Below are 68,210 nucleotides of genomic sequence, written 5' to 3' on the forward strand. Positions count from 1 at the left end.
CCCAAGTCCGGCCGCCTCTGATTTTGCAAGATGCACCCCAGGACTCTAGAAGGTGGGGGTGTGGGGGTGGCTGGCTTCCGCAGTCCCAGGGTGATAGGCTTTCAAAGCAGTTGTGGCTCCGTGATGAACCTGACACCAGCGCTTGAACTTGGCATGGCCGCTGGCCAGCCCCTTCCAGGCAATTCACAACTTGTAGGGGCTGCTGGAAGTTTCGGGGGTGCAGCGAGCTCATTTGCAAAAGGACCCAGTCCTCTCTGGACAGGGGAGTGTGGTGCAGTCACAGCGACATCAACGCCTGCATTCTCCTGGAAGCCAGTGGGAGGGGGCACTTCTCTGCACAACTCTTCCAATCTTCTCCTTCTTGGGTCAGACTCCTTTCGGCTTTACGGAAACCACTATTGTACAGGAGATACACGCCCTCATTGCAAGGGCCACGCGCTTCGGGGCCCAGTCTGATAAAAAACACTACGCAAATTCTCTTCTAAAAAGCCTAGGCGTCTTTAGCGTTTAAGGGGCCCCCGATTTCCGGGCCCGAGGGTCGGGGGCAGCGCGGGCGGGCGGGCGGGCGGAGCCGGGGTCAGCGGTCGCGCGGGCGGGCGGGGCCGGGTACGCCCCGCGGGTCCTCCGGCGCTGCCGGCGCTCTAGCCGGGCGCCTCGCGGGCGGCGCCTCTCTAGCCGGCCGCCGTCTCTGTGGCCAGCGCTTCCGGTGGCGGGACGCGGGGCCGCGCACGCGGGAAGAGCCTGCTCAGCGCCCCTGCCCGGCCCCCGCCCGCGCCGTCCCCCCGCCCCGGCGCGCTTACGGCCTGGGCGCCGGCGGCCGCGAGGCTCCGGCCCGAGGAGGTGGGTGGTCGCCGGCCGCGTGCAGGGCGCGGCCCCGGCTCCCCCGCGGGGTGCGCGCGGTGGGCCGGCCCGCGTTGGAGGCGGCCGGCCGCGGGCTAGTCCATTTTGGGGGGCGGGGGGACCTGCGGGTCTGGGGGCGCTGGGAGGCCTGGGGGGACGCCCTGCGCGCTGAGTCGGCCGGGCCCGGGGGGCTGCGCTGCTCGGTGCCGCGGCGCCCGGTGCAGCGCCCAGGTCGGGTGTCGGGTTGGCGGGGGGGTGGTGTCAGCACTTCTTGGGGCAGGCCTGGCACCCCAGGAATGGGCCCGGCACCCCAGGACTGGGCCCGGGCCCCCGGGCGGAGGAGATAGGACGCATGCCCGGTGCAGCGGGCCCATCCGGGGGCACCGTGAGCGGCTGTCCTTCCTATCCACCTCTCTCCCTCTCGAATCCAGATCCCCAGCGCGCCCTCCGTCTGCGCGCCCACCCAGGAGTTTCGGGGGTACCAACAGGGCTAGGTCAGCATGGCAGAAACCCTGGAGTTCAACGACGTGTATCAGGAGGTGAAGGGCTCCATGGTGAGAAGGGCCCCGCGGAGGGAGGGGAGCGGACCTGCAGGGCCACTGATCATGCCCGTGCTCTGCATGGGCATGCTGGTTTGGAAAAGGAGTCAGAGTACCCGTGTGTGCTTAGGGTTCCTGGCCACTGAGAAGCGGTGCCCAGGGAAAGGACCAGAATCAGGTCCGCTTGAAGGGCCTCACAGCTGCTATACCCAGTCCTGGAGCCTGGAAAGTGAGACCCTGCAAGGGTTGTGGATGCCTGAGCCAGGATTAGAGCCCAAGGGTCCTAGCGAGCTTGTCTCCCTTTACCGGCCCTCAGGGCTCCTCACGGCTGCTGCTGCTCCAGTCTGTGGATGTCAGGCGGGCCCAGACGGGGCGCCAGGTGGGACTGACCCTGGTCTGCTGCGCTGCGGCGTCCCCACACATTTGGGCCTGTTTCCCCCACAGAATGATGGTCGGCTGAGGCTGAGCCGCCAGGGCATCATCTTTAAGAACAGTAAGACGGGCAAGGTGGACAACATTCAGGCCGGGGAGCTGACCGAAGGCATCTGGCGCCGGGTGGCTCTGGGCCACGGGCTTAAACTGCTCACGAAGAACGGCCATGTCTATAAGTATGACGGCTTCCGGGAATCGGTGAGACACCCTGTTGCCATCGCCCCCTCTTGACTGCCATCACCCCCTCTTGACTATGTATCTCCTTTAGTTTTAATCCTCTAGACAGACAGTTATCCCTTCTTCTGGTAACTGTGCGATCGCTGGTTTGGGCTCCTTACAGCAGGACCAGTGAAGCTGTTAAGCAATCAAGGTTCAGTTTTGAGTCAGTCTCAGGAGTTTCTGGAGAAGGCAATGGCAACCCACTCCAGTATTCTTGCCTGGAAAATCCCATGGACGGAGGAGCCTGGTAGGCTGCAGTCCATGGGGTGCTAAGAGTCGGACACGACTGAGCAACTTCACTTTCACTTTCATGCATTGGGGGAGGAAATGGCAGCCCACTCCAGTGTTCTTACCTGGAGAATCCCAGGGATGGCAGGGCCTGGTGGGCTGCCGTCTATGGGTCACACAGAGTCGGACATGACTGAAGCGACTTAGCAGTAGCAGGAGTTTCTTTGTGCCCTGACTCCAGAAGTTTTTCTACTGTTTTGATTTTGGTTTTTTTTTGGTGTCTTCTGCTTGTTGTCTTTATCCAGGTTCTGGGTCTTAACCTGATGCTTTAGTTTGGGTTTTATTTTTCCATTGTGACCTGCGTGCATTCAAGACTTTACTTCATTTTCGTTTCCATTTTCGCTAAAGCCATACCTGTACAAACTCAGAAAAAAACATTGCGAGACCCCTGACTGGGAATGTCAGCCCCTCATTGTATTCCTCCCCCAAGCTGAGAAATAACCCAGAAATAACTTCTTCCCACAGTCTTTTAAACAGTTTTATAGCTGTGACTCTTAAGTCAGCAAGGATTTCTGATACAAGGTATACTGGGACAGCTTCTCAGAAACAGATAATCCCAGAACATTCAAGTTTGTGTTCAGGCCATCAGGAGTTTACTGGCCTGGTTCTCTTTCCTTTCCCTACAGGAGTTTGAGAAACTCTCTGATTTCTTCAAAACTCACTATCGCCTGGAGCTAATGGAGAAGGACTTGTGTGTGAAGGGCTGGAACTGGGGAACCGTGAAGTTTGGTGGTGAGTCCTGCGGGAGATTGAGGTTTCGGGGGAGGAGGAAAGATGAAAGATTTCCCCCTTTAACTTGTCTTGCTCTCTCTCTGCTACTGCCTCTGATCTCTTGTCCGTTTGTAAACGATCGTGTGTTTATCGAGGACCAACGGTGTATTAGGGGGTCTGGGATAAACAGACAGCCTCTCGGCCCTCTCCGTAGGGAGCCTACAGTCTGGTGGGAGCGCAGTTTATGCTGAGCCAGGGGAAGGGCCTGTGGATGGATCGTCCGCCTTTTCCCCACAGGGCAGCTGCTTTCCTTCGACATTGGCGACCAGCCGGTCTTCGAGATCCCTCTCAGCAATGTGTCCCAGTGCACCACCGGCAAGAACGAGGTGACGCTGGAATTCCACCAGAACGATGATGCAGAGGTCTCCCTCATGGAGGTGCGCTTCTACGTGCCGCCCACCCAGGAGGACGGCGTGGACCCCGTCGAGGTGAGGCTTTCTGCGGTGCTGAGCGGGCCCTGGATAGCCCCGCGGCTGGGTCCCAGCGGCTCGATGACCCGCGTGTGCTTCGTCAGGCCTTTGCCCAGAACGTGCTGTCGAAGGCGGACGTGATCCAGGCCACCGGAGACGCCATCTGCATCTTCCGGGAGCTGCAGTGTCTGACGCCCCGAGGCCGCTACGACATCCGCATCTACCCCACCTTCCTGCACCTGCACGGGAAGACCTTCGACTACAAGATCCCCTACACCACGGTGCTGCGGCTCTTCCTGCTGCCCCACAAGGACCAGCGCCAGATGTTCTTCGTGGTAAGCTGCAGCCCCGAGGCTGCCAGGCCTCCGGGAGGAAGGCGTCACCCGTGTCTGTCTAGTTCACCCGCTGGTCCTCCAAGCCCTGGCTGGCGCTGAACCCCTCGGTCCTTCCCCCACAGATCAGCCTGGACCCCCCCATCAAGCAGGGTCAGACTCGCTACCACTTCCTCATCCTGCTCTTCTCCAAGGACGAGGACATCTCCCTGACGCTCAACATGAACGAGTGAGTGAGGCTGTCCCCGGCCTGGGCAGGGGGTGGGTGCGTGGGTGGGCGGGCGGAAGGCTGCAGTGCCCCCGCCCGCTTCTTGCTGTCCTCAGGGAGGAGGTGGAGAAGCGCTTTGAGGGGCGGCTCACCAAGAACATGTCAGGATCCCTCTATGAGATGGTCAGCCGGGTCATGAAAGCGCTGGTGAACCGCAAGATCACGGTCCCGGGCAATTTCCAAGGGTGAGCACGCCGGCCTGGGCTGCTGCCTGCTGTGGGGGGCGGGGGGTGCACTCCCAGGTGACCCCCTGCTGGGAACACCGCCCCCGCGGGGCCCTGGGTGGGCGGTCGCTGGAGGGGGCAGCCCCTTGAGGCTTACACATCGGGGGGCCTGGGGCATGCCGTGCACCTGCTGCCCAGGTGGCACTGACCGTGCCCCCCCCTAGGCACTCGGGGGCCCAGTGCATCACCTGCTCCTACAAGGCCAGCTCAGGGCTGCTGTACCCCCTGGAGCGGGGCTTCATCTACGTCCACAAGCCGCCCGTGCACATCCGCTTCGACGAGATCTCCTTTGTCAACTTCGCCCGCGGGACCACCACCACGCGTTCCTTTGACTTTGAAATTGAGACCAAGCAGGGCACCCAGTATACCTTCAGCAGCATTGAGAGGTGAGTGCCTCTGCCCAGCCCTCCCGGGCACCCTGGCCCTGACCCAGCCTCCTCCACTGGGTGGTCCAGCCTCTCCAGGCCGGTGACTCTTCTCTGACACGTCAAGCCTTGAGCAGAGTTTCTCTTCTGCTGCCTGGAATTTGGTCCTCTCCCTTGGGGTGCTTAGTCTTTGGCAGCCGCTGCATTGCTTGCTTTCTGTACTTAAAAAAATCCGAGTGCCGTACGTGTTTGGTACTAGTCCTCCTCTTCCCACACGACGGAAATGCTGTCTCCTTTGCTTGAATGATCTCTGTGCCTGAGAACACAGCAGCTGTTCATTGAATGCTGGCTGGGGGCTACATGTTTCACAGACACGTTCACAGTCAGCCTTCATAACAGCCTGAGAAGGCTGGGTTGCTGCTGCTGCTAAGTCACTTCAGTCGTGTCCGACTCTGTGCGACCCCATAGACGGCAGCCCACTAGGGTCCCCCGTCCCTGGGGTTCTCCAGGCAAGAACACTGGAGTGGGGTGCCATTTCCTTCCCCAGTGCATGAAAGTGAAGTCGCTCAGTCGTGTCCGACTCCTAACGACCCCATGGACTGCAGCCCACCAGGCTCCTTCGCCCATGGGATTCTCCAGGCAAGAGTACTGGAGTGGGGTGCCATTGCCTTCTCCAGAAGGCTGGGTTACAGACTAGCAAAACGCCCAGCCCGCCTCCCCGCTGCTTGTGCATGTTGGTGGACAGGCACACACTCCTTCCTGCCTTTTATTCCTCTGAAATCTTAAGATCCTGTAAGTTTTCTTCAAGACCAGCACCTGAGTCTTCTCTGCCTGCTGTCCGCCAGGGGTCTCTGAGATCCCGGGTGTGATCAAGCTGTCGTGCGGCCCCTGGGGGGTGTCAGGACAGCCCGCAGCCCACCCCGCGTCGGACCTGCTCATTGGGTAACGGGCCCCTCTCCTCTCAGGGAGGAGTACGGCAAGCTGTTCGACTTTGTCAATGCTAAGAAGCTCAACATCAAAAACCGAGGGCTGAAAGAGGTACCTGGGCGTGCTCGGGAGGAACCTCGCCTGCTCTCTCTGTCGGGGAAGGGGCTGGGGTTGGCGCGGCTTCTTTTTCACTCTTTCTTCTCTTCTCGCCCTTGTAGAAAAAAGAGGTGCGTGAGACCCTCCCCCTCCGGGTACAGGTTTCCTGGCATGACCTTAGAGCAGGCTCCGCAGCCCCCCAGGGGCCCCCCGGGGGCCGGGCGCGGGAGGGGCTTGGACTAACCGGGTCGCCAGGGAGTCGGGCAGACGCTCTGCGCTGAGCTGTGCGTGGACACGCGGTCCTGGGGCTCCAGGCGTGGTTGCTCCCAGCTGCTCACAGGCATGGGGACGGCTTCCGCGGGCGCGGGGCGGGGGGCTGGCCCTGAGCCCCATGCCCGCCCTGCAGGGCATGAACCCCAGCTACGACGAATACGCCGACTCGGACGAAGACCAGCACGACGCCTACCTGGAACGGATGAAGGAGGAGGGCAAGATCCGCGAGGAGAACGCCAACGACAGCAGCGATGACTCGGGAGAGGAGACCGGTGGGCTGGGCAGCCTGGCAGGGAGCGGGGCGGGGTCTTCCGGGGGTGGAGTGGGGCGGGGTCCCCGGGGACGGAGCTCACGGGCCTGTGCTCTTTTTCAGATGAGTCCTTCAACCCGGGTGAAGAGGAGGAGGATGTGGCAGAGGAGTGAGTCGTGGGTCTACCCCGCGGGGTGAGGGTGGCCCTTAAGCTTCAGGAACCGGAATACCTCTGGGCGTTCCCAAGTCCCGGAGTTACCTACTGACCGAGAGTAGAAAAGTGACCGCTACTGAAGTGATACAGGGACACGTTTTAAAGTTGTCAAGATGCTTTGTATGTGCGAAGCACCTCCTGAAACCAGAAAAGGACAATGGAGAGAACGGGGGTAGGGGCAGAGCTTGCCTGCTTCCCAGCTGCGGTCCTCGGGTCAGGCGGTGCATCTCTGTCTTCCCCTATGAGATGGTAGTGTCTATCACGACTTTTAAAAAAAAATAATTTTTGGCTGGGCTGGGTGTTCGTTGCTGGGTGCAGGCTTTCTCTGGTTGCGGGGAGCAGGGGCTGCTCTCCGCTCTCAGGGTGCGGGCTTTTCACTGCAGTGGCCTGTCTTGTTTTGGAGCACAGGCTCTAGGGTGCAAGGGCCTTCAGGAACTGTGACTCATGGGGCTTAGCTGCTCTGCAGCGTGTTGGAATCTTCCCAGAGCAGGGATCAAACCTGTGTCCCACTGGGAAGTTCTCTATGGAGACTTCTTGATTGCCAGTTTCAGAAATATGACTCAAACTGACTTTCGCATAAAAGTGAGTTTTATTAGGTCATGTAACCAGAGAGTCTGGTGATAGGATTGGGCTCAGGCACCTGAATCCAGAGGCTTCCCTGGTGGCTCAGACGGTGAAGAATGCACCTGCAATGCGGGAGATACGGGCTCCATCCCTGGGTGGGGACGATTTCCTGGAGAAGGGGATGGCAACCCACTCCAGTATCCTTGCCTGGAAAAATCCCATGGACAGAGGAGCCACAACTTAGCGACTAAACCACCACCACCACGACTGAATCCAGGTCCTCAAAAGTTGAGCGGAATATTAATTGTTCCTTCTGATTTCCTTATTTTTAGACAGGTGTATGCATTGCTAAATGACCTTGAGCAGCATGGGGCAGGCTCAGTCCTACAGTTTAACACTCAGAAGCGCTGCTTTTTTCAGAGCAGTGGTGAATAGTGTGGTTGCCTCCCCTTTCTGAGTCTGAGTTCTGAGATGTGCTCTGATGGGTCAGAATTAAGCCATGGACCCCCCCGCCGCCCCGCACCCTGCTTAGAGCCTGTGGTTGGGGTGTGCTCCCCCTGAATGGGGCTGGGTGGTTCTCTTGTTCCAAAAGAATTAACAAAGGTTGGGCAGCAAAAAGAAAAGGAAAATCTGCTGGAGTCCACTAGTTCTGCTTGCTACATACTTGGGAAGGTCAGTGAGCAAATGCTTGTGAAAATGCCTTGGAAATGGCTCCTCACCGTGATGCAGGTGTAAGGGGGCTCCACCTTCTGAGGAGCTGAGCACATGTGATGGAGGGGACTGTTTAGGGGTACTGGGTTGGACTGAAGGTGGTCCCCCCACTTTTTACATGGTAGCTGATTATCTCTTCAACAGAGAAAACTGCAGGGTTAAAACAGTTAGCTCAGAGGAAGCGGTGAAGTGGACCTGGGGCATTTTCTGGGCAAGATGAGACCGTGGCTTCGTCTCCAGGGGCGTGGGGTCTGGGTTAGGCCGTGACCCAAGAAAGCCGCAGAGGCCCCCCCACGTCATTTGCGTCTTGCTGATGGATTTGACGAGGAAGCCGCTTCCACGGCTGGGTGGGGACCGGGTGGTCGAAGGCACGTCAGCGAGAGGAGGACGCGCGCCGCAGCCCTGCTCTGTCTCTGCTCCCTGGGCGGGGATCTTCGGGCTCGTCCTCCTGTCCTAAGCTGGTGGGGGGCTCTCCTCTCTCTCTGAGCCCTGCTGTCCTCGACAGGTTTGACAGCAATGCCTCCGCCAGCTCCTCCAGTAACGAGGGCGACAGCGACCGGGAAGAGAAGAAACGGAAGCAGCTTAAAAAGGCCAAGATGGCCAAGGACCGCAAGAGCCGCAAGAAGCCCCTGGAGGTGCAGACTCTGCTGGGTGGTGGGGGTGGCCGTCCTCTTTCAGTCTCTCTGCAGCTCCCCCCACTCCGGTAAGGCCTGCCGACTGGTGCTGCTTGGTCGAGTTTTGTAACCACCGGCGCTGGCCTTGAGGAGGAGCCTGGAGAATTTTCAGTCTGGCCCTTGAGACAGTTAGCTTCTGGGAGATCCAAATTGGGAGCAGGCTTCTGTCCTGGAGCCCAAGGAGAGGGTTCCGCGTGAGCTTAGGCTGGGGTGCAGAGCGGCGGAGGTCATGGTCTCCATCCCTGGGGGGCTCTCCGTCTAGCCTGATGCTGCGCAGTCTTTTCTCCATTGTGTCCCTCTAAGAAGGAGCTCCAGGTCATCTCTTGGGGAGAATGTGGAGCTTTGTGGGCAGTAGGTGGCTGACGGCCTCTGGGTTCCTACACAGGTGAAGAAGGGCAAGGACCCCAATGCCCCCAAGAGGCCCATGTCTGCCTACATGCTGTGGCTGAATGCCAGCCGGGAGAAGATCAAGTCAGACCATCCGGGCATCAGCGTCACGGACCTCTCCAAGAAGGCGGGTGAGATCTGGAAGGGAATGTCCAAGGAGAAGAAGGAGGTGAGGAGCCGCGGACAGGCAGCGTCGGGACCCTGGGATCTGATGGAGGCGGGTGGGCCCAGGGCTGTGGTTCTGTGCTGGTTTTGCCTGCATCGGGGCAGGGGTCTAATATATATATATATTTATTTTCCTGTTTTTTTTATTCCCTGTGTGTGCGTGACTCAGGAGTGGGATCGCAAGGCTGAGGATGCCAGGAGGGAATATGAAAAAGCCATGAAGGAATACGAAGGCGGCCGTGGAGAGTCTTCCAAGAGGTGAGAGTTGGGAACAAAATGACCCAGGAGCTGCTTTTCTGGCAGATATTTTTGCAGTTCCAGGTTGAGAATTGGAGTGTTAACAGACACGCTTCTGACTGCAGTAGGGCAGTGCTGCTCAGATCGGGGTAGGCAGTTGCCCAGGTACGGGGAATGGGCTAGAGGATTTCTGACAGTAACTTGGATAAATATGGCTCATTTTCCTAAGAGCCATATTTTCCTTCAATTTTATTTCAAGGGGTGGGGGAGATTAAAAATAATTACTATTACAGAGCGTAATTCACATGAATTTTAAAGGTAAAGTAACAGATGTTAGGAAGATCCCTTAGAGAAGGAAAGGGCAGCGTACTCCAGTATTCTTGCCTGGAAAGTGCCATGGACAGAGGAGCCTGGCGGGCTAGTCAGCGGTCTCTCAAAAGAGTGGGACACGACTTAGCGACTCACCAACAACAGACGTTGAGCAAGTTTTGCATATGGGGCTGCTTCAGGCTGTAGCCCCTGATCCTTCCTGTGATTCAGTTATGATGAGCTCCCCTGGGGCACTCAGGGCTGACACGCCTGGCTGTGTACGTTTAGCGTGAGCTGGGCAATGTGGCTGGGATTGGGAAAGGCCCTGTGAAAGCCAGGAGAGGTTCGGCCCTGATGATGTGGGGAACCTGAGGGCCCAGCACCCCCTTCCCTCTTGCTCACCTAGGGACAAGTCCAAGAAGAAGAAGAAAGTCAAAGTGAAGATGGAGAAAAAATCCACACCCTCCCGGGGCTCATCATCGAAGTCTTCATCAAGGCAGCTGAGCGAGAGCTTCAAGAGCAAAGAGTTTGTGTCCAGTGACGAGAGCTCTTCCGGAGAAAACAAGGGCAAAAAGAAGAGAAGGCGGAGTGAGGTGTGGCGGGGCTTGGGGGGCCGCGGGGCATGGAAGGGTGGGGGCCGCTGGGCTGGTGACGGGACAGACAGACGCTCCTGGACGGGGTAATGAAGGGGAGCGGGTGGGTGGAATCTGTGCTTCGAAGGCTAACACTGGGGTGCAGGGAGCGGGTAGCCAAGTGGGGGTCCTTCTCTGAAAAGTGGCTGGCGGGGAGGGTGGCCTGGACTCTGTACCTCTCCCCTGTAAGAGACCTTTGGCTTTCAGGACTCCGAAGAAGAGGAACTAGCCAGTACTCCCCCTAGCTCAGAAGACTCGGCATCAGGATCTGATGAATAGAGAAGAAGATTGTGTCTCCTGGGGCTTGCCCCGTCCCAGCCCCAGTCTCCCCACCCGTGTTTTGGTACCTGTTTTCTCCTATGAAATGCAGTCCTTGGGTTCTGTGCCATCTGAACAAGCTTTCCCGCTAGTCTGCACTTCCCTGGGGCCGCAGGGGAGGCGTCTCACCCTGCGGCTTCAGAAGATGGCTGTTTATAATCCGGGGAGACATCTGGTGGGGGCCAGGGCAGGGCTGGATCCCACCGCGCGCCCTGCCTTCCCGCCCTTTGGGGTATAGCTGCTGCTTGTCCTGTACAAGTTGCCGCAGGCAGGGGTCCTGTGAGGGCAGGTCTGTAGCTCCTAACTGGGGCCTATTTCTACTTTTATTTTGTATTTCTGGTCTGTGAAAAATGAACATTTAATAAAGGGAACTGACTTTGGAAATCACGTCCTTAGGCCTCCTCTCTCACCCCGCTGTATGGCTCTCACTCTTCTTGGTGTTTACTGCACTCATCTGACCCTTCAGCTGGGAAGCGAGTCTCCAGGTACAGCCTGTTCTGTTACCGGCTGGACAAGCATTGGTTTTCAGTCTCTTCTGGTGGGATGGGCCACCTGAGAGTCTAGAAATGACAGCTGATCTGATTAGGCAGTCTCTCTCACAGCGGCACTCCATTAGCAAAGCTGAGAGGGCAGCTCCGGCTCCAGCCTTAATCACCTGCGAGTCCAGGGTCTTGGAAGTCTTTCGATAATGGAATCAGGATTGACCAATCTTCCCCGCAAATGCGGGGGGGGAATGGAAACTTGAGCCCGCAGAATTGGGGGGGAAGAGTGCTGTGTGTTGGGGTGGGGGTGGGGGTGTAGCCTGATAGGGGTTCGGGAAAGGGGTGGAGTATGTGTGAAGCCTTTCTTGTGGAGGAAAGGGGTATGCGCATTGTTAGGCGGGGAGGAATTTATGTTGGGCGGGGCAGGCATGCCTGCTAAGCCGCTGCAGTCGAGTCCGACCCTCTGCGGACTGCAGCCCGCCAGGCTCCTCTGTCCATGGGACTCTCCAGGCAGGGATGCTGGAGAGGGCTGCCGTGCCCCGCTCCAGGGGCCCTCCCTGACCAGGGATGTGCCACCTGGGAAGCGCGGGGGCAGGCGCCACAGGAGACGCGCGAGGGTCAGCGGTCATCCCCGCGGGCTGCAGACTGAGCCGGCGCGCGCGGAGAGCCCAGGGGCCGGCCTGTGGCTCTGGCCGGGGGAAACCTCTCCCGCGCGGGCCCCGCAAGGCGGCAGCCCGCCCACCGCCCGGGCCCGGGCCGCCTCCTCTCTAGGCCGCCGTCTCGGTGGCCTTCCGCCCCAGCGCCGAGTTGCGTCAGCTTCGCGGGGGTCCGAACCGGGGCGGACCCTCGTGGGCCGGGGGCGGCTTTATTTGCATGCGCCCCGGCGAACTAGGCGGCGCGCGGACACTGGCGAGGCGCCCCAAAACTCTCGAGGCGCCCGGGGGCGGGGCCCGGCGGGATGTGGGCGGGCAGGGGCGGGGCCCGGCGGCCCCCGGGGCGGGGCGGGGGCGGGGCCAAGCGCCCCTGGGGCGGGGATAGAGGCGGGCTAGGGGCGGGGATAAGGGCAGGGCCCGCCGGGCTGTGGGCGGGCCCAGGGCGGCCCCGCCCGGACTCCTCCAGGCTCGGTCCCGCGGCGGCGGCGGCGGTGGCTGAGACTCACGACGGGGTGCGGAGCGCGGGCCTGGCGGAGCCGGACCTTGGAGGAGAGCGTGAGTGCGCGGGGGCGGCTCCAGGGCGGGGGCGAGGTACGGGGGCGGTGGGCGCTCTTGCGTCGAGACCGCGGCCGAGATTGGGGGCGGGGGCGGTCACGAGGAAAGTTTGCACGGCCCGGGGGCCCGGGGGCTGGGGCGTGCGCGCAGGGGCGCAGGGCGCAGGGCCCTGAAGCGCGTGCCGGCCGAGCCCGGGAGGGGGGCCGAAGCTGCAGGCGGAGCCCGCGGCGGGCGGAGCCGGCGGAGGGACCCTAGCCCCCTTCTCCCCGACTGGGCCCCCGCCCCCGGCACGCCCCCGGCCGCCGTAGCCCGCCCCCGCCCGGCGCGCGTCCCCGGGCCCCCGTCTGTCCGTCCGCCGGCTGCGCCCCATCCCGCGCGCGGGGCCTTCGCCGCCCCCTCCTCCAGCCTGCCGTCCCCTCCCCCCGGCAGCCGCGGCCCCCTGTGCCCGGAGCTCCCCGCCGGGCCCCTCCAGACGGCCCCTCGCCCCGGGCTCTCTCGTCTCGCAGTTGGCCCTCCCTCCTGCGGCAGTGTCCTCTCCGGCCCCGGCCCCGGCTGGCGGGAGATCTCAGGGTCGGCGGAGGCGGCCCTGCCTGCGGCGAGGCTTCTTTGGGCCTCCGCCCCGGGGCAGGAGCCGCCTGGTGTCTCCCCTGTGCCCTCAGGGTCCAGCCGGTCTCTGGACTCTTAACGCATGGGGGATGCTCGGAGCCGCTGAGATTTTCACAGCTCTGCTCTCCGGCCCTGGTCACCCGGGTTCCCGCTGGGCGTCTGAGCTGCTGAGACCCCGTCCTCAGTTGGCGGGGGAGGGCGAGCTCTCCCTCTTGTGTGCTACAGCTCCCCGCCCGGCTGAGCCTCCAGGTGAAAGGGTTTTTCGGTTCTGGACCAGCTGGTCTCCATTTCTAACCACCCACACCACGTATCCCTGGTAATAACGTTCAAGGACAAGGAAACAGTCTTGCGTTTTTTTTTTAAATTTTATGTTTTCTGCCGCGTGCCCCTCCTCCACGCACACTCGGGCCGGCTGTGAATGTTACTCACCCACCCACAGTGCGCCTGCTGCACCGGACTTGGCTGACCGACTTGCACGGGCCTGGATGTCTCTTTCCCTCCTGCCTAGTCCCTCCTATCCTGGGAACAAGCTGGGGCAGGGTCAGAAGTGAGAGGTTTTCCCGGAAGTTGGGCACCTGAGGTCCCTTCTTTGGATCTGGTGCTGTCTTGCCAGACCAGCTGGAGTAGGTGACTCTGGGCAAGGCAGGGCTCCTTGCAGGTTGGAGAGGGTTGGGTTGTCCTCAGGGACCCCATGCATGCCAGGTGATAGGAAACATCGCTTTTCCTTTGGAACAGAGGGCCGCGGGGTCTATCAAGGAGGCAGGGCAGTGGTCATTCCGGGGGGCTCTTGAGGGTGGGATGGCGCTTCAGGATCCAGGATAGGACCTGAGGAGGTGGTGAAGTGTCTGAAGAACAGGTGACAAGACTGGGTTCTTCCGGAGACAAGGCATGGTCTGCGGTAGCCTGTGGTTGGGGGAGAGGACGAGATGGTTTCCAAGGGAAGCCTCCTAATAGGAGCTATCATTTAATGGCCACTTACTGGGTGCTGGGCACTGAGGTCAGCAGCTGCATGGATCATCTCATGTGAGCCTCTTTTTTTTTTCAGTTTTGGCCACACCTCCCAGCGTGTGGGACCTCAGTTCCTTGACCAGGGATCGAACGGGTGCCGCCTGCAGTGTGCGGTGGAAGCGAGGAGGCTTAACTGCTGTGTTGAGTCTCATTGTGTTCTTCCTACAGGGAAACAGGTTTAGACCAGTGAGGAAAGTGCCTAAGGTCACAGAGCTGGAAGGCAGGAGATCCACCCAGCATTTGAATCCTGGTGGAGCAGACCCGGAGCTCCAGTTACAGGTCGAGAGGAGGGGCACCCATTTGCTCTCGGCCATAGGCTTCTGTCACCTGGGTTAAAATCTCTTCCGCAGCCTCCCTCGAAAGCCCTCGGGTCAGGCCCAGGCTGGTGAGTGATGCCCAGGTAGCTGCTTCTGGTGGGCTGTGGACCCTCCCATGGTGATGGGCCCAGGAGGGGAGCCCTAGGGAGTTTTCCCCCCAAGCCACCCCGCCCCCCGGATGTTCTCTAGCCTGGTCTCATTCTCCCAGCCCCGGGCCTGGGCCGGCTCCTCCTTCCTCTTGGCGAGGCTCTGGAAATCCAGTGGGAGGCCATTGCTATGGCAACAGGACTAGGCCCTGACTTTACCTCATCAAATTCCGAGCCGAAGCCAAAGCGATTGAGAAATTAAAGGAAAAAAAAATGTATTCCAGATGTTTACTTTTTATTCCTTATTTTTCCGTGTTTGGATGAGACGGCTCTGGAGGAGGCGGGAGTCGGGGCAGGGACGTGCAGGGAGGAGGAGGACTGGGGGGGGGGGTGGCGGCCGGGAGGGAACCACTCCCAGCGGCAGGCCGGGGAGCGGGAAGGGGAGGCCCGAGGGGCAGGCGGGTGGCGGGGCGGGGCCCAGGTTGGGGAGGAGCGGGTTTTTCCCGTCTCCCGCGAGGTGATTCACCGGGAGACTTCAGGCTTGGCAGCCTTCTTTCCCCGGCCCTCAGTCGATCCCGCGAGCGGGGGCCCCCTGACCCAAGGAGTGTGTGTGTTGGGGGGAGTGCCTTGGGAGTGGTAAGTGGGGTGCCCTGGACAGCTGGCTGGAGGAGGGAGCAGGGGGCGGCTCCTCGGACCTGCAGGACTTCAGGGTTAGGAGACGGACTTGGAGAGCCGACGAGGGGTGGGGGGGCGGCAGAGGGGAGGACGTGGCCGCCGGGGACCTCCCGTGACCTCCCCCAGCCCCCCTCCTGAAGCGCCCGCTTCCTGTCCCGCACCGGCCGCCAGACGTCGGCCGCCAGAAGTCGGAGACTCCCTCTCCAAGCGCGCTGCCAGCGCCCAGCTCTCTGGCCATCTCTCTGCTCTCCCTCTTTTCCTGGGTCTTCCGCCGCCCCCAGCTCACCCCTCTGCCCCCCACTCCCAGGTCTGCCGCATGTGATGCAAGTGTCTGCTCCCAGGGAAGGCGCAGCCATGGCCTCCCCAGCGCCCCGCGGGCCGGACGAGGAGCTGGTATCCACTGGGTCCGAGCGAGGTACCTGTGGGTGCGAGGTGGAGCGGGCTGGCTGGAAAGGGGGCCAGAGGCCCGAACCCCTGTTCGGTGTTGGGGGCCAGTGGGTGAAGGCTGACCCTGTTGGGGAGGGAGGGAGGAGTCTGAGGACAAGCGGGATGAGCCTGAGAGGTCCTGCACTCTGGTGGAGACCCTTCGGAACTGTCTGAGATCACAGCTCTCCAGCAGAGAACATGCTAACCTTGGAGAGGATGTAGATCAACCAACTTGTTTGACAGAGGAGGAAACTGAGGCCTGGGGGTGGGGGATGGGGAAGGGTATGCACCTATGGGCTTGAACCCAGGCCTCCTGGCTCCCTGTCTAGACGCCTTTCTTGCACTGAGTGGAATGAGTGGGTGATAAAATATCCTATTAGCAGGGCTGTGGCCATGAGTAATTCAAGGTCTTTTATTTGGCATTGAAATGCCTTATATAGAAGGTATGTTTCTGGTCTTTTTTTTCCCTTCTGTAGCAGATTTCCTTCTGTTTGGCTTAGGTCAATAGTGAGTTTGCGTTCCTGGTCACACAGCGGATGGTGGTGGGGAGGTGGCCTGGGTGTGCCCCGGAGGAGGGGGGCAGCAGGGTGGCAGGGTAGGGAAGCTGAGCTGGGAGAACGAGTTTGCTGTGGATGTAGTTTAGCAGAGTGGCATGCTCGAGGGAAGGACCAGACTGGGGGAGATGGTGGGCTGACTGCCTGGTGTGGGCAGGCAGGTGTTCGTTTATTAGCTCGTTTGCTCATCTGGTCATTCACTTGGTAAGAATGTGTGTTAGGTGTAAAGTGGGTACAGTGAGAAATAGCTGCCAGCTGGGCCCTTAAATGGCTTTTCACTTGTAAGGGTGACTGGCTAGACATTTTGGGAATTTGGAGATGAGGGAAAATGTTTCTGGGATGTGTTTGGAAAATCCAGGAAGCCTTCATGGAAGTGGTGACATTTGACTTGTACCTGGAAGGGTGTAGGAACATTCTGAGTCCATAGGGTGGGAGGTGAAGTTCTGCCTCCTGTTCTTCTGACATTGGCTCAACCAGCCCTTTCCTTTTGGTAGGTGACCCTCGGGCCAAACCCCCTGTCAAGCCCAAACCCCGAGCCCTGCCTGCCAAGCCAGCCCTGCCTGCCAAGCCCAGCCTGCTGGTGCCCATTGGGCCTCGGCCTCCCCGGGGTCCTCTGGCCGAATTGCCTTCTGCCCGGAAGATGAACATGCTGGCGGGACCCCAGCCCTACGGCGGCAACAAGCGGCCCCTTCCGTTTGCGCCAAGGTCTGCGGCCGAGGCCCTGGCTGGGGGAGAAGCCACCCGGGAGCCTGGGAGAGAGGAGCCTGGGAAAGAAGAGACGCCCCCCTTGACCCCTCCGGCCCGATGTGCCGCCCCCGGGGGCGTGCGCAAGGCACCCCTTCCCTTCCGCCCAGCCTCGGAGCGCTTCGCTGCACCCACCGTGGAGGAGATCCTGGCCAAGATGGACCAGCCCAGGAAGGAGGGCCCGGCTAGCCCCGACCGCCTCTGGGGCTCCCGCCTCACCTTCAACCACGACGGCAGCTCCAGATACGGTCCCAGGAGCTACGGCGTGGCCCCAGGCCCCAGGGACGACGCTGGGACCCTCTCCAAGGAATGGTCCCAGGAGGGGCCCGCGGGGTCTCCTGCCGACTGCCCTGAGGAGCCCAGCAAGACCCCCGAGCAGAGGTGAGGGGTTGGGGGCTGTGTGTCTGGTTGCAGCCAGCCTGGAGGACAGGGTGGGTAGTCTCCTGTGAGATGGTGATCTTCCCTTGGAGGTTAGTTGTGTTGCGTGCGTGCGGGCCAACCCTGGACAGAGTCACGGACCATTCCCCCCCCGCAGACCGAGTTAGTGTGTGCTTTATTCTGTAGTCGTCCTCTGTACAGAGTCCATGTGTTTGTAGGAGAACTCAGATGTATAGCGTGGAAGTTTATTTTCAGTGCTTTTTTCATACTGAGAGCCAAACGCTGCCTCACTTAATCCACAGCCATCCTGTGTAGTGAAGGGAATATTAGGCCCATTTTAGAGATGAGGAAACTGAGGCTCAAAAGTGACTTCCCCTGGTCCCTTAGCAAGTGACAGACAGAGCTGGGGTTAGAATTAGGGCCTCTCTGATTCCAGTGTGTGCTCTTAACTGCTGGCCCATCCTGTGGGGGCAGCGGTGTGCCAGGTGCTGGGGGGTGTGTGGGTGTGTGTGTATGTGTGTGGCACAGCCTGGCCGTGAAGAGAAGTCTGACGGGAGAGGAAAGCAGTGAACGCCCCTTGACGCCAGGCCAGTGGGTGTGAGCGCAAAGGCCGCACAGCTGGGTTGGAGACCGTTGCGTGTGGCATCCCCTTTCCCAGAGCCGGTGCCAGCGTGTCCTGGGGCTCCTGACCTGGACGTGTCCCTGGGCCCCGGGGAGGAGGCTTGAGGGTCCCAGCTGCCTGGAATACCCTCAGGGCAGGGAGTGCCAGCTTGGGCCAGTTGCCCCCCAGGCCCCGTAGCTCTCTGGCCCCGCTGACACCGCTCCTGCTGCGGAGAAGGCCCTGCTGAGGTCTGAGCCGAGCTGGAGGCCCAGAGCCTCGCTCGCGTTGCCTGCCAGCCTCTCCTGGGAGTGTGGGCGTCTGAGGCCTCCTGTCCCCCCTGGGCTCCCAGGGGGCCCGCCCTGTCCAGGCTGGGTTCCGCTCTCCTTCTCTTTTGCTCCCAGCCTGGCTTGAAAGGAGCAACCTCGACCTTGCAAAATCCCTCTGGTTGTCTTCCTCCCCCTGCAGTTCTCCAGAAGCGTTGGCTGGGGAGGGGCCAGCTGCCCTGGCCCAGAGAACCTTAACCCCTCAAGGGCTCTGGGGCTTGGTGGTCTTACTAGGAGCCCCGAGGGCTCTGGGGCCCCGCAAGCTCTTCCCAGAGGGGTTAGGGGGAGCTTACCCCGTGACATGCAGGTGGGACACACCCGCTGCCTCTGGGGTGCTCTCTCTTGGAGCCACCAGGGTCTTTGTCCCCTGGGAGGACGTGCCCTGGCGGGGTGCATGTCGGGTTCTGTTCCGGTCATCGGGTAGACCCCTGATCACCTTCCTTCTCCACCAGCCTCAGGCTTCTCTGATCTGTGCCTCCGTCTCCCTTCTTTCTCCCTTACAGGAAATCCCCCTCGGACCTGACCTTCAACGGGGACCTGGCCCAGCCGGCCGTGTCTGAGCCCACGACCGACGTGAGTTCCCCACCCGACGACGCAGTCTCTGAGCTGGAAGGGTCTCGTTTGTGCCTCTCCCACCGCCCTCAGTTTAGCTGGGGAAACAGAGGCTGTGGAGAAGGTTTACGTGACTTGCCCCAGGACTTATATTTCTCAACTTCCAGGCCACCCTGGCTAAGTGTGGCTGAGGCCCTGAGGCTCCTACAGTGTCCAGGATGACTGCCCTGGACGGCCTATTGTCTGCTGGGCAACCTCGGGGGGGGCGGGGGGATTGACTGACGTAACCCCGGTCATAACTCTGGCCCAGTAGGCCCCTCAGGTCCCACGCAAGAGGTGCGCATGCCAGGGCTTGAGGTGCCAAATAACTTGCCCAGGGGCTAAAGGCAGGATTTGAGTCCAGCACGGTCCCTGGCCAGGTCTGCTCTCTTGCAGAAGAGGGGAAGTAACGTTTCACAGGGGTCTCCTGTTACAGCCCCTCTGCTCACGGTGTGCTCAGGGCGGACAGTCTGCGTTCCTGAGTAAATGACGCGAAGGGTGGTCTGTCTTGCTCCAAGAGCCCTTGCTAGCTGGAGGCTGTCCTGTCCGGCAGGGAGAGAGACATGAGTGTGTGCATTTGTCCAAACGTATTTATCGAGCATCCACTGTGATCCCGGTGCTGCGGAGACAGCCACGAGCAAAGTATCCATAGTCCCCCTGCTCCCAGGGAAGCGTGTGTCCGTTGCTCAGTCGTGTCTGACTCTTTGCGACCCCGTGGACTGTAGCCCACCAGGCTCTTCTGTCCATGGAGTTCTCTGGGCAGGCATATCGGAGCGGGTAGCCGTTCCCTTCTCTCGGGGAGCTTCCTGACCCAGGGATCGAACCCAGGTCTTCTGCCTTCTAGGCAGATTCTTTACTGTCTGAGCCAGGAGGGAAGCCCTTGCTCCCGCTGAACGCGCCTTCTAATGCAGGGAGGCAGACTCCAACACCGGGAGCCCTGTGAACCGGCAGACAGGTAGAGCGTCAGACAGGCCCCCGGGATACCTACCTGCACGGGTCCCGGGGCGAGGGTGACGGGCATTTCTTGCCAGGAAACGGGGGATGGGGTGAGCTCTTGGATGTTTGGGGAACAGCCTTTTTGGCAGAGGGAGCTGCAGCTACAAAGGACGTGGGCTCCACCCAGGAGGAGACTGGGGTGTCTGGGTCACAGAGACAGCAGAGCTGGGTGGCGATGGGCCACTCGGGGGAGCGCTGGCTTGCAGGAGGGAAAGAGGCTATTGAGGGGCTGGAGGAGAGGCATGACCTTGCTCCATTTGCAAGGAGTCTCCCTGCCCAAGATCTTGGCCAGGGGCCAAGGGCAGCGGCAGGGGCCAGTCAGGGGGCTCTTGGGGTCACCCCGGTGAGAGACGACGGTGCTGTGGATCCTGGAGGCAGTCCCTGGGGGAGACGGTGGGCGGGGGGGCCTCTGGTGTGAAGGTGGAGGGAACGGGACTTGCAGGCAGGCTGATCTGCCGGGAGTGAGTGGAGAGTGAAGGGTGCCACTGGGGGTCTGTGGCCCAAGTGGTCGGGAGGTTACCCTTTACAGAGAAGGGGACCAGAGGAGCTTGCTTCTGGATCTGTTGAGTTGGAGACGCCTCGTCCAGCGGGGTCTGAGGGGGTCAGTGGGGTGTTTGAGTCCGGAGCTGCAGGGACGTGAGGTGTGGGAGGGAGACAGAGGCCTGGCAGAGGAGCCCAGGAGACGCAGGAAGGAGCGGAGGTGAGGGAGGGAACCCTGCTGGTGTGGAGCACAGGAGCTGCCCGGGCTGGGGGAGGCACTGGAGCGGGTGGTCAAGGGGCGCCCCTGAGAATTGGGGGTTGCAAGGGGGTTCTTGGCTGCACTTGGCTAGAGTGGCAGGGTGGCAAAGTGAAGAAGGGAGCCCGTTTGGAGGGGGCTCAGCGGAGGCTGGGCCCAAGGCGTTGAGGTAAGAGGTGCTGAACGCAGAGCCCGGGTTTAAGGAAAGGGGTGTAGCTGGAGGGATGGGAGGGGTGGACAGCAGCATGTGTGTGTTTTTTTTAAGCCAGAAGAAATGAGAGCAGTTTGTGTGCTGATGGAAACGGTCCAGTAGAGAAGGAAAAAAATCTGTGATGCTGGACACAGAAAGGAGGGCTTGGCCTGAGCTCTGAGCAGGGACGGCTCTCGTGCTGGCGGCGGGGTGTGGGGTGCCTGGGTGGGGGTCTCTGAGTCCTCGGGGAGGGATAGCAAGGCCCTCAGCCTGGAGAGCCTGGGTGGAGGCGGGGAGGTTTGAGGACGGACTGGACAGGATGGGAAAGCTGGGAGGTGGGGGTGCGTGGAAGGGGGATGTCGCGGGATTGCTAGGTGTTCGGGGCCCAGCTGAGCCCAGGGCAGCTGCGGCTGCAGGGAACCCACCATCCCAGCACCTACCGTCTCAGCGGCGGGCTTGTCTCCAGCTTCCCCGGTGCAGCCTGGAGCTGGGGCAGAGCTGTATTGTATCAGGTTAAACTGGGGTGAGGGAGGGAATACAGGGAGCTGTGTGAACACAGGGGTGGAGGAGAGAGGGGAGTCGAGTCGGGATGGGGAGAAGGGAGGAGACTGAGTGACCGCGTTTCTCAGACGGGCGGAGGGGAGGGAGAGGGCACTGGATGGACGGGGATGGACATGGGTCAGCAGGTCACCTAGATGTGACGCTCTGGGAGGCTCTGGCTGAGGACCAGGTCTAGGGTGGACCCTCAGAGAGGTGGCTTCCAGGGAAGTCGAGGAGAGGAGGTCAGGGAGCGGAGCCAGGACGCTGGATGGGTCAGTCGTGGGGCTTCGGGAACCCCTGTGAGCTCTTTACCAGGGGTAGCGCTCGGGAGAGTGGTGGTGGTCCTGGAGCTCTGCTCTGGGGGCAGAGGGGTCTTGAGGGGTCTGTCCTGGGCTCTTGGAGGAGGGTTCCTGGGGGGCGTGGTTTAAGGGCACAGGCTCTAAATTAACCTGATTTGCAGAGACTGTGCAGGCTGGAAGGATCGGAGGGTGGCCTTGATGCGGAAGCAGGGCGCCCCCCTGCCCAGGCCCAGGGGTCAGGTGGTGATGGGGCAGACGACCCCCCATGGGAGAAGGCGGGGGGTGTGACCTCTGGGGAGGGCAGAGGTCAGATAGAGCAAGACTCAGGTCACGGCCTGGGGCAGGCCCATGCAGGGGTGAAGGGGGGCCAAATGCTGGGGGTCCCAGGGTCCCAGAGTGTCCGTTCTTCCCTGTGCTGTTCACGGCAGCCGGGTGTGCAGATCTTGCTCAATCTTCTCCTGACCGCGACGTGGACATTGTTGGCCTGGCCCTGGGGTGCAGGTGGGGACGCGGGGGGTCGGGGAGACCCTGCGTGGGAAGGTGTCCAGCTGGCGGGGGAGGTGCCAGTGTCTCCTACCAGCGCTTTCATGGCCCCCGGGGCTTCTGGCCTGAATCCCGGATCCCGCTGCCCCTCAGGCGGAGCTGGGACCATGGATGCTCAGAGCAGGGGGTGTGAGTTGCTCCCGGAAACTGGTCTGAAGCTGCGCTGGGCCTGGTGGAGTCCCACCCTGAGGCCGCACACCCAGACAGCCAGACTCTCTACTTTTCCTTTTGCCTTTCCTTTACAAAGCCAGTTTTAAAACCATGTATTTTATTTGTTTATGTACTCGGCTGCACTGGGTCACACGGGATCTTTGATCTTTACTGTAGCTCACGTGATCTCCAGTTGTGGCATGCACACTTTTAGTTTCCACACTTGGGATATAGTTCCCTGGCCAGGGATCGAACCCGGGACCCCCCACACTGGGAGCGTGGAATCTTAGCCCCTGGGCCACCAGGGAAGCGCACAAAGCCAGTGTTCTTGACTCGTGAACCTTGGACCCTTAGGAACTCCTCACATGAGCTTTGGGCTTGGGGGATGCAGGTGGGCGTGGTCTGAGCGATCCCCTGGGAATAGAGCGCTGTGCATTTCGTGGGGGGAGGGCCACGCGGGAGGGGTCTGGGACCCTAGCAGTCTCGGACGCCTGAGGTCATTCTGGAGCTTCTATCGGTTGTCCTGGGGGGCTGTCCCCCCGAGCCCCGGTTCCCCCCGTGGAGTGAGAGTGTCAGGCAGCCCGCCGCTGACCTGGGGTCTCTTGGGGGTAGGCAGGGGCCTCCCCAAGCCGGCGGAGCAGTGACAGCTACTGACTTTGTCTTGCAGGTTCTCAAGGTTCCCTGGGTGACCTTGGAGAATGGAGGCGCCCCTGGCCCGGGTCTCCCTGCTGAAGCCTTGGGTTCGGGCCCCGAGTCTCCTCGCTTTGACTCCCTCCAGCGGGGCTCTCCCCCCCAACCCCACCGTCCAGAGGCCCAGAGGCCTGCTGCTCCTGGGCCTCCCTCCCTGCCCGCTGAGACCCTGGGCTCCCCAGCTGCGGGCCCCCCCGAGGAAGGCTTCCACCACCCACCCGCGAGCTCAGCCGTGGCAGCCTCGGAGGCCCCCAGACCCGGCAGCCCCCCGGTGCGGGAGCTCGCGGTGCACCCCAGCCCCGAGCGGTCCCCAGCCACAGCACCCCAGCCCCTGATGGCAGCGGGTGAGCTGCCAGACGTGCCTCGGACGTTTGCATCCGGGGACGGGGCGGCCCCGGGGGATGAGGACTGCCCTGCCGGCGGCCTGGCCCAGCGGCGGTTTTCTGAAGGCGTGCTGCGGCCTCCCGGCCCAGACCAAGAGCAGCTGGGGGGCTCGCTGGCCACCCTGCCCCAGGCCCCGGGGGGCCTGTCCGCCCTGGACCACCCCTTGGGGAGCGGGACTGAGTCCAGCTGGAGCTTGTCTCAGTCCTTTGAATGGACCTTCCCCACGCGGCCTGCAGGCCTTGGGGTGTGGCGGCTGGACTCCCCACCGCCCTCCCCCATCACCGAGGCCGCGGAGGCTGCAGAGGCCGCAGAGGCTGGAAACGGGGCCGTGTCCGCCCGTGAGGAGGCCGGAAACTGGGCTGCGTCCACCTGCGAGGAGGCCGGAGGTGAGGCTGCAGAGGCCAGAGATGGGGCCGCGTCCACCCGGGAGGAGCCTGGAGGCGGGGCTGCATCCCCCCGGGAGGAGGCCGGAGGCTGGGCCACATCCACCAGGGAGGAGCCCGGAGATGGGGCTGCGTATGCCCGCGAGGAGGCCGGAGGAGGGGCCGCGTTCACCTGCGAGGACCCCGGAGACTGGGCTGCGTCAGCCTGTGAGGAGGCTGGAAGTGGGGCTGTGGAGGCTGCGGAGGTCAGAGACAGGGCCGCGTCCACCAGGGAGGAGGCCGGAGGCGGGGCCACGTCCATCCACGAGGAGGCTGGGGACTGGCCCTCGTCTACCCGGGAGGAAGGCGTGTCTCAGCGAGGGTCAGGGGCCCCGTCGGCTGCAGAGGGACCAGGAAGACCTGCTTCTCGGGGGCCGGGGGACGACCCGAGCTTTTCCCCGAGCCCGATGGGCAGTGGGGCGGACTGTCCTCTGGAGTCCTCACCAACAGCAGGGCACCCACCTGCACCAGCCTTGCCGCAGGTGGAGACACACGGGGAACGGGAGCCCCCTCCGCCCACCCGGGAGGCCGCCCTGCGCGTCCTGGAGCCGGTCCTGGGGCAGGAGCAGCCAGCGCCCCCAGACCAGCCCTGCGTCCTGTTCGTCGACGCCCCCGAGCCTGGGCAGGCGCTGTCTGCCGAGGAGGACCCCGTGGCCCTGGCCCTGGCCGAGACCACCCGATCCAGGACAGCTGTTCAAGATCCCTGCCGGGCATCCCCCGAGCCCGCGGGGCCCGAGAGTGGCTCCCAGTGGCTGGATGACCTGCTGGCCTCGCCCCCGCCCAGCACACGGCGCAGCACCCCGTCTGAGCTGAAGGGCGCTCCGCCCCCCAGCGCCTGCTCCGAGGTGAGGGGGGCCCTGGGCGGGGTTTGGAACGGAAGTCAAGGGGCTTTGGGGGCCTCTTGTTTCAACACGGATGCCTTGTGTTGAGAGTTTGGGATCCAGCCGTGAGCAGGCACCTCTGCCCCCGCCCCTGCCCTGGAGGTCCTTACCGTCTGCTCAGCTGGCGGAGCAGAGAGTGTGGGCTGCTGCTTAGAGTCTAGTCTGAGTCCGCATCTGACCCCGGCTTCCACCAGCTGAGTGGTCTCGGGAACGTACCCAGACGTCCAAGCTTCAGAGCCCTTTCGCAACGATGACATTTGCCTCATAGACTTAGGGGCTTCCCTTGTGGCACTGCTAGTTAAAAATCTGCCTGCCAGTGTGGGAGACAGAGGTTCAATCCCTGGGTCGGGAAGATCCCCTGGAGGAGGGCATGGCAACCCACTCCAGTACTCTTGTCTGGAAAATTCCGTGGATGGAGGAGCCTGGCAGGCTGCAGTCCGTGCGGCCGCAGAGTCGGACAGGACTGAGCGACCGAGGACACTTAGGCTCGTGTTGTGGGCAAGACAGAAGTGGAAAGCGCTGGATGCCGGGCTTGGCACCCTTGAGCATTCGGTCCGTGAGGACTGGTGGTTTCATGAAGGGCACCAACAGAGCCAGTTAGACGTGCGTCCTGGACCCAGACGGCCGAGTTGCTGTCTTGGCCCTGTTCCTGGCCCAAGTGTGAGCTGGAACACGTGACTTTCCTGCCCGCACCTCAGTTTCTGCGTCTGTAAAATGGGGAGAATGGTGCTGGGCTCTACCTCGCAGGGTGATGGCTGCAGTGCCTGTGAAGTACTCAGACTATCGCCCATCACAAGTGCTTGGGAGTGTTGGATCTTGCGAGTGTTCTTACTGTGAAGTTCAGATTTGCTTTCGTAGAGGCCCAGAGGAGGCGGAGCCTTGTGCAAGGGTTACCCAGGAAGCTGGCAGCCGGGCTAGGGCCAGAGCACCGATTCCAGGGCCAGTGCCCTTTCTCCTACCGGGCTGCCCAGTAGTCTCAGGGATGGGATCCAGGTGGCGATAGAAACGTACTTTTAGGGGCGGGGCTGGGAGGAGGGAGGAGCCGGGGGCCTCTGGGCGGGGCCTGGGGGACGAGCAGGAAGGAGTTAAGGCCGCTGGCCTCGCGCGGTAGGTGTGTCCGTCCCGGGATGCGGTGACTCAACTGGCTCCCGGGCGGGGCCGCTGAGAGCTGCAGCTGCTGTACAGGGAGGGGGACCAGGGCTGTTGGACAGGTCCGGGCGGGCGAGGGGAGCGGCCCAGCCCCGTCCCGGCACTCGCCGCGCCCAGTGGGCCCCGGGGCGGGCGGGGACCGGAGGCCGGGACCATGGCCGGGCCTGGGGACCGGGAGCCCAGCGTGTCGGTCCTGGAGAGGCTGCTGGCCAACGCCGCGCTGCGGGACGAGGCCGGCCGGCTCCGCAGCCCCGAGCCCAGGGCTCCCCCGTCCGCACGAGTGAGTCAGGGAGTTCCGGACGGGGTGGGAAGCCCGGAGCCCTGGTTGGGTCTTCTCCCTGAACCAGAGGAGGCCGTCCCTTTGGGGCTGGCGGTGAGGACCCAGAGACCTTCGCAGGGCGGCCGCTGGCAGGAGGGAGCTTCCCTTGGGGTCAGGGCTGGGGGTTCACGCTGGCTGGAAGGGTGAAGGGTGTCCTGGGGAGCTTGCCTTGGAAAGGGGCGGCTGTGGAGGGGCGCAGGGTCTTGAGCGCTCCTCGCTGAGGGCATGCCCGCCCCCACGGCCCCGGATAGACCCCTCTGCCAGGCAGCCCTGCTCCTGGCGTTTCGCCAGGTGTTGCCCAAGGGCAGTAAACAGGACTTCGGGATTTACCGCCGAGGCCCCAGGGGGTGCTGGGACCTCTGCTGAGCCTTCGGCTTCAGTGATTCCATTTAACTCTCTCGTACTACCCCCTGCCGTAGTAACTGACCTCACTGAACGATGGGGACCCCGGGGACCCAGAGTGCTTAAGTGATTTGCCCAAGGTCACACAGCCCGCATCCAAACCCAGGCTCTCCGAAGCCAGAGTTGGGCCCTAGGCAGCGCTGACTCTCGCTCCGGACCGATTGCCACCCTGACTAATTTTAAGTCCCGTTTGTGTCTCTCTCTCTCTTATTCCCAGGGACTCCTCGGCTGGGCCCAGAAAGACCTGCAGAGTGAATTTGGAATTGCAGGAGGCCCACATCCTGGCGGTTTCCGGCCTTCCACCTGGTCCCAGGATGCTTCTCGGGACTACAGCCTGGGAGTTGCAAGCCCTCGAGGGGACCCAGGCCTCGGAGAGAGGGACTGGGCCAGCGAGTGTGGGCATGGAGTTGGGGAGGGGGGCCCTGGGGAATGGGCTGGCAGGTGTGCCCTCGACTGTGAGGAGGGCGAGGTCGGCGGCCAAGACGGCCGTGGAGCAGGGGCCCCAGGGGGCCTCGGCACCCAGGACCGGGCGATCGGGAAGCCTAGCGCTCCGCAAAGCCACGAGGTGGACCTTCAGCACTGGGAGTTCGGGAAGAGGGATTCCCAGGGCACCTACTCCAGCCGGGACGCAGAGCTCCAGGACCAGGAGTTTGGGAAGAGGGATTCCCAGGGCACCTACTCCAGCCGGGATGCAGAGCTCCAGGACCAGGAGTTCGGGAAGAGGGATTCTCTGGGAACCTACAGCGGTCGGGACGCAAGCCTTCAGGACTGGGACTTTGGGAAGAGAGATGCCTTGGGCGCCTACGCGAGCCGGGATGAAGAAGGGCAGGGTCCGGAATCAGGGCAGAAGGACCCACTCGGTAGGTACAGCAGCAACCAGGACGCAGGGCAGCAGGACCCGGGGTTCAGAAGGAGCGACTTCGGCAGGAGCGCCTGGGTGCCGGACTACAGCGGCGGCCTCACTCGGGACTTCGGAGCCAGAGCCCTGAGCGCCGGGTTCAGCCTCGAGGAGGCCCAGCGGCAGGACACGGAGTTTGAGAAGAAGACCCCGGGCCGAGTGAGCCCCGGGGTGGCTGGCAGGGACGCGGGCTGGCCCGAGACCACTGAGGCGGGGAGCGTGTTCTCTGCCAGCGGCTCCCAGCTGCAGGACGGGGATCCGGGGCAGAGGGACCCAGGCGGCTGGCAAGGCGGCGCTGACTCCCGGGAGGTTGGGGGCCCGCAGGCGGGGGGCGCCCGGAGCCCAGGGGAAGCTGACAGGGAGGGGGCAGAGCGGGGCTGGGCCGGAGACTTCGGCCTTGGTGTGGGCGCCCAGCCAGAGTTGGCCTTCGGCCCGGGCCAGCGGGGTTGGGGCAGTGGCTTCTGCGCGGAGGCCGCGGAGCAGAGCCCCCAGTTTGGGATAATCGGTGACGACAGGGCGGGTGGGGCCAGCTTGAGCACTTGTGGCCAGCTGGGAGGCGGCCCCTTCCTGCCCCCTGAGGGGGCCGTGGGCTGGACTGACCAGCTGGGCCTCTGGAACCTGGAGGTGTCCAGCTGTGTGCGTGCTGGCAGCTCCAGCGAAGCCAGGGAGGATGGCGTGGGACAGACCGGCTGGGCAGACCACGCGGGCGTGACCGATGCAGGGCTAGTCCGCCGTTCGCAGAGTGGAGGGGCGGAGGCCCCCGGGAGGCTCGGAGTCGGGGACCAGGACTGGCCTTCCGAGGTTGGAGGCTCCAGCCAGACCAGAGAGGGTGGCGTGGGGCAGACTGACTGGTCAGGCGCGGAGGCGGGAGAGTTCCTTAAATCGAGGGAGCGCGGAGTGGGTCAGGCAGACTGGACGCCTGAGCCGAGAGACCGAGAGCTTGGGCCTGGTGGGGTGGACTGGGGCGACAGTCTAGGCCTGAGGCATCTGGAGGTGCCCTGTGAGCTAGACTCGGAGACTTCTCAGGGGCCGCAGGGTCGCAGGCTGGACCAGGTGGACTGGGCCCAGGACTCGGAGCTCCGGAACGTGGAGCTCCCGGCTGAAGCCAGGGAGTGTGGCGTGGGGGACGTCAGCCAGCCCCTGGAACCAGGTGTGGGGAATGATGACCTCTCAGCCCTCGGCTTGGAGGCCCGAGGCTCCTCGGAGGCCAGGGAGCTCGGGGTCGGCGAGATGAGTGGGCCGGATGCCGAGGACGGAGACCCCTTCCTGCCGCTCGTTGTCATCTGCCCGGAGGAGGACGGATCCGGGCTTCAGGAGTCCCCGGCCTTCGGACCCAGGTAAGGGAGCCACACCCCAGGGTCGGAGGGCGTGACAGCCCCCTGGAAACGGCCCCCTTTCTGCCTGGGGTGGAAGCTGCTCTTCCACCAAAACGTGTAGTATTCAGAGAACTGCGATGGTTCGGAGTGTGAATTTTTCTTTATTTACTTCTTAAATTGAGCACTGACACACACACAGGTGAGTTTCTTTTTTTGAAGCGATGACTGTGGTGGTTGAGGTGGGGTTTTTGCAGCATGACTGTGTGTGTGCTGGAGGAAGCACCCTGTGCGGGATGGTTTCTGGCTTCGGATGCTGCCGGCTTGGGGGGCGAGGCCTGGCATGATCCTGGGCTGGGCAGGTCCAGCGTGGAGCGGGCGGTGGCGCTCATGTCTGCCAGAGGGGAGGACCTCTGTGCTTCTTGCCTGCCCTGTCTTAAGGCTCCCAAGGGCAAGGCTTCCCTGGTGGTCCTGTGTTTAGGACTCTGCGCTTTGACTGCTTGTGGGCCCGAGTTCAGTCCCTGGTCAGTCGGGGGACTGAGATCCTGCACGTGGACCGTGCAGCACGGCCAATAAATAAAAAACAGCCACACCAGCAGAGAATAAACCCTGGTTCAAAAGGGAACCTGAAGGACACTGGGACCTGGTATCTGGCCCGGTGACCTTTTGGCCTCCACACCCAGGGTGGCTGAAAAAGAACTTTCCAAAAAAAACACACAGTTTTATGAGTCAACCGTAGTCTGACTCTGAAATTTTTCTATTGTAAAACCAACTGGGGCGATGTCTCACCCCACTTAAGGGTGCTTAAAAGGCATCATGTTTGTTTTGCCGTCACTTCTGTTGAGATCGGGTTTAATTCTCTTGACTTGAGTCGCAGGTCTGACCTTTGCCAGATCTGGGTGGAGGGGGGTGCGTCTCACGTGTTGTGAAGAGGAGACAGGAGGGGGTGCTGGGTGGAAGCTGTGTTCGCAGTGGAGGAGGGGGTGCTGGTAGCTGGGGGGCTGGAGGTACCAGGAAGGCTCTAGAGGGGACTTGGGTGTCTGAGGTGTCGGGAGAGGCATTGGGGGCTGAGGACAGGGCGGGGGAGGGGAAGGGGAGGTGGGCAGAGCCTGGGGCCAGGGTGAGGCCCTGGGGGGCATTCTGGGCTCGGCTGCTGCGGGGAGCTGGAGGGGCACTGGCTGGGGCAAAGCCTGCAGGGACGGGCGTAAGTGACCGGACCTCTGTGAGCTGTCACTTTCCGGGTGCGGGGAGAGCGTAGGCCGCCCGAGGTTGCCCCCGAGTCCTCTTCCCAGGATGCTCAGAACTCCACCATCCCGCACACCTCCCCTCTGTGATCTTCACACCTGCCCTGTGAAGCAGGAAAGGGTTTTTTTTTATCACCTCCAATTTGCAGGCCGAGTGGTATGACCCACTTAAGGTCACTGAGTCAGCAGTGCCACTTTCCGACTTCTGGGTCTTAAATGCCTTCAAGGCTTTTGGACTTGCAGGCAGTGGGACCCACCGCCCTCCACGTGTTTCTGAAGGTGGGGAGTGGGGAGAGAGTCTCCCCTGTTAAGGATGGAGAGAGAACTTTCCAAAAGTTCTGGCTAGGGGACTGGGTTGGGGAAGGGGCAGGGTTCTGGCAGAGAAGCTCAGCTGTGTGACCTCTGGCCTCCGTCGCACCTTGAAAACGCCCAGCTTTTTGGGCCGTGTTGTACATTTGGCAAACACCGTGTACTCAGTGGACATACGGCGGACTTAGAAAGTAGGGCTCTCAGCACCAAAAATACAGCAGTAATGGAGACCTGTTTACCTTTCTCCAGGGCAGTGTTTCTCGAGCTTATTTGATTAATATCCACAGGACTGGCGTTCTAAGCTTCTGACTCGGGGAAATTCTACACTCGGGAAAGTTGCTCTCTGGAGGAAGCTTTGTAGGTTCTCCCGGTAACGAAAAGTCCTCGAGGACAGCTCAGAGCCCCTGGCTTTGGGCCCGTCCGCCAGGTTTGGGGCCTGGTTCTGCCACCACCTCCATGAGCCTGGGCAGGGCCCGTCTCTGCTCTGGCTTCCCGCCTGTGACGAGTGGGCATCATTGACTCCCAGCACCCCTGGGGGCCTTTGGGCTGGGGGTCCGTGTGCAGGGAGTGTCAGAGCTGCAGACACGTGGTCAGCCCTGGCCAGGTGCTCACTGCCAGTATTGACACCTGCTTGGCAGATGTAGACAGTTGTGGGGCCTTGGGGGACGTTTCTGGCTGTCGTCCTGCGTGGGACGGAGGCCCCCCGGCTGGTGGCCATTGGCTGGACTGCTGTCCGAACAGTTGGGCGAGAGCGGCATGGGCATTCGGCGTGTCCCTCCCGTGTCTTGGGCTCCTTGTCCTGAGGGGAGAAGCACTCCTGGGCCCCCCGAGAGCTGCTGCACTGCCCCCTCTCCTGCCCCAGCCCCCAGGCCCCGGGATACAGCAGCCTCCCAGCCACCTGGGGGGGTCTTCGTGGGCTGGGAGAGGACCTTCATGGGTTTCTGAGGGCTGGCCCCCTCGTTCTGTGAGCAGGGGAAGCAGCCCCAGAGAGGCAGCTCGGCTTTCTCAAGGGCCCACAGCTTGTGAACGCTGCTCCTTGGCATTCCCTCGGGCCCCTGCATGTGGTTGGCATTCTCTTCCTGTCTCTCTGGGGTCAAGGTCAGCTGCTGCTCGTATATACACATCTTTCCAGCTTCAGTCCCGACCGCTCTCATTTTGGGTCTTGGAGCCTTGAGCACAAGGAAACGAGTCTGTTACACGTGGACCTCCGTGTTTGTCCCTGGAATGGTCCTGGGGATGGTGTTGGATCAAGTCCTGGCCCTCGGGATCCTCAGAGTCCTGACGGGCAAGGGGCAGAGCTGGTGTCAGTTGAGACGAGCCCTCACTCTGGGCACCTGGTACAGACAGTGGGGCGGGATGTGTGCTCCCCCCACCCCTCTGCAGGGCCTCCCCCAAGGCCCACGGGCTGCGGGTGTGCCGGGTCCCCTCTGGCGTGGATGTCTTCGCCCACCCATCTGCAGGTCCACAGCCCCTTGGCCCCGGCCTGCCCCCAGCCTCCCCTCTGCCCCCAGCCTCCCCTCTACCTCACCTGGAAAGGCTGGTGGGCGCAGCTGCCCGGGGAGGCTACCTCTCCCTCCCTCCCTCCAGGGACCTCCTGTGTCAGCAGCCTGGGGAAGGACAGACTGACACGTGCTCCCCTGCTCTCCCTGCTTCTGGCCTGGCACTGACTCACCTGCTTCACGCTCTTCCCCTCCAGCCCGGGATCCTAGCTTCCAGGCCCTGCCCGCCTTCCCCACGCCCGTGTGCATGGGGTGTGTGTGAGAGCTGTGTGTGTCTGTGTGTGTCTGAGGTGTGGCTCTGTGGTGCTTCTCTGTCACTCCCACGCCGTGTGCAGTGTGTGTGTACACTGTGTGCAGGGTATGTGTGTGTGTGTGTCTCGGGTGTGGCTCTGCGGTGCTTGTGTGTGTGTGTGTGCGTGTCTGTGTGTTGGCTGTGGCTCTGTGGTGCTTGTGCCGGTGTGTGGAAGGAGTGACCGGTGAACGGTGCCCACCTCCCGCAGGAGACGGGCCGTGTGTGTGTGCAGGTGTGTCTGTCTCAGGGGCAGGCAGGCAGCTGGGCCACACACCCGCTCCCCGGTGCAGAGCGTGAGCTGCTGAGCATGCCTTGCGTGCCGGATGGCACGGGTCCTGTCTCGAGGGCGCAGCGAGCAGAAGACGCAGTTCAGGGACAAGGTGGCATCCCTGCCCACTGGCAGACGTCAGCTCTGTCCCAGGCCCTGGCCCCCGTGGGGATGAAGGTGGCTGTGTCCCCGAGTTGCTTGCTGATGGGCTGTGGGGACAGAGCACCTGGATTTGCAGTGGGGCTGGCAGCTCGCGCCCAGGGTGTGCAGGGCGGGGGAGTGGGCCCGGGGGCCCCCCAGGGGGAATCCAGGCTGACTGAGAGCGCGGGGGTGCCTGCCGGGCAGAAGCAGCTTGTCCAGGCGCGCCATCGGGTACACGTCGGGTACGCGGCCGTCCGCAAGGCCCGTGTGTTCAGAGGCATGCGCAGAGAGGGCTGAGCTGGAGGGCCAGGGCTGAGAGGCCGGCTCGGCAGGCGGACCGCATCCCGGGAGGATCCACAGCATTGGCAGCGGTAGGATCGCGTTGGTGGGCACGCCCACCGCGCTGCTCTGTGCGAGATATTCAGTCTCACTCCGCGCCTGCAGAGACTCTGTACTTAGAAGACCCTAAGGCTCTTGGGGTCCCCCGCGCGCGGCTCTGTGCAAGGTGTTCAGAGCCTCACTCTCTGCCACCGGTGACCCCGTAGTTAGCAGACCCCTTGGGGGTGAAGGGACTCCCCCATCGTCTCAGGAAACAGGGAGCCTGGCATTTGAACACGCCGGGCTGGCCCAGCTCGCTCCCTGCGTGCAGTCCATGGGGAGGCGTGGACGGGCCGCAGGAAAACAGGCCGAGAAAGGCGCTCTGCGGGTAGGGGTGGGGGGCGGGTGTGGGGATGGGGGGGTGGGGGGGAGGGGTGTGGGCGGGCCCCGCGGCCCCGCATGACCTCAGTCTCTGCTCTGTCCCCGCAGCCCTGGTGATCACCCGGCCCGCTCCCCACCCACGGGCTCCCAAGGCCAGCCGGGTGAGAGGCTGGCTGCCCACAGCCCCGAGGCCACGGCCCCGCGGGAGTCGGCATCTCTGGGGTCCAGGGCCCCGTCGGAGGAGGAAGGGGCCGCAGCAGGTGCGGACCGAGTGGATCCCCGGGAGCCCGGCCAGGACCCCCTGCCTTCCTGGAGGCCACAGCCGGACGGGGAGGCCAGCTGGACAGACGCGGTCCACAGCACCCGGGATGCCACAGGGGCCAGTCAGGGCGAGCAGACCCCGCAGGGGTCGCTGACCAGCACCCCCAGCCAGGATTTCTCCTTCATCGAGGTCAGTGGGTGGGCTCCTTTCGGGGTGGGGGTAGAAGGGGGTGTGTAGGTGCTGTAGCTCGGGTCTCACCCCAGGACCTCCCTCTTGGCGGGGCGGTCTCAGCCCGAGGGGGCGGGAAGCTGGGATGAGGCAGCTCTGCGAAGGTCATGGCAGTGGTCTGTACCCCCATCCCCCACAGGACACCGAGATCCTCGACAGCGCCATGTACCGGAGCCGTGCCAACCTGGGGCGCAAGCGTGGGCACCGCGCCCCGGCCATCCGGCCCGGGGGCACGCTGGGCCTGTCGGAGGCTGCAGCGTCGGACGCAAGGCTGTTCCAAGACTCCACGGGTAGGGTCGGGCTGTCCTGTCGACCTCCATGTCGCTGTCCTGTGGGCGGTGGGCGGGGGGTCTGGGGTTGCCGCCCCGTGCTGAGCCCCTGCCCGGGCCCTTGCAGAGCCACGGGCTTCACAGACGCCGTCCTCGGACGAGGAGGTGGTCGAGGAGCCTCAGAACCGCCGGACACGGGTGACCAAGGGTCTGAAAGTCAGCCTGTTCCCTGGCCTGAGCCCGTCGGCCCTGAAGGTACCCTCTGGCCGTACCGCCCCCTGGCGTCCAGCCTGCCCTCCGTCCGTTTGTCTGTCGGTCTAAGCCCCGAAACCCTGTCCGTCCTCTGTGCCTGCTGTGCTCGTGGTGGGCGCGAGGCGGGATGGAGGGAAGAACACAGAGGGTCTGGGTCCCAGAACCCCACGGGCTGGCAGGGCGACAGCGGCGCAGCGGGGTGGAGGTTCAGGCGTCCCTGGGGGTACGGCAGGGGTGAGCCGCACAGAGGGAGGTGGGAGGCTGGGTGCGGGACTCGGGGAGGCCTCCGGTCACAGCTTCGAGGCACTAGCAGGCGTGTAGTGTTTGCGGTGGGGAGATGTTGCAGGCAGAGGGCGCAGGGAGTGCAGACCCTGGGGGCGTCCCTGCTGGCTCCGTCCAGCCCACTCGGGCTAGATTCAGGTCAGCAGTGTCTCCCTGAGGGCCTGTGGGGTGGCAGGCACAGCCTGCCCTTGGGGAAGGTCATCGCTAAGCAACTTCCCCTCCCCGGGGTAAGAGGGCTGTGGAGGGCATTCAGGCCTGGGCCAGGGACGCCACGCCCTGGGGAGAAGGCCTGGCCCTCCCTGCCCACGCCGGCCCCGCTGACGTCCGTCTGTGCTCCGGCTTCCTCTCAGGCCAAGCTGCGCTCGCGGAACCGCTCGGCTGACGAGGGGGAGCCCTCAGAAGGCAAGGCGGGCCAGAAGGAGTCGATGCAGCGCTCCAAGTCCTGCAAGGTCCCCGGGCTGGGCAAGCCCCACGCGCTCCCGCCCAAGCCAGACAAGTCCTCAGGGTAGGTGATCTGCGTGCCAGGAACTACCCATCTCGGCCTTAAGAGGAAAACCCTGCTTTACAGGGAGACAGAGGCTTGGAGAGGGTATCATGCTGCGGGTCGGCACTCTTCAGCTGGTGCCAGGGTGCTGGTCTCTGCGGCCAAGCCTGACGCCACCCCTCTTGGCCAGGGGCGGGGGGCGTTTCTGACTCCCTTCCGACTTCTGCTCCCTGCCCTGTAGGTCAGAAGGATCATCACCCAACTGGCTGCAAGCCCTGAAATTGAAGAAGAAGAAGGTCTAAGAAGTCGTTGAGGTGCGGGCAGGAGCTAGGCTTGGCCTGTCTAGGGTTGGGGGCTGGTTCAGGGCTGCTGGGGCCCCTTCCCCAGAGGCCTCCGGAGGCCCCAGACCTGCTTTTATGGCCCTCATCTGCGAGGCTGGAGGAGGGATAGGCTAGCCACTCCAGTATTCTTAGGCTTCCCTGGTGGCTCAGCTGATAAAGAATTGCCTGCAATTGGGAGACCTGGGTTCCATCCCTGGGTTGGGAAGACCTCCTGGAAGGAAATGGCTACCCACTCTAGTATTCTTGCCTGGAGAATCCCGTGGACAGAGGAGCCTGGCGGGCTGCAGTCCATAGGATCGCAAAGAGTCGGATACAACTGAGCCACTAACACTCCGAGGCTGGGAGCAGACGCTAAGGCCAAGCTCCAGAGTCCTGGGTCCCTCGGCTTGGGGACGTCCACCCCGCCTTCCTCCTAGGGCTCAAGGATGCTGGCCTGCCCTTCTGGTCTGGCACCCCTGGGGGGCACTCACTAGGCTGGAGGTCCCCAGCAGGGCCTTCCTCATGCTGGGCCTCGCAGAGGGGCGCCTGGGCAGGGAGGTGAAATGTTCCCTCTGCCCCCCTGTCCCCATCCAACCTCTTCTCTTCCCTCTGTTGCAGGTCCTTCCCATCTGGCAGTCTCAGGCAGTGCCCGTCCCTGTGGGGTCCCTGGCGGGGAGACGGCTGAGCCTCCCCGGCCACAGCCCCTGCCCGTGCGCCTCTGGGGCGTTGGGGGAGGCCCCGATATGCACTTTGTATCAGCGTCCCAGCTCCCCTGCACCGCCCCTCCCCGCCGGTCTTCCACGCGTTGGTCCCTCGTCCCGCCTCCCTCTCTGCTTCCTCTTGCAGCCCCCCTTGGGTTTTCTTTTGATACCAGTTTATAGCCTTTTTTATAAAAGCCTTTGATTTTTGTAACGGGCGGAGCCCAGCCCCATCCTACGTCTCCCTCCGCCCTGCCAGGGGCCCCACAGAAACCAATAACGTTTTGCCACTTGAAACAATAAAGTTTTTTGGGAATTGGTGCTGCCCCGGTTGTGGTGTGTGGTTGTGGTGTGTCCCCATTGGAGGCCAAACCCGGGAGGTGCCAGCTCTCGCCCTGCCCAGCTTGGAGCCTGCACTGACACCCAGCCTGTCTCTTCCCTAGCACTCCCTGGGCTCAGGGACCTGGAGGAGGATGTCTTGGTTACAGTAGGCTGATTCCTGATTCGGACAAACCCCAAATCTACATAGCTTAACACACAAAGGTTTCTTTTCCAATCATAGTCCCATCTGGGGTGGGTTAACTGTCAAATTACATTAATAGCCCTCACACTCCCTAAAGATAAATACCAAAAGGTTTAAGAACCTCCGGTGGATGGGATGATTTCCCAGTTCAGCTTTGGTTTAGGTAATTCTGTTTGGCCTCCGTCCTCCCTGGAGGCTCAGATGGTAAAGAATCCGCCTGCAATGCAGGAGGCCTGGGTTCCTTCCATCCCTGGGTCGGGAAGATCCCCTGGAGGAGGGCTGTGAACCTCACAGTCATGCAGAACCCAGGCCCCTTCCCTGTTGTGGCTCAGCCATGGTCAGGGGCCCCAGAGTCTCTGTAGCATCCAGTGGAGACGGGTCGATCCTTTGGGAGACCCGTGGTCCGCTGGCCAAAATTCAAGTCACGCCCCCTGCTACCTACGAGGGAGACTGGGAAATGTAGTCTAGATGTTTGTAGGGAGAGAGAGAGAGAACCAGATACTGGTAAAAATTCATCCTCATGGGAGGAGGGTGTTGGTTCCTGTGATCCCGAAGGGTCTTTGAACCCATATGTTCAGGAATGTCTCCCCGGCCCTGGTCTTTCGCACTTTAACCCCTGACCATCGGCATCCAGCTGCCCCTCAGCCTATTTCTCTGCCTTCTCTGTTGTCTGAGAGGTACCAGCCTGTTTCAGGCCTGGGATCGTCTCTCCCTGAGCTTTGGGGAAAGGAGAGACTTGTGTGAACTCACCTTGAAAGTGCCAGTGTTAGTCACTCAGTCGTGTCTGGCTCTTTGCAGCCCCACAGACTGTAGCCCACCAGGCTCCTCTGTTCACGGGATTCTCCAGGCAAGAATACTGGAGTGGGTTGCCATGCTCTCCTCCAGGGGTCTTCCCGACCCAGGGATCGAACCCAGGTCTCCTGTATTGCAGGCGGATTCTTTACCAGCTGAGCCACCAGGGAAGACAGAGACCAAACAGAATCACTTGAACTGTAGATAAAGCTGAACTTAGAAATCCTCCCACCCACCGGAGCTTCTTAGCCTTTTGGTTTTTATTTTTTTATTTTTAGGGAGCATGGGGGGTCTTAATGTAACTCGAGAGTCTTGACCAACACGGTGGACTCTAGAGAAATGCACAAACCAGCCCGGAATTCCCATCCCTGGCGTCCTAGCGCCGTGGTCCTTAGCTTCCTAGTCTGCTTACTAAACACGCGCTTCCCAGGATTGCGATCTAGTAGGTGTGCCCGGGAATCGACGTTTGGGGAAGCCCCCTGAAGCAGAGGGGAGAGACAGGGGCCCTTCCGCGGGTGCCTGGCCGTGCCCGGGGTGCGTCTGTGCCGCGCGGCCCCGTGCCAGCTCTCCTGGGAGCCGGCGGAGCCGGGTTGGCACGAGCTCTGTCCTCCTCTCTCCCACCTCTCGTCCCGCCTCCTCGCAGGAGTAGAACTGGCAGGGGCCCAGGGCAAATACTTAAGACTCATTAGTGGGGAGTACGGAGCCGGGCGGTCCCAGCGCCCGGCCCTGCTTCCGGAGAAGGCGGAGCCACGGCTGGGGGACGGGGCAGCCCAGCCTCCCTCCGCCCGAGGACCGCCTGTTCCGGGCCCACGTTGGGAGTCGGAGAGAGGAGAGCAGCGTACCCAGGCTCTGAGCCTAACGATAAGTGTCTGAGGACAGTCAGAAAACTGTTCCTACGCCGTGCAAGGGTTCCTGGGAGGGGCCTCGGAGGGGCAGGTCTGTGGAACCTGGCTTTGAGTTTTGGAAACTGAGAGTCACTTGGATGCCTGGATTGGGGAATTCCTTGGGCAGTCAGGCAGGCTGATCGTTTTTGGTTAAAGGTGACCCTGAAGGCAATTTCTGAAGAGTTGAGTGAACTTTAGAAGAGTTACTAGAATAAAGATGGCATCACTTTTGAGGGCATCACTTTTTTTTTTTTTAATTGCTAGTCCTCTGATATCTTAAAACATTAATATTTCTATATCTGGCTGCTCCAGGCATGCGGGGTTTCCCTTGTAGCTCTGTCGGTAAAGAACCTGCCTGCCAATGCAGGAGCCGTAAGAGACGCTGGTTCAATCCCTGGGTCGGGAAGGTCCCCTGGAGAAGGAAATGGCAACCCACTCCAGTACTCTTGCCTGGAGAATCCCATGGACGGAGGAGCCTGGCGGACTACAGTCCATCGTGTTGCAAGAGCCGGACACGACTGAGCGACTAAACCACCGCCACCAGGCATGCAGGATCTGAGATCTTCCTTAGAGCGTGCGAGGTCTTTTAGTTGCGGCAGGCAAGATCTAGTTCCTCTACCGGGGATCAAATCCAGGGCCCCTGCACTGGGAGCCCTGAGTCTTAGCCACTTGACCTCCAGGGAAAGTCCCGAGGGCTCCCCTTTAAAGGCAACAAGTCAATGTGTTTCTAAAGGAATCAAACCCTTTCCTACACGTTCGAAAGTGGAGCTGTCCCGTCCTGGGATTTTTGTTGATAACCCCAGAGAATCGGGTCCCAGTCTCGTTATGATTAGAAATGTCTCAGCACTCTCTCCCCCGATTCCTTGCTTCCACGGCCCTCACCGAGAGCCTGGGCCACATGCGAGCTGGATCCTAGAGGATGGAGGAAGAACCCTTTGGGAACTGAACACGGTGGCGCGTAGGGGACTATCCCGCGTTCCCTGCAGCCTGAGGTTGAGATTCGTGCTGGGCTGAGTCTGAGAACAAGTTGACGGCTGCCCGTGGTGCCCTTGGTACTTGGGTGGTGGTGGTGGGTGTTGTGGGACGTCTATCCACTAGTGATGTCTGCTGTCCTTCCACCTGCATCCTTCCGCCCCCACCCCCCACATCCCAAAGTGGTCCAGCCGTCTGCCGGGGACACAGCCCATCCCTGAGACGCTTAGAGATTGGCAGTCCCAGTGGTGGAGTGAAGCAGGTCAGACTTTATCTGTTTGACCCTCAGGCACCCTTCCTGAGCCTCAGTTTTACTATATGTGGCTCAGATGGTAAAGTGTCTGCCTGCAATGCGGGAGACCTGGGTTCGATCCCTGGGTCAGGAAGATCCCCTGGAGAAGGAAATGGGAACCCACTCCAGTATCCTTGCCTGGAAAATTCCATGGATGGAGGAGCCTGGTGGGCTACAGTCCATGGGGTTGAAAAGAGTGACTTCACTTTCACTTTCAAATTAAATGTATTTAAAGTAACTCCGAGCCTCAGCTTTGTAAAATAGAGGATCTGCTCTACAGAGCTGTTCAAGGTCTAAATAGTGGCAAATGAATGTCCCTGAGACAGAGAACGTGGTCCTGGCTGCTTTTGTCTTCTTCCTTTTGTTTATTTAGGTGAGGGGAACAGAGGAGCTTTTTTGGATCCATCTCGATTCAGATGCCTGGAGCAGGCTGGTCCGGGCCTGGAAGCTGGTGGGGGACAGGGTTTCCCAAGGGCTGGTTTGCCTTTGGGGCCTCGCCGAGCCCGACGTGTGGGGTCATCTGTGACAAGCCTTTGGCCCCTGAGCAGCTGCCCTGCCTCCCCGCCCCTCCCCTGCCAGAGGGGGCCTGTCTCGGACGGGGAGAGACGCAGCACTCCACCCCGGGGACAGGGCCAGGCCCTCGAGGCTGCAGCCTCCCACATGCAGAATGATTAAGCGGGTTTTAACCGCTGCCCAAAGACTGACTCTAATTTTACTTTCATTTATATGGCACTCTGTCTCCAAAGGGCCAAACACCCATTCATTCATTTTTTTTTTTTTGAAGACTCAAGTTTTTTGATTTTTCTGACGAGAAAAAGCAAAACAGATTCATGGTAGACCACTTAGAAAACACAGAGAAGTATCCATACAATTAAGAAGAAATTGCCCTTCCCTTTACCACCCAGCTATACCATTTTTAAAAAAGACTCCTTTTTATTTTAGAGTAGATTAAAATTGCGCAAGGAGTACAGAGTTCCTCTCAAGCCACACCCAGTTTTCCTTGATGTTAATATCTGGTATTAGCGTGGTGCTTGGATTATAACCAATGAACCTTAGTCTTTGCCCGAGACTCCTTTTCTGTCCCAGGAACGCGCTCAGGACCCCACATTACATTTTGCTGTCATTTCTTGAGGCTCTGTTTGGCTGTGACCGATTCTGAGAGCTGCCTGATTTTGGATGACCTGGCAGTGTTGAGGAGTGCTTGTAGAATGTCCTTTAAACTTGAGTTAGTGTGATGTTTTTCTCCTGATCAGACAGCAGTTACAGGTTTTTAGGAGGTAGAGGTAAAGTGCCAGGGGGCTTCCCTGGTGGTCCAATGAGCTCCCAATGCAGGGGGCCCAAGTTCGATCCCTGGTCGGAGAACTAGACCCCCACGTGCTGCAACCAAGGCCTGGTGCAGCCAGATAAACAAACATTAAAAAAGAAAAAAGAAGTAAAGCACCATGCCTATGATATCATATCAAAGATACCTGCTACCCAGCGCAGTCAAAAATAAATAATGAAAATTAAAAAAAAGAAGGTGCCTGCTATCCATATGAGTTATCACTCTATTCACCGATCATCTAGCTGAGGCAGTGTTAATCAGATTTCTACAGTATGAAAGTGAAAGTCAGTTGCTCAACAGCGTCCGACTCTGTGAGCCCAGGGACTGTAGCCCGCCAGGCTCCCCTGTCCATGGGATTCTCCTGGCAAGAATACTGGAGTGGGTTGCCACCCCCTTCTCCAGGGGATCTTCCTAACCCAGGGACTGAACCCACGTCTCCCGCATTGCAGGTGGATTCTTTACTGTCGGAGCCACCAGGGAAGACTTCTCCACTGTCAAGTGTCTTCTTGGCTCATGACAGTCATGGCAGAATCCTCAAACCATTGTTCATACACAGCCTCAAAATTTCGGTACTTCCTGGACCCACCTCCAGATCTTGTTTAATGCATTAACAAATAAACACATATATTACCATGGCAGAAATCTGTTTTTCAGTCTTTTGATAACTGCTATGTCTTAGTGAGAGTCCTAGGTCCTCCTGTTTCTACTGTGGTTTGACGTCTGTGTTCACTGCAGAAAGAAACGCTGCGCTTCGGTTGGCATTACTAAATGCTTAGTGAACATTTTTTCCCCTCACTCCAAGTTCACAGATGGCTGAGTTCCTAACAAGGACCCCAGCTTAAGAAGGAGCTGGTGGATGCTGGGGAGATCCAGGTCTTCCAACAAATGATTGGAGTCTGTCCCCAGGGGGTCGAGGGGGTGGAGAGAGAGGAGGAGCCCTGTGTTCCGCGGGTATTGACCCCAGCCCAGGCGCACCACAGGGCCTTGGGAGCCTCAACCTGGCTTTCCCGATCTCGCTGTTCTAGAGGTTTCAGAGAAGCCGCTGGCAGCTCCCTGCGGAGACTTTGCCCTCACTGATGAATGGCTGCTGCAGCGCATCTATTGACCCAGCCCTTTGTTTTCGAGAAGCAACCTGCCTTTCTCCTGTTAACCCCTGCCGGCCTGGCTCCGAACAGGATGCCTTCTGTGCTCCGGACCCGGCACCAGGGCAAGAGAGGTCAGGAGAAGGGGAAGATCGGAGATGCACCCGCCAAAGGCCAGGCGCTCTGTGGGGCCGTCTCATCCAAGTGTCGGCTCCTTTCATCTCCTGGCAGGGTAGGAGCGAGACTTCAGACCCCGGGTCTGCCCGAACTTCAAATGCTGTGCTCTCTCCGGGGTTCCAGAAGCTTTTAGCCATGCTTCGCCACGCGGGTGACTCTGGGGTCTTCATAACTTCAAGATACACACATAGCCACCCCTTCCTGTCGCTCTCTAACACAGTTTGGGAATGATTGTACCCAGCAGGGGAAGAGTCATTGACTCGAGCTCTGGGGTTCTAGGAAGATGAGAAAGCAGCCTCCGCCCCCAAGTCTGCTGTTTCCAGCCGCTGGCAGCCAGGATTGTCGCTAGCAATCCGTATCTTTGAGTCAAGCACTGTCCTCCCTGGGGCTCCTGGTTTAGAACATGCACTGTATGATCCTGTGTGCATGCTAGTCACTTCAGTTGTGTCTGACTCTATGCGACCCCATGGGCTGTAGCCTGCCAGGCTCCTCTGTCCACGGTTTTCTCCAGGCAAGGATACTGGAGTGGGTTGCCACGCCCTCCTCCAGGGAATCTTCCCGACCCAGGGATCGAACCCACGTCTCTTACCTCTCCTGCACTGGCGGTTGGGTTCTTTACCACTAGTGTCTCCCGGGAAGCCCCTCAGGAACTGTAATTCCTCTGACTTTAAAGTCTTCCCTGAGTGTTTGTGCAGGGGGCAGGGCAGAGGCACAGAATGGGAAGTCATGAGCTCCGAGGGCCCGGGACCCAGCCAATGCTATGCTGAGACACTCCACAGACTTCTCCATGCAGTGCAATCCCACAGACGTTTATCGGGCCATCTGTTACTCATGCTGGGGATGTGGAGATGAGTCAGGAATAGCCCGCATCTCAGTCAAGAGAGATGACTACAGCAGATAAACTGAAATCCGGTGTCTTAGAGATAGCTGTGGTGACTAGGTACAGTGCAAGACAGGGCAGAGTGCTGTGCTGACCTGGGGGAGCTTGAAGGGAAATATCGTTAACCACTTAACAAAGTGCGCAAGGTGGAGCTTGTCGGGGGCAGGTGGTGAGTGGGAGAAGAGCGAAGGAATAGCACCCCAGGTGGGTGGATCGAGGGTGGTCAGACTGGGCAAAGTCAGGGTGAAAACCTGTGACGCTGACCATGGGAGCTGTCTTAGTCTGCTCTGGCTGCTATAAGAAAACACCACGGCCAGGCAGCGTAAGCAGCAGGCCTCTGTCCATGGCTCGTAGGTGCCACCATCTCCTGTGTCTTCCACACGGTCTTCCTTCTGTGCGTGTCTCTGTCCTAGAATCTTCTTCTTCTTTTTATAAATATGTATTTATTTATTTGGCGGCACCAAGCCTTGTGGCATTCGGGATCTAGTTCCCTGACCAGGGATTGAACCTGGGCCTCCTGCTGTTGGGAGTGCAGAGTCTTAGCCACAGGACCGCCAGGGAAGTTCTTCCTCTTCTTATAAGGACACTAATCATATTGGCTTGGGGCCCCACCCACACACCCTCGTTTTCATAGAAGCCCTCTCTAAGGATGGTGTCTGCAACCATGGTCCCAGTCCCAGGTGTTTCTACATGTGACTTCGGGGCGGAGGGTACAGTTCAGGCTGTGGGAACAGGAGTTGTTTGTGGAACTCGGAGGACCGCTGGGGGTGGGCGTGGACAGACCTGGGTCAGCAGAGGCCTTGGCTGTCAGCGTTAAGCTCTACCTTACAGGACTTCGTGGTCCTAAGCTGGAAAGTGAAAGTAGCTCATCTGTTCCTGTTCCCAGCGCCCTGGAAATTCTGGGCGGGGTGCGATCTCACAGGCCTACTGCTCCCCGCAGGACTGCTCATCGGGGCCCCGCCCCAAGGAGGGGCCAGCCCCCCCATCCACCCGGGTCCTGGGCATGTGGGAGCCCTGCCCCACCCCGCCCCACCCCGCCCCGCCCGCTGTGCGAGTCCCAGATGCCTGTCTTGTAGGAAATCTTCCTGCTGTCCAGGAAGTCCCATCTGCATGAGCAGGGTTGTACGAAGACCTCTCCAAGCAGAGCCCGGTGGACAATGAGCGCTCAGGCCTGCTCGCCAATCACAGGAAGCTGGGCGGAGCTCTGCCTGGAGGGCGTGGGCCATCCCGGGGCTTGGGCCCCGAGGAGGTGTGAGGTCCCACGTTCAGATCCCTCCACTGTTCTCTTTCCTGCTTCCTCCTCCTTAACAAGAGGGCCCTTCCTCCACTAGCTTTAGGATTCCGAACCGAGAAGGAAATGGGGGCAGAAGGGCCAATTGAGGGCGTGGAGCAAGGCACCCGCCTCTAGTAAGAGCCTTTCCGCGCCACCACCCACCCAGGACTGGGGAGGCACCGGAAGCTGGCTGGCCGGGGATGGAGGGTGAGGTGAATACTTCTGCTGGGTGATTAAAGGAAAAAAAAACAGTTTGTTGACTTAGGGTGTCCGATTGATGAATTTTAAGCACAGAGCCTTGATGAATGTTTGCATACGAATAAGTTTGTGTAACCACCACTCAGATCCAGATATAGAATGTACAGAGCCCAGAAGACTCCCTCCCTGGTAGCCTTTGCACCCCACCCGCGCGTCACCACTATTCTGACTGTAGATTAGTTTCCTCCTTGAAGGTCCATCAGTGGGCTTTCTGGGTGGCTCAGTGGTAAAGAATTCACCTGCCAATGCAGGAGATGCAGGTTTGAGCTCTGGGTCAGGAAAAGGGCATGACGACACACTCCAGCGTTCTTGCCTGAAAATTCCTTAGGCAGAGGGGCCTAGTGGACATGGAGTCCCAAAGAGTCAGCCACGACGGACCACGCACACACATCACATAAAGGGAATCATAGGGGACCTACACTTTTACCTCTGGCTTCTTTCGACACTTGTTGTTACATCTGAGAGATTCTCCCACTGGATTCTGCAGGAAACAGGGCAAACCCTCCTCAGTCTCTTCCTTATACGCCCCTGAACTTGGCCCCCAAATTCCTTGGCATTTCTCCTGGCAATGTGTCCCTGCCCTTGAATCTGGGTGACTTGTGACTGCTTTGACCAAGAGTGTGGAGAGCGATGCTGGATTTCCGAGGTGAGGCATAAGAGGTGAGGCAGCTTCTGCCTGATTTGCTGGAAGGCTGCTGGTTGGAGTGCTGGCTCCCCAAGGAAGAAGTCTCACCACCTCCATGTTGTGAGGAAGCAAGCCGCAGGGGAGACCACGTGGGTGCTCCGTCCGTCTCGGAGTCTGTGCAGCCCAGGCGTCCGGCAGGTGGGTCAGCGGGTCCCTGAGGGTTGCAGCCCCCAGGTGTCCGTCATCCTCGGCCAAGTCGCTGCCCTGATTGACCTGTGTCCCAGATCCCTGACTCACAGAATGCACAATTAAACGGCTGTTTTAAGTCGCCAGGTTTGGGAGTCGTTGGCTACCCCGATAATAACTGGAATACCGGGTGAGAAGTGGCTGGATTTGGGAAGGCTGAGTGTAGCCTTCTCCCTGGGTGGGAAATGGCGAGGAAATCTGCTTTCTGGAGCCTGCCAGCTGCTTCAGAGCCCTCCTGTGGTCCCATCTTGTGGCCCGCTCTTCAGACCTAGTCTTCCTGGTTTTAGGCCAGTTGTCCACTGATCCTCTGCCTTCCTCACCCCAGAAGCCAAAGGCTTTTCCTAGTGAGGATGTGATTCCTCCCTATCAGAAACTCCTGAAAAGGGCTATGTGTGGAATATTGGGGGAGTACAGACAATCTCTGAGGTGTGCAGAGAACACAGAACACAGCTCCAGGCACAGAGTGCTCACGAGAGGAGGGTGTTCGTCGCTCAGTCATGTTTGACTCTTTGACTCCATGGACAGTAGCCTGCCAGGCTCCTCTGTCCATGGAATTCTCCAGGCAAGGATACTGGAGTGGGTTGCCATTTCCGTCTCCAGGCAGTGCGTGAGAGACCTGTGTATCCAAAGCACCATCATCCGCACCCCGCCGCCTCCAGGGGTCCTCTCGGTGGGTGGAGACCCTGCTCCAGGAGCAGGACTTCGGTATCCTGGCTCTTGGAACTCTTTTCTGAGAGTGCAGCTCTGGGTCACACTCATTACCTACACTGTGAATGTCATCCTCGGTGGGGGATGGAGTGTAGGATGGCACTTAAAGAGACAGACAGAGGTGGCACAATGGCTCTCCCTCCTATTGGCTGTGTGACAACCGAGAAGCTGTCTGACCTCTCTGAGCCTCCAGTCCCCAATTTTGTAAAAATGGCATAGTAAAAAATAGCCCTGGCTTTGTCCAGGACTGCAGGAAAGACTAAATGAGGTAACAGTGCATTGACAGCATCAGCTTGGTGCAGAGTAAGCCTTCCATAAATGCCAGCCCAGCCAAACTAAAGGAAATGGAGTGGGGAGGAGGGGAATTGTATATGATAGGAATTATTATCGAATTTTTTCAGACGAAGAAAAGCCCTAAGGTCGCGGAACTAATAAAGGGAAGCGGTGTGGTGCCAAGTCGGATCTGACCGTTGGTGGATGCCCACACTCCTCTCACTCTGTAATTCTGTCGTCAGAGCAGGTCTGGAGCCCATGCATGACCTTGCAGGGCTTCCTGACCCGCCCAGGCTCACAGCCATGTCCAAGGTCAGTAGAGCTGGCTTGCTCTCTTTGCAGTGTGGTGGGCAGCCCACTGCAGTGTGTCCTCCAGCCCCAGTGAGCCAGGCCCTGCCGGGCTGCAGCCACCGAGGAGCCCTCTGGGTCTAGAAGGTTGTATTGCAATACAACTGTCCTGCCTTCCAGAAGGCTCTTGATTTTTTTTTCGTAACCTAGACTGAATACAGGTGCTTAGAAGTTGTGCTTGCTTCAAGCAGGTGTACCAGTAACAGTCTGACTGATATTATTATTTCTAACAGCTTTATTGAGATATAATTTACATATACAAATCACCCATTTAAAGTGTGCAATTCAATGGCATTTAGGATATTAACAGAATGGCGCACACTCCATCAGTTTTAGAACATTTGTGTCACCTCATGAAGACACATTGCACCCCTTTCGCATAACTGTCTGCCCTCCCCTGACCCCCGACCCCAGGCAACCACGAGTCTACTTTCTGCCTCTATAGATACGTCTCTTGTAGACATTTCATATAAATGGAATCATGCGTGTGCTTTTGTGTCTGCTTCTTTTACCTTGCCTGTTTTCAAGGTTCATCCATGTGTGGCAGGCACCTTTCCTTTTTTATTGCCGAGTAATATTCCGTGTAGGACTACACTCCATTCTCTTTGATAAGCTTGGGTTGTTTTCACTCTTTGGTTGTTCTGAAGAGTGGTTTTATACATATTTGTGAAACAGGAGGGAAAGGGGCCAGGGCACACCCTCTGAAAGGGTGACCTAGCCCGAGGCCACGACAGAAACTGATTAGAACCAAACAGGTCCACAGTGGTGGACGAACTGACTTCCACTAGACTGCGAGCCTCAGTATCTGCTCACTGTAACACATCAGCAAGCTAAATGACACACCCACAGCTGCCATGACAGTCGCCAGGCTGACAATAAAGACCAAAAAGTGCACAGTAGCCCAATTCCTGGAAATCCCTACCCTTGCCCCCAAATAGCTGGAATACTTCTCCCACTCATTAGTTTATGAAATTACCCACTCCTATAAAACTGACAGCCTCATCCCGTGGTGCCTCTCTACCTTCTGAGATGGTCCAGGCTTTGTGGAGTGTGTTTCTCTTTAAATAAATCCACTTCTTACCTATCGGTTTGTTTCCCACTGAATTCTTTCTGCGATGAGACATCAGGAACCTGAGCTTCATTAAGTCCTGAGACCAGGTGTGTGTGTGACCTCAGTTAGAAGACTGCATGTTCAAGACTCAACCTGAGTTTCAGTTTCATTTGTGCACATATTTCTGTGTGGACATATGTTTTCATTTCTGTTGGGTACATACCCGGGAGTGGAATGCCTGGTTACACGATAACTCGATGTTTAATCTTTAGGGAAAGTGCCAGGCTGTTTTCCAAGCAGTTGCACCCTTTTACATTCCCACCAGCCATGCAGGAAGGTTCTGATTTCTCCAGCTCCTCACCAACAGCTTTTTTTTGATTCCAGCATCCTCACGGGTGTGAAGGGGTGTATGTTTGTAGTTCTGCTTTGCATTTCCTTGATGGGCACCGATGATGGCCACCTTCCATTTGCATTTTGACCTTTTGTATATTTTTTTTGGTGCAATGTCTCTTCAGACCCTTTTCCGATTTGTCTTTCTGTTACTGGGTTGTAAGAGTTCTCTACATATTCTCCATATGAGTTCCTTATCCCGGTTGATTTGGAAGAGTCTTTAGGTAAGGCCATTTCATAACTTCTCCGATCCTGTGTTTACTGGCTGGAGAATTGCATCAGAAACAAAACATTGCTTCATTCCTGGGGCAGAGCTGATACCTCTTGGAAGCAATATACATTCCTGGTGCTGGTGAAAACAGATGAGATCGTCCTGCTTCTCATTTCTCGAGCTTCACTTAAATCAGTGAGTCTCATATGGTATAGAGGGGAGGTACATGTCAGAAGCACCTGTTGGACTCTTTCTTGTTTTTTTTTTAGAGAGAATTAAAAAACTTGCTTTATTTATTTGGTTGTGCCAGCTCTTAGCTGCAGCAAGTGGGATCTCGTTCCCTGACCAAGGATCCAACACAGGCCCCTGGATTGAGACTGCAGAGTCCTAACCACTGGACGACCAGGGAAGTCTCTGTGGGACTCTTCAATCCTCAAAAGCCTCAGCTTCCTCCGAAAGTTAGATATGCTTTCATCTTTCCTCCGGTCCCCGTTATCTTTTTGAGAACCACTGTCCTAAAAGGAATGCTTTGAGATTAACACTGGCATGACATGAAATGGCCCCTATGTTTGTTGCTGTTCACTTGCTCATTCGTGTGCAACTTTGTGACTCCATGAACGGCAGCATGCCAGGATTCCCTGTCCTTCACTATCTCCCAGAATTTGCTCAAACTCTTGTCCATTGAATCGGTGACACCATTCAACCATCTCATCCTCCGTCATCCCCTTCTTCTCCTGCCTTTAATCTTTCCCAGCATCAGGGTCTTTTCCAATGAGTCAGCTCTTTGCATCAAGTGGCTGAACTATTGGAATTTCACCTTCAGCATCAGTCCTTTCAATGAATATTCAGGATTGATTTCCTTTAGGATTGACTGGTTGGATCTCCTTGCAGTCCAAGGGACTTTCAAAAGTCTTCTCCAACACCACAGTTCAAAAGCATCAATTCTTCGGCGCTCAGCTTTCCTTATGGTCCAACTCTCACATCCATACATGACCACTGGAAAAAACCATAACTTTGACTGTATGGACCTTTGTCAGCAAATTGATGTCTTTGCTTCTTAATACGCTGTCTAAGTTTGTCATAACTTTCCTTCCAAGAAGCAAGTGTCTTTTACTTTCATGGCTGCAGGCACTGTCCATGGTGATTTTGGAGCCCCCCCAAAATTAAATCTGTCACTGCTTCCACATTCCCCCATCTCCTTGCCATAAGTGATGGGGCTGGGTGCCACAATCCTAGTTTTTTGAGTTAAACAAAAGTCTGTATTTCTTAGTCTGTGTCAAGTCTTAGTTGCGGCACTTGGCATCTTCACTGCATTACGTGGAGCCTTTCACTGAGATACATGGACTCTCTAGTTGCTCCAAGGCATGCGGGATCTTGGTCCCCAACCAGGGATCAAACCAGTGTCCCCTGCATCACAAGGCGGATTCTTACCCCAGGCCCGCCGGGAGTCCTCAATGTTGAGTTTTAAGCCGGCCTTTTCACTCTCCTCCCATCGCCCTCATGAGGACGCGCTTCAGTTCCTCTTCACTTTCTGCCATAAGGGTGGTGTCCTCTGCGTGTCTGAGGTTGTTGATCTTTCTCCCAGCAATCTTGATTCCAGCTTGTGCTTCTTCCAGCTCAGCGTTTCTCATGATGTACTCTGCATAGAAGTTAAATAAGCAGGGTGACAATATACAGCCTTGACGTACTCCTTTCCCAATTTTGAACTGGTCTGTTGTCCCGTATCCGGTTCTAACTTTTGCTTCTTGTCCTGCATACAGGTTTCTTAGGAGACAGCTAAGGTGGCCTGGTATTCCCATCTCTTTAAGAATTTTCCACAGTTTGTTGTAGTCCACACAGTTAAAGACTTTAGCGTAGTCAATGAAACAGAAGTAGATTTTTTTTCTGAAATTCCCTTGCTTTTTTAATGATCCAACAGATATTGGCTCTGGTTCCTCTGCTTTTTTTTTTTTTTTAATTTATTTTATTTTTAAACTTTGCAATATTGTATTAGTTTTGCCAAATATCGAAATGAATCCGCCACAGGTATGCATGTGTTCCCCATCCTGAACCCTCCTCCCTCCTCCCTCCCCATACCATCCCTCTGGGTTGTCCCAGTGCACCAGCCCCAAGCATCCAGTATCTTGAATCGAACCTGGACTGGCGACTCATTTCATACATGATATTATACATGTTTCAATGCCATTCTCCCAAATCTTCCCACCCTCTCCCTCTCCCACAGAGTCCCTAAGACTGTCTCTACATCAGTGTCTCTTTTGCTGTCTCGTACACAGGGTTATTGTTATCATCTTTCTAAATTCCATATATATGCGTTAGTATACTGTATTGGTGTTTTTCTTTCTGGCTTACTTTACTCTGTATAATAGGCTCCAGTTTCATCCTCTGCCTTTTTAAAATCCAGCTTGTACACCTACAAATTCACAGTTCACCTACTGCTGAAGTCTAGCTTGAGGATTTTGAGCTTATCTTGCTAACATGTGAATGAAATGAGCACAAATGTTGGAACATTCTTTGGCATTGCCTTTCCTGGGTATTGGAATGAAAACTGACCTTTTTGGAGAAGGAAATGGCAACCCACTTCAGTATTCTTGCCTGGGAAATCCCATGGACAGAGGAACCTGGTGGGCTACAATCCATGGGGTCGAAAAGAGTCGGACACGACTGAGCGACTTCACTTTCACTTTCAAGAAATAAATAAATGTATTTATATTGCAAAAAAAAAATTAAAAAAAAAAAAAGAAAACTGACCTTTTCCAGTCCTGTGGCCACTACTGAGTTTTCCAAATTTTCTGGCATATTGAGTACAGCACTTTCACAACATCATCTTTTAGGATCTGAAATAGCTCAACTAGAATTCCATCACCTCCACTAGCTTCATTTGTAGCGATGCTTCCGAAGGCCCACTTGGCTTCACGTTCCAGGATGTCTGGCTCTGGGTGAAGGATCACACCATCGTGGTTATCTGGGTCGTGAAGATCCTTTTTTGTATAGTCCTTCTATGTATTCCTCTCACTTTTCTTAATCTCTTCTGCTTCTGTTAGATCCTTGCTGTTTCTGTCCTTTATGGAGCCCATCTTTGCATGAAATGTTCCCTTGGTATCTCTGATTTTCTTGAAGAGATCTCTAGTCTTTCCCATTCTGTTGTTTTCCTTTATTTCTTTGCATTGTTCACTTAAGAAGGCCTTCTTATCTCTCCTCGCTATTCTCTGGAACTCTGCATTCAGTTAGGGATAGCTTTCCCTTCCGCTTCTCTTCCTTTCTCAGCTATCTGTAAGACCTCAGACAGTCACTTTGTCTCCTTGCGTTTCTTTTTCCTGGGGATGGTTTTGGTTACTGCCTCCTGTACAATGTCATGAACCTCTGTCCATAATTCTTCAGGCACTCTGTCTATCAGATCTAATCCCTTGAATCTATGAATCTAGTTCTCACCTCCACTGTATAATCATAAGGGGATTGATTGAGGTCATACCTGAATGATCTAGTGGTTTTCTCCACTTTCTACAATTTAAATCTGATTTTGGCAATAAGAAGTTCATGATCTGAGCCATAGTCAGCTCCCAGTCTTGTGTTTGCTGACTGTATAGAGCTTCTCCATCTTTGGCGGCAAAGAATGTAATCAATCTGATTTCGGTGTTGACCATCTGGTGAAGTCCATGTGTAGAGTCTTCTCTTGTGTTGTTGGAAGAGGGTGTTTGCTATGACCGGTACGTTCTCTTGGCAGAACTCTGTTAGCCTTTGCCATGCTTCATTCTGTACTCCATGGCCAAACTTGCCTGTTCCTCCAGGTATGTCTGAGTGGCAGCAAAACTGAGATGAAGACCCTGGGATTGGCAGCTACGGCCACTGCTGATCCTGAGACAGAGAAGAGTATGGAGTTTCCTCCAAAAATTAAAAATAGAGCTGCTCTATTTTTCAGCAATCCCACTTTTGGGTGTATAGACAAAGGAATTGAAATCAGGACGTAGAAGAGATACCCACACCCCATGTTCACTGCAGCCGTGTTCACAATAGCCAAGACACAAAACATGCATCTGCTGTTGTTCAGTTGCTCAGCCGTGTGTGACACTTTGTGACCCCATGGGACTGCAGATGCCAGACCTCCCCGGCCTTCACCAACGGAATGTTATTCAGGTGTGAAAAAGAAGGGGCTCCTGCCACTTGCAGCAACATGGACATTTGTGCTCAGTGAAATAAGCCCGTCACAGAAGAAAAATACTACATGCCAACACTTACATAAGTCGTGTAAAATAGTAAAACTCATAGCAGCAGAGAGTAGACTGGTGGTTGACAGGAGTTGGTGGGGAAGTGAGGAGATGTTAATCAAGAGGTACAATGTTTAGGTTATACAAGATTAGTAAGGACTACTGGATGGCCTTGTGTCTATAGTTAATAATACTGTGTCGTATACTTAAAAATTTGCTAGAGGGTAGATCTGTTATTAAGTGTTCTTATCACACACACAATGATGAGGATAGGAGGAAACCTTTGGAGGCAATGGATAGACATATCGATGGCACAGTACAGATGATGGTAATGGTCTCATGGGTATACAGTCCAGTTCAGTTCAGTCTCTCAGTCGTGTCTGACTCTTTGTGACCCCATGAATCGCAGCACGGCAGGCCTCCCTGTCCATCACCAACTCCCAGAGTTCACCCAAACTCATGTCCATTGAGTCGGTGATGCCATCCAGCCATCTCATCCTCTGTCGTCCCCTTCTCCTCCTGCCCCCAATGTCTCCCAGCATCAGGGTCTTTTCCAATGAGTCAACTCTTCGCATGAGGTGGCCAAAGTATTGGAGTTTCAGCTTTAGCATCAGTCTTTCCAATGAACACCTAGGACTGATCTCCTTTAGGATGCACTGGTTGGATCTCCTTGCAGTCCAAGGGACTCTCAAGAGTCTTCTCCAACACCACAGTTCAAAAGCATCAATTCTTCGGTGCTCAGCTTTCTTCACAGTCCAACTCTCACACCCATACATGACCACTGGAAAAACCATAGCCTTGACTAGATGGACCTTTGTTGGCAAAGTAATGTCTCTGCTTTTGAATATGCTATCTAGGATGGTCATAACTTTCCTTCCAAGGAGTAAGCGTCTTTTAATTTCATGGCCACAATCATCATCTGCAGTGATTTTGGAGCCCAAAAAAACCAAGTCTGACACTGTTTCCACTGTTTCCCCATCTATTTCCCATGAAGTGATGGGACTGGATGCCATGATCTTTGTTTTCTGAATGTTGAGCTTTAAGCCAACTTTTTCACTCTCCACTTTCACTTTCATCAAGAGGCTTTTGAGTTCCTCTTCATTTTCTGCCACAAGGGTGGTGTCATCTGCATATCTGAGGTTATTGATATTTCTCCCGGCAATCTTGATCCAGCTTGTGCTTCTTCCAGCCCAAAGTTTCTCATGATGTCCTCTGCATATAAGTTAAATAAGCAGGGTGACAATATACAGCCTTGATGTACTCCTTTTCCTATTTGGAACTAGTCTGTTTTTCCATGTCCAGTTCTAACTGTTGCTTCCTGACCTGCATACAGGTTTCTCAAGAGGCAGGTCAGGTGGTCTGGTATTCCCATCTGTTTCAGAATTTTCCACAGTTTATTGTGATCCACACAGTCAAAGGCATTGGCATAGTCAATAAAGCAGAAATAGATGTTTTTCTGGAACTCTCTTGCTTTTTCCATGATCCAGTGGATGTTGGCAATTTGATCTCTGGTTCCTCTGCCTTTTCTAAAACCAGCTTGAACATCAGGAAGTTCACGGTTCACGTATTGCTGAAGCCTGGCTTGGAGAATTTTGAGCATTACTTTACTGCGCCTGAGATGAGTGCAATTGTGTGGTAGTTTGAGCATTCTTTGGCATTGCCTTTCTTTGGGATTGGAATGAAAACTGACCTTTTCCAGTCCTGTGGCCACTGCCGAGTTTTCCAAATTTGCTGACATATTGAGTGCAGCACTTTCATAGCATCATCTTTCAGGATTTGAAATAGCTCCACTGGAATTCCATCACCTCCACTAGCTTTGTTCATAGTGATGCTTCCTAAGGCCCACTTGACTTCACATTCCAGGATGTCTGGCTCTAGGTGAGTGATCATACCATCGTGATTATCTTGGTCGTGAAGATCTTTTTTGTACAGTTCTTCTGTGTATTCTTGCCACTTCTTCTTAATATCATCTGCTTCTGTTAGGTCCATACCATTTCTGTCCTTTATCGAGCCCATCTTTGCATGAAATGTTCCCTTGGCATCTCTAATTTTCTTGAAGAGATCTCTAGTCTTTCCCATTCTGTTGTTTTCCTTTATTTCTTTGCATTGATTGCTAAGGAAGGCTTTCTTATCTCTCCTTGCTATTTTTTGGAACTCTGCATTCAGATACTTATGTCTTTCTTTTTCTCCTTTGCTTTTCGCTTCTCTTCTTTTCACAGCTATGTGTAAGGCCTCCCTAGGCAGCCAGTTTGCTTTTTTGCATTTCTTTTCCATGGGGATGGGCTTGATCCCTGTCTCCTGTACAATGTCACGAACCTCCGCCTATAGTTCATCAGGCAATCTGTCTATCAGATTTAGTCCCTTAAATCATGGGTATACACTTACCTCCAAACTCAGCAAGCTGAATAAACTAAATACGTACAGCATTTTATGCACCAAGTATACCTCAATAAAGTAGTGTAAACAAAAACAAGAACAACAGAAAAAGAAAGAACGTTCCTTTTTTTGCAGACAGCTGCTTAGGGTTCAGATTTTTCTGTGATTGAAGCCAAGAATGTAGCATGGTAGGCACCCTCATGCCCTGGGGAAGAAGGAAGGGGATTAGGGCCATCATTATGTCTCTAAGAAGGATCTCAGCAGCAGCATCCAATATTTATTAAGCTCTGACATTGAGCCAGGCGTTGTACTCAGCTCAGTTCAGTCGCTCAGTCGTGTACGACTCTTTGCGACCCCATGGGATGCAGCACGCCAGGCTTCCCTGCCTGTCACCAACTCTCGGAGCTTGCTCAAACTCATGTCCATCCTGTCAGTGATGCCATCCAACCATCTCATCCTCTATCATCCCCTTCTCCTCCTGCCTTAAATCTTCCCCAGCATCAGGGTCTTTTCAAATGAGTCAGTTCTTCGCATCAGGTGGCCAAAGTATTGGAGCTTCAGCTTCAGCATCAGTCCTTCTAATGAATATTCAGGACTGATCTCCTTTAGGATGGACTGGTTGGATCTCCTTGCTGTCCAAGGGACTCTCAAGAGTCTTCTCCAACACCACAGTTCAAAAGCATCAATTCTTCGGTGCTCAGCTTTCTTTGTAGTCCAACTCTCACATCCACACATGACTGCTGGAAAAACCATAGCTTTGACAAGACAGACATTGTACTAAGCGTTTTATGTTTGTTATCTCCTAAGTCCCCACCGTGGCCTTACGGGTTAGGCACAGTTTTGTCATTGTTTCCAAATGAGGGGAGTGAGCCTGGATGGGTGGACTCACCAACTCTCACCCAGACCGCAGGTGGCAGAGCTGGGATTCAAACGCAGGCTGTCTGCCTTCAACTCTTGCACGCTGAAACTCTTCCTTCTCAAATTCAAGAGCGACCAGGCTCTTGAATCCAAACCTGATGTTCATTTTCACATTGTCAATTTCCATAGAGGTTTGCCTAGGAGGCAGCTGAGCTGTAGAAGGACCCCTGAGCACGGGTTCAGGAAACTGGCCCTGAGAACTACCCTCGCACACTCAGGTTTTGTGTGATTTTGGTCCATGACATCATCTCCCTACAAATTTCCTTACCCTACAATGGAGATAACACATCTACGTCATAGGGTTATTGTGAGGGTCAGATGAGATTATGGCTGTGAGAACGCTTTGTAAATGCTAAAGTCTGAAAAGTCAAGAATTGTTATCCTTATTGCATTGTTCCCTTAATTCAGGTCAAATCCTGTAATTAGCAGCCTCAAATCTAGATAACAAGAGTTCCGAGTCTTAGCCAAGAAGTTCAGCATTGGCTCACTCATTTCAGAGCAATATTCAAGACAATAGCAACAGGGCCCCGCCTAAACACTGGAGTTTGGGGCTTGCCGTACTCGGTCAAGCCTTGACTTGGGCCCATCGCTGCCTACTTCCCATCCACCTTCTTGAATCTTGGTCCTTTTGCCTTCATCCCCTTCCTCCCATCTGCACTGGTGGGCTGAGCTGATTGTCTTGGCCTTTTATCCTTCACCCTTGGCAGGAGCTGTGTGGTTCTTTGTGGCAGAGACAGAATGTGTTTATCAAATGTCCGCACGCTAATTGGTCAGGGCCAGTGAAATGTAAGCAGAAAGGACGTGTGTTCCTTCCAGATCGAGGCAGTAAAGTTCCTGTGTTCCCCTTCCATCTCTTTTTCCCTGTGCTGGAAGCCATCTCTAATAAATACATTTTGTTGTGATGAACCACTGAGACTGGGACTCATTTGGTAAGCAATGTAGCCTGGCATGGCCCCGACAAATGTATTTTCTGCTATCAGTGTACCTAGAAGAGGGGAGGGAAAATCCTGCTCCAGGTAGAGCAGCGTGAGTAAGATATGCCTTGTTAAAAGAAGAATGAAAACAATGGCATGGATGGAGCTGAGGTTTCCTCACACACAGGGCCGTACAGCACAGTTCACGTCATGTGCGTGGAGTCCTGACTGTGCGTGTCGGACAAATTACTGCTAAATCTTGGTTTCCTTAAAACCATAAATGTAAGACAATAGCAGAGACAGTAACAGCTCCCCGATCGGCCCATGGAGATGGGTGAAGATTCTGAGAGCGCCTTACTCAGTGTCTGGTAATAATTAGCCATGGTAAATATCAGTCATTGTTACAAGGGAGGAATGTGCGATCTCAGGACAAAGGAAAGGGTGCTCTAGTCTTACAGGAATCTGGAGCCTAAGATGGTAAGTAGGAAAAGACGTGGAGATAGAGTGTCCTGAAGGCACCTAGAACTGATTCATCCAGCCTGCGTTGCATCCATCTATCCACGCATCTGTCCATCCATCCATCCATGCAGTGATCTCAACAAAATATTAAAACGTCACTCTCTGGATTTTGCAAGGGTGTCTCTAACCAACAGGGAGTTAAAGCCCGAAATTACTGGGGTTATTGGAGAAACTCTCTTATGGTTCTGCTGTCTCCTTAGTAGGAGCTAGAAAAACAGAACTATCTGGAAGGGAGCCAAGGTCAATGACGTCTTGGTGGAAAGGGCAGTAACAGGAAGCCAGCATCAAGGCTAAGCGCCTCTCCTGGGGGTGAGTTCTCCTGTGCGAAGAGTTGCATGGGGAGGGGTGGGAGACTGTCCACCTCGGGGCTCCACAGTTGAGGGTCTCTGGCTTGCAGCCCACCAGTTTCTGGGCTGGTGGAACGAGAGCAGGATGGTGGGAAGCTGGGAGGTGCTTCACTGAAGTTACATCTCAGAGGCAAGGAGAAGGGGAAGTGCCACCATCTGCAGCTGCACTGCTCGCAGCCTCATAGGAGGGTCAGGAGCCGTGACTCCCAAGGGAAGAGTGAAAACAATTGGTGTGGATAGAGCTCAGTTGTAAACATTAGTCAGAATGAACACAGTGGGTCTTTTCTGCCCTGTCTCCTGGTTACCGAGCCGCTGTAAACCCACAGGCTCAGCGCAGCTGGCTCCAGCTCCAGAGCTGGGCAAGTGACCCGAACCTGACCGATTCCAGCATGACTTCTTTTGGGCCGTTGTGGTTGGTTCAGGGGTTACTCGACTGGTCAGATGGGATTTGGTTTCTGATCTTTTGTTTGAACTGTGGGGCAATAGAATCTCTCTTTTCACTGGACTCATGGCTGGGAGAATATGAGCCTGGAACTTCTGGAAGCTTTTAAGTACAGGGAGGAACTCTCCCCAAGGCTAACCCAGCAAAATGTAGTGTTGAGAGAAGGACAGAGGTCACATCCTGATGCTATTGTGTGTAAGTTCCTGGATCAAACCGTACCTGAAGGCTGAATGAATTTTTCAGTGATTTAAGAGTCCTGATTGATACACTGGTTCTCCAAAATACATACATGGCTCTCTGAACAGTAGTGATGGGGGATATCTCTCCACCAGAATGCGTTTTCACTCTCCTCACTTCCTCTCCATTCACAATGGGTTGCTTATTCTGCAGCAGCATATGGGCTGGGCTCCTGGCTTAAAAAAGGAATATGACCTGGGTTTTATCTTCAGAGTCATGATCTAGAAAGAGGGACAAAGATAACTAGAGTAGCTCATTGTAAGTTGTGCTGAGATAAAAATTAACTGTCATAGGGACTAACTGGAGAAAGGAAGCCTGGATCTCAGAGGGGCAGGGGTGTTAATTAAGGCTGTGGAGAGGATGTAATACTCATTAATTTCAATGGCTTATTTATTTATTTAGCTGCACCAAGTCTTAGCTGTGTCATGTGGGGTCTAGTTCCCTGACCTGCGTTGGGAGCATGGCATCTTGGGCACTGACCCACCAGGGAAGTCCCTGAATAGGTATCGACTGAGCATCTGCTACATGTTATATATGTGTGTGTTATACATACATGTGCTCAGTGCTGGGAATACACAAGCAGGTATTTATAAACAGATACAGTCCCTGACCTCGAGGAGCTGATAGTGTAGTGGAAACAGGGTGACTCGACTTCCCAGAATAAGGTATGAGGGTAGGAGGATCATGGACCTATGAGAACAAATAACCAAAGAACTTTGGGATTTAGGGGAGGCTTCTCCACAGAGGAAACACTTGCGCGTGTAGTCGAAGGATGAGCAGGAACGAACTAAGATCCAGTGGAATGGACCCTTGGTAGAAGGGGAGACGTCCTCGCAGCTTCCGTGGTGGGAAGGAGTGAAATAACCAAACAAGCAGACAAAGCATTTGGCTGTCTCACTGAGAGGTTAGGACCCATGATTCTTAACTCCAGGGCTTTCTCACTCACAATTTATTTTTTCTCCTGGTCACCTTGAGTATCATTTTCTTCATCTATAAAATGGGAGAACAATACTCACTTTCAGGGACTTCCCTGGTGGTCCAATGGCTAAGACTCTGCATCCCCAACGCAGGGGATCTGGGTTCGATCCCTGGTCAGAGAACTAGATCTTACATGCCGCAACTGAAAAAAAAAAAAAAAAAGATCCTGCATGGCACAGCTAAGGCCTAGCGCAGCCAAAACAAAACAACCCAAAAAACCCCACTCCGCAGGCTCGCTCAGGGAGGGCCTGGCACAGAGAAGGTGGGCAGCAAGTACCGTCTCCTGCCCGTGGGTCCCGTCCCCTCATCCTTGGCGAGCTGTGGCTGGAGCTGTCCCTTGGTCCCCAGAACGTTCGCTTTCCTTCTGGGCGCCCCCCCACTCCGCCCCCGTTCACCCGCTCCCCACAGCCCTGCTCCCTCGACTCCTCCAGGTTGGGCAGTGAGCCCAGAGACGGGCAAGTTCTGGGCAGAACTGGCTCCTAAATTCCCGTGTTAGAGTCCTAACCCCTGGGCCTCAGAATGTGATGGTGTTTTGATATCGGGGTCTTTAAGGAGGTCATTAAAGTGAAAATGAGGTCAGGTGGACGTGTGTGCAAGCATGCTGAGTCGCTTCAGTCATGTCTGAGTCTGTGCAACCCCATGGACTGCAGCCCGCCAGGCTCCTCTGTCCGTGGGATTCTCCGGGCAAGGGTTGCCAGGCCGTCCTGCAGGGGATCTTCCTGACTCAGTGATCTAACCTTTTCTCCTATGTCTCCTGCCTTGGTGGGTAGAGTTCTTTACCACGAGCGCCCCCTGGGAAGCCCATTAGAGTGGACACTAACCTAATATGTCTCTCATGAGAAGAGGAAATTAGGATTTTGAAACCTGCAGAGGGAAGGCCCTGTGAAGACACGGATGGGCATCTGTGAGCCAAGGAGAGAGGCCTGAAATAAGCTCTTCTCTCCCAGCGCTGAGGAGGCGCTAACACCGTGGACAGCTCAATCTTGGATTTTGACGTTCCCAGACTGAGAAATGTATATCTGCGTAGTTCAAGCCACCCAGTCGGTAGACCTGGCGGCCCGAGCAGACTAACAGAGGGTGATGGTGAGCAGGTGGGGAGAACACCGGGGCTGCAGGTCACTGCCCTGCCCTCGAGGCCAGGAGAGCCGCCTGCACTCTCCTCTCCTTGGACACAGACCACAGAGAAAGACAGAGGCCCCGGGGACAGAGGGGCTTTGTCCTCCATCTGTACTGAGGGGTGGGTGAGCGGAGCCTAAGATCTCTAACCAGGCAGTCAGGCTGCTTCTGTTTTCACGTCCTGACTCCTGGCTGTGTGACTTTGCAAAAGTTGCTTACCCTCTCTGGGCTTCACCTCCCTTATTACTCCTCAGTGTGCCTACTTGCAGGGGTTGTTGTGGAGATGAGATTCGCATTTAGGACAGTGCCTGCACCAGAGGCAATGCTGCGTGCGTGCCAGTGAGCGTCAGGACGGCTTCCCTCTTACAGCCTCACTCTTAAAGTGGCAGGAATGTTCCTGGCTTCCCGGGATCAGGCTGAGGCTGAAACCTGACATTTCAGGCTGTTTCAGGCCATCAGGCAGGAAAGAATCCACAGATGTTAGCAGCTGAATTATTAACCCAGCGCAGGTCCCAGTTCCGCCAGCCTTTTGAGAGGTTGGGTAACCTCTGGGTCTCCATGTGCCTATCTGTAAAATGGCTCAGCTGGCTCTTCATGCCCCGTGCCTGCCTCGCAGAGCCGTTGTGAAACGCAAATGAGGGAACGATTGTGAAATCGCTTTGTAAAATGAAAGACTCACGTCAGTGGGAATATACGCCCCCACAGACATAATAAGAGCTAACATTTAAATGCTCACCATTATCTGGCATTCTTCTAAGTGTTTCCCATCTATTTCTCATTTAGTCTTTATAAGAACTCTATGAGCTGGGCGCTATGATCCCCTGTTTTGTAGGCGAGAAAGATTACCAGTAAGGGGTGGTGCTGCAGTTTGCACTCACGAGTCAAACGTGGGTGCTCATACCTTTCATCAGAGGGCAGAGCTGTCCAGTAGAATATTCTGTGATGGTGGAGATGTCTCAGAGCTGCCTGTTCACTACAGCAGTCCTCCGGAACGCTTACATGTAGCTAGTGTGACGGAGAAACTGAAATTTGAATCTAATTTTTTTTTTTTAGACGTTGGGATCTTAGTTCCCCAACCAGGGATGGAACCCACACCTGGTGCAGGGGAAGCGAGGACTGTTAGCCACTGGCCCGCCAGGGAAGTCCCTAATTTAATTTTAATTAATTAAAATGAAACTAGCTCTTATAATCCGTGTGGGCACATGGGTACTGTGCCATGTGGGCACAGCAACTAGGCTGTAGTGCCTCCTAACTGAAGCGCTAAAGCTGAATTTCAGACAGCCTGCCGACGAGAGAAAGGAGATGCTGCGGCTGCTCACGGCTACTAAGCCCGGGTGCTGAGGCTGCGACTCACTGCTCCTGGCTTTCACCCCAAGCTTCAAGCCAGTCCGGACTCTTCCTTCTTGGACCCACAGAGGCAGGCTGTCCGCTCCCTAGAGAGGACAAAGGTCCATTTTCTGCGGGAGCGACCAGACCTCCTATTTCTCCCTGATGGTAGGTGCTGGGGGGAGGCTGGGTGCCCCTGTCTGGTCCCCCGCACCCCCGGTCCTTACAAACCACCAGCTATGGCTGCTTCCCAACCCCCCAACCCTCCATCTCCACCCCCACCCCTCACCCCCCAAGAGAAGAGCTGGAGACAAGCTCCTGCACTCCCTCTCTGAGTTGGAAGCCGAGCTGGCTGGCGCTCAAGGCTTAATTAGCTGAAATAACTGTGAATAATCATCTTTAAAATGAGAGTGGTTAACGCTCAGGCCTCGCTGCTTCTGATTATTCAGCGGCCCCGCGGGAGCATCATGTTGTCAGCTCAGTTGTGCCAAGACCGCCAGGCTGCGCGGGATGACCGGGGTGCCCCACGGAAGCACTTCTCTGCCTGCCCTGCCCTGATGTGAGAGGCGAGGCTCAAAGTCTTGTGGGAGGCCCTGGCTCTGCACCGGCGAGAAGGAGACCACACCCAAGCAAGGTGGTACTGAGGGGTCAGAGAGACGGTGGCAACCGGGAAGATTGTCTCGGAGAACACCCGTTAGGTGGGCTGCATGGATGTCACGGACAAGGGCACACTAGTGCTTGCTGCTGAGGGACCGTGAACTTGGCTCTTTCTGTCTCTGAGCCTGTTTTCTTTTCTGGAAACCCGGGGCTCTCACTTTCAAAGGTGGTCCTGGAGGAGTGGATGTGCATGCATCCACACAGCGCCTGCACCCCGCAGATGGTCAGCAAAAACCGACTTGCCTTCCTTTTTGGTTTTCCCTTTCTTTCTGCTGCGAGAGAAGAGGGCAGGCCTTGGTCGAGAGCTTGCAAGAAGCTGAAGTTCCAGTAGTGCGCTCTCCCCTAACACCTGCCGACACCCTCTGAGGCAGGTGGATGTCGCGGCAAGCTGGGCCTTCCGGGTTTCAGACCAGAGCAGAAGAGGCAGTGAGTGGCACCCTGGTGTGGACAGGTCGTGTATGCTCTGCTCCAGAACCTGCCCTCCAGAGTCAACAGATCATGTTTCACACTAGATCAGGTCAAACCACAGGAGACTGCCATGTTTCTAGGTCAAAAGTTGGTTGAACTTAAGTCTCGTAAGATAACTAAGGCTTGACTTTGAGTCTTTAGCAAGCAATGTGATGTTTGTGTGTGTCTATTTAAGGACAAGACAAAATACACAAATATTTTAATAATGAGACTTAGCTAGCTCTGCAAAACACAACGGAGACAGACCACCAGGCAGGATATAGCAAACTGCTAAGTTATTTGTGAGAACGTGACTGGTGCAGGAATTGAGAGGAGGGGCAGTGTGCTCTGGAGTAGGTGGGGTAAGGGGCAGCTTAGCAGAAGGAAGTAGGGTCTGAGTTGTGTCTGCAAGGATAGTTAGTCACTGAAATAAGCAGTAGGGGGTGGAAATGATGCTTTGGGCAGAGAGAAGTGGTGTGACCAAAGTCTGGGACTCTGGGAACCACCAGGGCAGGGAGACCAGGACTGGTGGACATTTCTGCACCTGCACAATCCCCAGGAAAGAGTGGGTGCCGCTGTGGAAGAATGAATGTCCAAAAAATGAAAAGCATGTGGGGATGAGTGAGCAAATTTAGCTGTTCTGGGGGTAGTGGGAGATAAAGCTGCAAAGATTGATCGTGGAGGGTTCTGAGTCCAGACAGAGGAGTCTGGGTATTATGCTGAGGAAACAGGATTCTCCAACTATGAATTCAGCAAATACATATGTGTTTAGTACGGTTCTAGAGGTCAGAGAAAAGCTATCTAGGATCTCAAGATTTGCTGATTTTAAGTTGATGTGGTCCTGGAAAACAGAGGCTATTCTGTGTTAGTCTGGGTACATTGATTATGTTACAGTAACAAATAAGCTTAGAATTCCAGTGGCTTAGAGCAACAGAGATTTATCTCTTAGTAATTTCACAGTTTCAGCCACCACAGCAGTGTGTGTGTGTGTGTGTGTGTGCACGCACGCGTTGTCGTGTCTGATTCTTTGCAACCCCATAGACTGTAGCCCACCAGACTCTTCTGTCCATGGGATTCTCCAGGCAAGAATACTGGAGAGGGTTGCCATTCTCTCCTCCAGGGGATCGTCCTGAACCAGGGATGGGACCCAGGTCTCCTGCATTGTCAGGCAGGTTCTTTACCACTAATGCCACCTGCGAAGACCACTATAGCATCGTGTGTTAAGTCGCTTCAGTTGTGTCCAACTTTGTGTGACACAGTGGACTGTAGCCCGCCAGGCTCCTCTGTCCGTGGGATTCTCCAGGCAAGAATACTGGAGTGGGTTGCCATGCCCTGCTCCAGAGGATCTCCCTGACCCAGGGATTAAACCCATGCCTCTTACATCTCCTGCATTGACAGGCAGGTTCTTTACCACTAATGCCACCGGGGAAGCCCACTGTAGCATTGCCTTATGGTTCTTCACTCCCAAATCAGCTGATGGGGCAGCCCTATGTTAGGGACGTTACTACTCTTATAATAGAAGAAAAGTAATACATGGTAAACCACATTCTGGGTCTAACAGCTTCTGCCTAGAAGTGACACATTTCCTTGACGAAAGCAAGCCTTGTGACCCAGCCAGATGTCAGTGGGGTGGGAGGGCACAATTCTCCCCTCCCAGAAAGCCAGCAGTAAATGTTTCTGAACAGCAACATTACCCCAGGTCTTCCTGGAAATTTTGTGTAAAGTAAGGGTAAGTAGGCTAGGGAGATAAGTAGATGCATAGATAGTAGGGAGATAGGTGGTCTGATCAGAGGATTCTTTCTTGAGTTAACCTAAGTCTAAGCTTTATAATCTTTCCCTCTAAGCTATACAGAAGTCATTTTTTAGGCTAGGGTAGCTGTTCTGGGCCCAGATCTGGATGGATGAGTTTTCTTTAGCAGGTAGGATAATTTGGGGGGCCCATTGCAAAATGACCAACCTAGACAGCATATTAAAAAGCAGAGACATTACTTTGCCAACAAAGGTCTGTCTAGTCAAGGCTATGGTTTTTCCTGTGGTCATGTATGGATGTGAGAGTTGGACTGTGAAGAAAGCTGAGCGCCAATGAATTGATGACTTTGAACTGTGGTGTTGGAGAAGACTCTTGAGAGTCCCTTGGCCTGCATGGAGATCCAACCAGTCCATCCTAAAGGAGATCAGTCCTGAATATTCACTGGAAGGACTGATACTGAAGCTGAAACTCCAGTACTTTGGCCACCTGATGTGAAGAACTGACTCATCAGAAAAGACCCTGATGCTGGGAAAGATTGAAGTCAGGAGGAGAAGGGGACGACAGAGGATGAGATGGTTGGATGGCATCACCTACTTGATGGACATGAGTTTGGGTGGACTCTGGCAGTTGGTGATGGACAGGGAGGCCTGGCGTGCTGCAGTCCATGGGGTCGCAAAGAGTCGCAAATGACTGAGCGACTGAACTGAACGGAACCGATTGCAAAATGAAGATATGAAGCCCGTGTTCAAAAGTTATTAAGAATTTCAAGACAGGGACAGTAAAGCAGCCGGCCAAGCATGGAGCTACTTTCAGTGCGGGTGCTGTGCAGCTGGACAGGGCGGCTGCCCAGGACGCTGTCCTGTGTGTGGGTGCCCGCTGGTTCAGAATATTCCAGGTGGCTAGCACTTGCCTCTCCTCCTCTTCTACTTTTTAAAAATGCTTTGTTAATTTACTTTTTGGCTTCAGCACATGGCATGTGGGAGCCTAGTTTCCTGATCAGGGATCGAAGCCTCACCCCTTGCCCTGGAAGTGACTGTTTATTTTGTACTGGGGTGTAGCCGATTAACAACGTTGTGATGGTTTCAGGAGCCCAGTGAAGGGATTCAGCCACACGTGTATACATGTACCCGCTCTCCCCTGAGAAGTGCAGCGTCTCGGTTGCTGGACCATCGGGGGCGGGGGGTCCCTGCTCTGCTTTCCACTCTGAATTCCTCCTCCCGTCGGGAGCCTCCCCACTCGCTGCTTGCCAGATCTGAGTAAGCTCGTCCATTGCTCGCTGGCCGGATCCCCACTTCCCTCCACCCCCTAAGAAGCGCCTGTGCTCGAGAAGCCCTTGAATCGTGTGAGGACCGCAGCGAGCCGTAGGGAAGGGGAGTCAGCCTTCCCAGCAGTCCTCGTCTCAGGTCCATACGGTGCTTCTGACCCTCACCGTTCTCCTCAGGCCTCTGTCTTCCCGTTCACCCACAGACGAGAGCAGCCACCTTCTCAAACCTCTGACCTCCCGACTGCTCACGACAGACGAGAGCGGCCACCTTCTCAAAGCTCTGGCTTCCACTCCAACCCTCTGAGGAACCAGGGTCCAGCCTCCTGCCTCAGCCTTGGACCCCCCCACGCCCACTAATTATTTTTTAGGCCTTTTTGCTTTCATCTGTTTTACTTTCTTTCAACGGGATCCTCCCTGTTGACTTTTATTTTTAAAATAACACCTTTAGAAAAAATAAAAATATTTTAAAAATATAATTCATATACTATGCTGCTGCTGCTAAGTCGTTTCAGTTGTGGCCGACTCTGTGCAACCCCATAGGCGGCAGCCCAACTGGCTCTCCATCCCTGGGATTCTCCAGGCAAGAACACTGGAGTGGGTTGCCATTTCCTTCTCCAATGCATGAAAGTGAAAAGTGAAAGTGAAGTCGCTTAGTCGTGTCTGACTCTAGTGACCCCATGGACTGCAGCCCACCAGGCTCCTCCATCCATGGGATTTTCCAGGCAAGAGTGCTGGAGTGGGGTGCCATTGCCTTCTCCTTCATACACTATACAATTTACCTATTTAAGTGTACTCAATAACCCTTAGTGTATTCAGTTATGCAATCATTACAGTTTTTTTTTTAAAGAGACTTAAAAATACTTTGTTTCCTTCCAGTTTTACTGAGATATAACTGACATACAGCATTATATAAATGTAAGGTATTCCGTGGTGGCTCAGTGGGTAAAGAATCTGCCTGCAAAGCAGGAGACCCCAGTTTGATTCCTGGGTTTGCAAGATCCCCTGGAGGAGGGCATGACAACCCACTCCAGTGTTCTTGCCTGGATAATCCCATGGACAGAAGAGCCTGGCAGGCTACAGTCCACGGGGTCACAAAGAGTCAGACATGACTGATCGACTAAGCACAGCAGATATGGCATAAGAGCTTAGTGAATATCCACCATCTTATATAGGTATTGATACAACATTAAAGAAATAGAAAAAATGCAAGTCTGATCTCTTTTTCTATGAGTTCTTTTGTTTATTTGGCTCATTGATTGCTTTTGAAGTATGATCAACCTACGGCAATGTATTTCTTCCTATTATACAACACCATGATCAATTTTACTTTATTTACTTTTTATTTTTTCTGATTTTGTGGATGAAATTTATTTTACAGAAGAGACTATTTAGAATGAGAACAAATCACAACACATTAAGAAATTTAAAAAGATGGCAAATGCTACAAACTCACAAAATCCAGAAAAGTAACACTGCAACCAATTTTAGAACATTTCATCACCTTGAAAAACTCTCATACCCATTAGCATTTTTTTCCCTTTTTCCCTCTCCTGCCCCACAGCCCTCAGTTCAGTTCAGTTCAATTGCTCAGTCGTGTCCGACTCTTTGCGACCCCATGAATCGCAGCACTCCAGGCCTCCCTGTCCATCACCAACTCCCGGAGTTCACTCAAACTCACGTCCATCGAGTCAGTGGTGCCATCCAGCCATGTCATCCTCTGTCGTCCCCTTCTCCTCCTGCCCCCAATCCCTCCCAGCATCAGAGTCTTTTCCAATGAGTCAACTCTTCGCATGAGGTGGCCAAAGTACTGGAGTTTCAGCTTTAGCATCAGTCCTTCCAAAGAAATCCCAGGGCTCATCTCCTTCAGAATGGACTGGTTGTATCTCCTTGCAGTCCAAGGGACTCTCAAGAGTCTTCTCCAACACCACAGTTCAAAAGCATCAATTCTTCGGCACTCAGCTTTCTTCACAGTCCAACTCTCACATCCATACATGACCACTGGAAAAACCATAGCCTTGACTAGACGGACCTTTGTTGGCAAAGTAAAGTCCCTGCTTTTCAATATGCTATCTAGGTAACCACTAATATACTTTGTTTCTACGATTCGCCTATTCTGGACATTTTAAGTAAATGGACTCATACCTTGTGATTCTTTGTTACTGACTTCTTTCCAGTAGTAAAAAGCAGCTTTCATTCTCAATGCTTTGAACAGTCAGCATGTTGTACCATGCATCGCTGTGCTTAGTTGCTCAGTCGAGTCTGACTTTTTGCAAGTGCATGGCCTGTAGCCTGTCAGGCTCCTCTCTGTCCATGAAGATTCTCCAGGCAAGAATACTGGAGTGGGTTGCCATGCCCTCCTCTAGGGTCTTCCCAACCCAGGGATCGAAGGCAGGTCTCCCACATTGCAGGTGGATTCTTTACCATCTGAGCTACAAGGGAAGCCCAAGAATACTGGAGTGGGTAGCCTATGCCTTCTCCAGGGGATCTTCCTGACCCAGAAATCAAACCGGGGTCTCCTGCATTGCAGGCAGATTCTTTACCAGTTGAGCTACCAGGGAAGCCACATGTTAATACTTTATTATGAAAAAATTGCCAAATAATATTCCCTTGTATGGCTATACCACATTTCACTTGATGGGTATGTGGGTTGTTTCCTGTTTTTGGTCGTTATGAATAATGCCTGTATGAACATTTGTGTATGTGTTTTTGTGTGGAAATATAGTTTCATTTCTGCTGGGTGCATGCTGAGGAGTGGAATTGCTGGGTCATATGGTAACTCTAGGCCTTCTCCGGTCACTCAGCCAT

The 68,210-nt window shown here is 56.3% G+C and overlaps 2 protein-coding genes across 5 annotated transcripts; both read left to right on the top strand.

Moving 5' to 3' along the window:
* Positions 1–743: 743 nt before the first annotated feature.
* Positions 744–10,832, top strand: SSRP1 (structure specific recognition protein 1). Of its 2 annotated transcripts, XM_027562314.1 has the most exons (18): positions 744–840; positions 1,272–1,394; positions 1,824–2,009; positions 2,945–3,050; positions 3,327–3,517; positions 3,604–3,834; positions 3,957–4,060; positions 4,156–4,284; positions 4,488–4,709; positions 5,654–5,726; positions 5,834–5,842; positions 6,118–6,256; positions 6,358–6,403; positions 8,229–8,358; positions 8,783–8,953; positions 9,119–9,207; positions 9,902–10,088; positions 10,335–10,832. In XM_027562314.1, exons 2-18 carry the CDS (start codon positions 1,341–1,343, stop codon positions 10,404–10,406), a joined length of 2,139 nt encoding a protein of 712 aa, XP_027418115.1. In that variant the 5' UTR covers positions 744–840; positions 1,272–1,340; the 3' UTR covers positions 10,407–10,832. The 2 variants fall into 2 exon arrangements, with proteins under 2 accessions (XP_027418115.1, XP_027418116.1); XM_027562315.1 differs by lacking the exon at positions 5,834–5,842.
* A 1,195-nt stretch (positions 10,833–12,027) lies between these two features.
* Positions 12,028–35,929, top strand: TNKS1BP1 (tankyrase 1 binding protein 1). 3 transcript variants are annotated; one of them, XM_027562316.1, is made up of 13 exons: positions 12,028–12,135; positions 13,918–14,134; positions 15,135–15,242; positions 16,302–16,932; positions 18,357–18,426; positions 22,566–24,239; positions 26,363–28,380; positions 32,917–33,259; positions 33,438–33,588; positions 33,695–33,822; positions 34,452–34,606; positions 34,827–34,899; positions 35,524–35,929. In XM_027562316.1, the coding sequence occupies exons 3-12, from the start codon at positions 15,149–15,151 to the stop codon at positions 34,885–34,887; spliced, it is 5,325 nt and encodes a 1,774-aa protein (XP_027418117.1). In that variant the 5' UTR covers positions 12,028–12,135; positions 13,918–14,134; positions 15,135–15,148; the 3' UTR covers positions 34,888–34,899; positions 35,524–35,929. The 3 variants fall into 3 exon arrangements, with proteins under 3 accessions (XP_027418117.1, XP_027418120.1, XP_027418119.1); XM_027562319.1 differs by lacking the exon at positions 13,918–14,134 and having other exon boundaries at positions 12,037–12,135; XM_027562318.1 differs by lacking the exons at positions 12,028–12,135; positions 13,918–14,134 and adding an exon at positions 14,636–14,788.
* Positions 35,930–68,210: the final 32,281 nt, after the last annotated feature.

The sequence above is a fragment of the Bos indicus x Bos taurus genome, chromosome 15 (genome assembly GCF_003369695.1).
Source record: "Bos indicus x Bos taurus breed Angus x Brahman F1 hybrid chromosome 15, Bos_hybrid_MaternalHap_v2.0, whole genome shotgun sequence".
Lineage (NCBI taxonomy): Eukaryota > Metazoa > Chordata > Mammalia > Artiodactyla > Bovidae > Bos > Bos indicus x Bos taurus.

What these genes read in the sequence shown, in the direction of transcription:
- TNKS1BP1 (XM_027562316.1), top strand. Translation starts at nt 15,149, where the DNA reads ATGCAAGTGTCTGCTCCCAGGGAAGGCGCAGCCATGGCCTCCCCAGCG. An exon ending in TGTCTGAGCCCACGACCGAC is followed by an intron (nt 18,427 to 22,565) that starts GTGAGTTCCCCA and finishes TTTGTCTTGCAG; the next exon opens with GTTCTCAAGGTTCCCTGGGT. An exon ending in GCTGTTCCAAGACTCCACGG is followed by an intron (nt 33,589 to 33,694) that starts GTAGGGTCGGGC and finishes GGGCCCTTGCAG; the next exon opens with AGCCACGGGCTTCACAGACG.
- SSRP1 (XM_027562314.1), top strand. Translation starts at nt 1,341, where the DNA reads ATGGCAGAAACCCTGGAGTTCAACGACGTGTATCAGGAGGTGAAGGGC. An exon ending in ACGGCGTGGACCCCGTCGAG is followed by an intron (nt 3,518 to 3,603) that starts GTGAGGCTTTCT and finishes GTGCTTCGTCAG; the next exon opens with GCCTTTGCCCAGAACGTGCT. An exon ending in GCCGCAAGAAGCCCCTGGAG is followed by an intron (nt 8,359 to 8,782) that starts GTGCAGACTCTG and finishes GTTCCTACACAG; the next exon opens with GTGAAGAAGGGCAAGGACCC.